Genomic DNA, 72,089 nt, shown 5'->3' with positions numbered 1-72,089 from the left:
ATATCTGTGCTGGTCTTAGTTTAGTTTAGTGAAACAGACACAATACATTGGTGGCCTCATTTAATGATAACTTGAAATAGAAGCACACTTACAAATTAAATAGAGTAACATTCAACAGTCAAATACATTTCATCAATATAAACATGAATAACACATTTAATGATGTAAAAACTTTTGTAGCAATAAAATACCACTCAATAATTACACCAGCAAAGGCTGAATAAAGCTGTTGATCTCATGAGTAAAATGGAGCAAGTTATCAGAGATATGAAACATTTGGATTCATGTACTTGTTGCATTCAAGTTCAAAGTTAACTATTTGTACCCAACAATAGCAATCGTAATAAAATGTTTACAGATGTTAGTAGTAGTCAAGAACTGGCTAATCAATTCTTTGACTGAGAGATCCATAAGAGCATCAACCTCACCCACGTTTACAGCAGAACGCAACAAACATGACCACGACACAGGAGAGGACTCCAGTCCTTATGATGGAGAACCAGACAAGCATGGTTATCTTTTTAGGGCATTCTGGTCCTGAAAGATCAAAACCTGTTGAGATTGTAGCAATTAAGCAGTCATAATTACACAAAAGTAGTTGCCAGCAAAATTTACAACCTACTGATTTTCAGAGTTTCTTTCCTTGTGTGACCAGAACTTTAGTACAGTATTCAAATTAAATTTTATTTGAATTGATCTTACCTTCTATCTCCAGCCTGGTCCCGTTTCCAAACAGGATCTCCCCACAGGTGGCCACAGCACAGTAGTAAGTCCCAGCATCAGAGAGGCTGAGGTTCCTCTTGGGGAGCTTGTAGACACAGCTCTGTGTAGGAGACCCAGCCCCAGAACTCCTCTCACACTGATCATTCCTGTTTCCATGGGTGTAAATGACTCCTGGAGAGGACTCTCCTGAGCCCTGTCTGAACCAGTACACACTGTGTTCTCCTGCACAGGTCTCAGTGTCTATTGTACACTGCAGAGTCACAGAGTCTCCTGGCTGCACTGGCTCAGACACGGGCTGCTGCACTACTGTCCTGCTGTTTGACTTTGAACCTAAAATTAATTTAATATTTTTAAATGAGAAAACTGTGTTCAGTTCTGGTTATGTGCAGGTTTTATCACATGTATCAGATAGTAGGTTTATGTTCATCATCATCTGAAAGCACCTTTCCTCCTTGTGGTACTTAGCAGTATCCTAGCACTGAGTTAAGATGGCCAAGCTCTTTTTCATATACTTCATTTGCTACGATCTACAGTCAGTAACAATGAATACGAGATTTGGTTCAAATTTAAGAATTTGAACTTGATTCAAATTCTATACAGCTTTACCTTATTATGTTCCATTACATTTGGCTGAGTAACATATTCTTCCAAAACAATTCTTATAGGAGGATCTTATAAGCAGAATAACATAGTGTAAGTGTAGATAGTGCTTTTGATTATTATTATTATCTTAAATGAGCATTTTTTATAAATATGTAGTCTATCATGGATGAAACAAGATGAGTCAAATTTGTAAAATGTGACTTTAAACATTTTCTGTGAAAACTGACCCTTAACTTAAAAATGTTGTAAAGAAGTTAATTTGTATATTTACTTTACCTCTAAGCATCAAAAAGGTTCCTTCTCCAAACTCTAATGTATATAAATATGCTCCACCACAGTAGTACATTGCTGAGTCCGAAGGCACCGTTTTCGAGATGGTCAGGTGGTTTGCTCTTTCTCCCCTCTGAACTGTGAAGCGTGGATCATCTTTAAACTCATTGTGAAAGGTGGCATTCTGAATGTGTTTGTATAATGTTGATATGAGCTGAGGCTTCTTTCCCGCAGTTTGCTTGTACCATGATAAGTAGGACGTTCCCTCCTTGGGATAGAAGCACCGCAGAGTGACATCGTCTCCAAGCTCAGCCGTCACCAGGAGATCTGGCTGAACGATTCCTTCAGTTTGTGTCAGAGCTGAAAAACACAATATTCTGAATACTGAGACAGATACAACAACTCCTCAACAGGAGCAACACAAACATACAAACCGATAGAGCCTGTTAAAATATATAATATATACATAATGCCGAATAATTACACACAAAAGACACATAGCTATTTCATACTAATATGCACAGAGAGTAACTATGAATTATAATTGTGACATTGTCACTACGTCAAAGTGCTTAAATATTGCCAAATGATGATTTATGCAAATGTAACATGAACTTTAATATTTAATGTATTTGTTAAGCAGCACTTTTGTCGTAGCACAAGTTGCTGTAACATTTACATTTTTTGTACATTTTCTCCTGATGCTTTAAAACGTTGGACATATTAGTAATCTTGTTAATTATGGAAAACAGAATTTAATCAATTGTAGTGAGAGAAGTAAGCTTCAGACTTACACACTTCACTGAAAAGCACCACGGTCATGCAGATCAGCCTGAGTGCTTTTAGGGGTTCAGTCTTCATAGTGACTTGTGTAACCAGCGGAAAAGCTGTGAATAGTAATGAGAATGACCTCCTAAGCAGGCGGAGATAAAGGGGGACAACTATACACGTATGCTCTTTAGTGTGTGTGTATGTGTGTGTATGAAGGGCATTTGTATATCTGGGGCAAGTGTGTGTGTGTGCGTGTGTGTGTGTGTATGCCTATATGTGGCATTACTTGTGTGTGCGTGTGCGTGTGTGTGCGTGTGCGCGCGCGGGCATTGGTTTCATGATGAGGCGTTTCTGTTTCCTTTTCACTGCATGTATGTGAGCACTGTGGTCACAGAGGTGGTTGAGTTGGAAGGAATGGAGTCTAGGTGGCCAACAACAAAAGAGACTCATTTGATAGAGGCCAGTGGCAGCCATTGTTTTTAGCAAGTAGCACAATACCTGTGAAACAAAGACAATTCTAATTGTTATTACGTTAAATACATAAATATATACTCATTTTATATAGATATACAAACATACAGGTACCTTCCTGTATTCAACATTTTCTGGAATCTAGCCTTTTGTTAAATAATGCTTTAATAAAAAGAAATAAGAGTTACAAATATTTTCGTGTATATAGTTATACATAGCACACAGTATACTGTGTATACTGTGTATCGTGTGCTTGGTAGTAGTGATGTGACTGACAGGATTGATCATAGCTGTACACTGTATGTAACTCTCACAGGTAAATGCGGCCCTGAATGAGAAAGGGAGGAAGTGTGAGCTACAGCAGACAGCTCCTGCTGCACACCACTGGCTGCTGGCTGCCTCTGGCCTTTGCTACACCGCTGAAGATTAACAGGAAAACGGACAGAGAAAACCCTGGTGGTCTGAATCTACGCTGTCTCTGCTTTCATCTTTGCTCTCCAACACCCAACCAACAGCACCTGTCATCTCTGTCTCCCTGCTTTAATCCAGGACAACAAAGCAAATTTGGTGGCAGCCAAGTTTCTAACCAACATCTTCTTTGGGCACATGCAGGACAGCCATGAGGGAATGAATGAAAAGGGCCTGTTTTACTTAAAAAAAAGAAATCATACTTAGAAATCATATTTAAAGATAAGATATGAAATCACATTTAAATCATACTTAAGAATAAAAATAGGAGTTAATAATCAAAGATGAGGTACCAACTGTCCTTTTGTTGCAGAGCCAGGTTCAAGATGTAAAAAAAAATCAAGTTTTTAGTCCGTTTCAAACATGAATACCAGCCGGAAATGCGTGGGTGTATCTGTGTGGTGAAATAAAACACTTTGCATTGAGTGATGGTTTCTACAGCTCCAGTGTCCTGCCCTCCTCTCAGTGAAAAGGTTTTTTATTCACTGTTGTCTTATTCTGACCACTTCAGAGACTGTCAGTGTACAGCCAGGCACAGGATGGAAGGAACCCACGTACCTGCTCTGCTTTTCTGGATAAGTAAGTGTCCGAGCTATATTCATCGCCTGCTGTATTTGCGTTAAACATGCGAGTGAAGTTTGGTGTGAGTAACATGCTGGACGTAACTGCCAGTTTAATCAAGCTCTCTTTTTGCACACCACCTGAACTAACTGGAAGCTGATCTCCAAGATCTCGATAAAAGTGCACCACCGGTGTATAGGTGTTCACGACGAGCAGCAGACAGACAAGTAAGGTGATCCGTTTTGTCTCTGAATTTCAGGTTTGGTCCCTGCGGCCCTGGTCTCACAGCCTCTCTTGGTGAACGTGAAGCCTGGGGACACTGTCACGCTTCTGTGCCTGAACGCGATGCGAGCCCCGGGCCACCTGGCCTGGTTCAGACAGGGACCAAAGGAGTCGGTACCTCTGTGTATCTTGTCATCGTACAGCACGGTCGGTGCGAAGGTCTTCTATCACAATGGTTTCCAGAGCAACCATGCAAAACTGCACCTAGCCAACAACAGCTGCATACTAAGAATGATAAATGTGGACGCATCAGACTCTGGGCTCTACTTCTGTGGAATAATTCCAGATAACCACATGATTTTTCACAATGCAACATTTCTAAGGATCGAAGGTAAAGTCTGGCTTTAATTTTCCACTTTTCTGAAATTTAAATATTACATATTAAATTAAACAACATGGGGATTATCATTTACCTAGTTTGATACCTACATGTTTAAATATACATTCAGGACATGTAATGAAAAAATAGACCGAAACAAATCCACTTTAATGTTCAGTACTGTCCAGGATGTGATGCAAAATGAGAACTCTATTTGGGGTTTTTCTTGTGTTTTAACTGAAAAAGTGATTCACAGATTAATGTGGAGCAGGAAGGTATTTAAAGAAAAGGTCTGAAAATTACACACATTAGATATTTAATCTTACAAATTTTAGAAATGACCTGATTGTAAATTATATATGTTAATGAAACAACATGGCAGCAGAGCAGAATGATTTGAAATACATGTGTATTTCCATTTCCATATCCATATCCATGTGAATTCTGATGAACATCACTGTAAAATCTGATGAAAAGGAGTGACTAAATCTACAGTTATCAGTGGAGGAACAGTGCACCAAAAGGGGAAAATATGACAAGTAATTGGAGACATAGAAGTTAAGAATCTCAGGAGTAACTGGATCTTAAAATTTCTGAATATTTGTATTTCTGGAGACCATGCAATATAACCATACATATCATCTTAAGTGATTAATATCATTATATTTTCAGAAGACAGATTGCCCATGATGAGCAAGCCATTACTGAAAATATTGAACTAAAAATTATTATTCAAAATTAATAATTAATTGATCATTTTAATTTAAAAACCCTTAAGAAGTTCTTTAACTGAGTTTTTACTACTAACAGCAAATTGGAAAAGGCAAAATGTAGCTTTTCACTTTGCAGAAAGAATGAACTCACCCTGTAGTCCTGGTATGACATTGTTCATGCATTCAGTCTTCATCCAGAGAGGCATATCAACAATATACAAATAGACAAACAAGAGGTTAAGTCTTTCCAGGGACAGGGTTAGTTATCACTCATCTCTGACTGTTGCAATGCCCCACACACACCATGGTGAATTATAACATTCCTCTTCAACCCGTCACCTTTCACGCTGAAAGCTGCTAAGACTTATTTCTTTTCAACCCTCAGGCATCATTCTGAAACTGCTACCTGGCAAAAGTGATGGTGTCGCTTAGTTACCAGAACATCTTGGCCATGTCATGCATAATTGTAAACATTAATAATTACATACAGCAGATTTATATCATGGACATACACCAATAACAATTATGTTGTAGTAAAAACTATGCCATTATCTTACTCATTGTACACCCTGCCATAATTTGCAGATCTACTGCACGTTAAAGAGCATGTCTATAGGTACTATGCTTAATTTCTAATACTTTTCTAGGAAATGAAGAGCCTGTTGAGGATCTTCCTGCAGAGAATCCTGAGAAAGGTATGTGTTACTGTCATTTCTCTGTAAAAACAACAATGATAACAGTCAACTATGTGTTTGAACTAAAAAGTGATGAAAGCTAAAATGGAAAAGGTAGGTGTTTGAAATGACATCTGTTTTTTTTAAATTTCCACTTGTATTGAACGTTGTTTTAGAAAAGTCTCTCAAGAGCAAAGTCTGAAATACTGTATTTTTTGGACCCATAGCTCACAAAGTGAATCAGGCCTTTACTTGGTATGACCACAATGATCATACCTTTAAGTAACAAATTAAACAAATAAAAAGAGCTTGAGTTTAAGAAAGAAATGAAAGTATTAGCTATGATTTTATCTTAAGTAATGAAGTAGAAGCCATATCCTTAACATGAAGCAGTGAATTAAAGTAGCCATTCATTCTGTCACAGCATTGTACATTGGGTTGTCAGTGATAAGGGCTGTGATCATCTGTGATTTTGCATAAGAAAAACAGTTCCCTGACTTTGCTAGCTTATGCGTATGTCTCTGTGTCAAATGAATGTAAACTCACGGTATACTGTAAACTTCAGTTAATACTACTGATATGCATATAGTCATAAGTGACCTAAGTAATAAGGACTGTATTTATTTACTTAATCATTTAATACCAGTTAATGGCAATGCCCCCTATGGTCGTATGTAATAGAGCCCCCAGGCCTCATCGAGTTACATGGATGTATGCCTGTTTGTATGCAGACAGGCATCATGGGAATGGCAGCTTCCTGCCTGCCATCTTGGCTCTGGGTGCATTGGTTACCATCCAGATGATAGTGATTGTCGTCCTCATCTGCAGAGCCATGCAGACAGGCAGAAATAAACAACATGCAGGTACCGTAGCAACCAAGTCTGTACTACCTTTAAATATATGTGTCATAATAAAGGCTTTGTATTGGGTCAAAATACAAAAGTTAATTTTTGCCCTCTCTTTTTACTGTTTTTCAGTAAAAACCTCTCAGCAACATTCCAACGATGAACAGGTAATTTTACCGAGCTTCTTTCTCAGGGGAGGGTTATAACGGTAATAACAGGCCCACCTAGATGGCATCGATATGCCAGAGAAATGCTCACGTTATTTAGATGATCAAGAATAAAAACATTGTCTAAGGTAGTTTCATATACTAGTAAACATTGAAATGTGTGGTGTGATTTTACACACATGTGATACTGTACAAATACATACACACATACAGACAGGTGTGTGTGTGTGTGTGTGTGTGTGTGTGTGTGTGTGTGTGCGCACACGCGTGTATATCGGTGTCAGCATGTCAGCAACCTTCAGTGAAACACACGAATAAGGGTAAAATGCTGGGCAGAAAGATGACTTTTTTCCTTGCACAATCCTGTTTTTCTCCCTCTATGGTTCTGTCTTTAGAATGGAGACCCCGACATGCTGAATTACGCTGCACTGAATTTCACTGGAAACAAAAGGAAAGGCAGGAGGAGAGAGACAGAGCTGGACACTCATGTTGTGTATGCCGCTACACGATGAACTAAACCCCACCTCATCAATTCCACCCTTATTCATGCCCATAAAGGGTCATGATGGCACAGCACTGTGGATGGGAGACTAAGCTGAAAACCAGCAGGTTGCAGGTTCCAGGTTCCATTCCCTGTTGATCACTACTGCTGTTTCCTTGTTTCAGGCACTTAAATGTAATGGATAAATATTCTACTTTAGAAGCTGAAGTATGGGAAATGAAAGCCATGTAAGTTGTAGTGTCTGCATCAGTCGATCTTGAGAGGCAAAGATTAATATGAGCTCTTATGTTTTTGTGCATTTACTAGGATTCAGTGGGTGCACCGGTGTTTGTGTGTGTGAGGTGACCTCCGACCGCAGTCTCTGCTGTGGTTTCAGAGACCCAAGAGTGAGAGGTTGCTGTATCACACCCTGGAGTCTTTAACTTGCTCTTTGGGGTACGTGGGACAAAGTCCACGTGTATTAAAGTTCATGTTTAAATCTTATATCGGGTTTAATAATGAGCTGTGTTCACATGTGCAGCTGTGTCACATTGTAACTGATTCTAGTTGTTTTGATCAGGTAATTTAATTCAAAATCTTTGTCCTCACTTCATTTATATGATCGCAAAGCATTCTCGCAAAAAGACCAGCAATAAATGTGTAATTTATATCAAAGCAAATCAAAGTGTGAAATGACCTTTCTCTTGCATAGGCAATACTTAGTACGTGTGTGTTGTGTTTGTATGTGTATTGGGGGAATATTTATGTGCGTTTGTGGGCGTGTGTATAGGGTGCTGGGTATTATGTGAGGTGTGAGAATTTGTGTGACTATGTGGATGTGGAAAGGGGATGTTTGTGTTTGAGTATTATGTGTGAATGTGTGTAGGTGTGTGTGGGTGAGTGTGTGAGGTATGTACAGGTTGACTCTGTAGTGTAGCAGAGAGAGGAGTCTCCAGGGGAGCTCAGTAGGACTGAGCGATTTGTGTAGGCAGTTAATAAAACACCAGAACACAGCAGCAGCAGCAGAGATGACATCACATCCTGTGTGACTTCACTCCCTGGGCCCAACCAATAGGAACGCTTTTTCAGGAGTGTGATATGATCTTTTTCTGTTGGCCTCACAAATCTGCATAGAAAGATAGAAGCTCCCACAATGGTTAAGGGCAGAATGTCATTCTGGGTTGTGTGTCTGTCATTGTGTGGTGGTTGTCCAAAGTGGTAGATGTATGCGATTACTTAGTCTTTGATCAGTTGGACAGCTATTCTAATCTGCAGTTAAATAATGGTCAGTCCCTTAAGGCTTTGGTTTACTATGATACCGATCATGTATTTATGACAAGTACAAGTGGCAGTCTGATGACAAAAAAGGGTCAAGTTTTGTGTCTGGGTTAGTTGGGGGTAGGTTTTGTATGAGGTTTAGTGGTAAAACAAGCCCGATTCAGATAACGTACAGTTACATTCACGGTTTCACTACACCAATACCTGCATGTCAATGGTCTAACAGTACTGTGATACAGTGTAACCGAACTACTACAAACCGCACTAGATGAGGTATTTAATGGAAATATGCACCACTGGAGCCCATTTATATCGTAATGCATGTGTAATCATCCCTGGGTCTCTGCTACCGGTGATGGTTGTTCAACCCAGAAGACATCAAGATGTAGGAGTTGCTTCTCTCCTCACAGAGGTGGGTCTGTGATGGCTGTTGATAAACCAGTTTCCCCATCTCTGCTGCGGTCAGTGTACGTGTTCAATTTAACCCCACCCCTCACACCCCTCACTCGTCCGAGACAAGCAAATGACCTTATTAGGTAAAGCTGAGACAGGCCCTGATTTTGGTGCAGGTGACGCATCACTTCCTGTGGCGTGAGGCAGAGTAGGTGGCAGCTCAGAGCTGAGTCTGACCCACGGAGATCAAACAGCCTCTCCTTACGCTCTGAGCAGACACTCACTTCATTCACTCGTTTCTGTAATGGATCTGTTTCTATGAACAAACATACACCTTTGTTTCACCACCTGCAATGCTGACTTTTAAATGACAGAAAAAATAAGATATGTAAAAAAACTGAATATTAAAAATATCCCCTACAGTGGGGGGATATATGTGTCTCATATGTTTTTTGCTACTATGTGTTTGTTGCTACTTTTGTTCACGCATTGACATCAATAAAGCAAAACTCATTCATAATTCACATAATAATGTTAGAGCAAAATGAAAATCAAACCATAGAATTGTGGAGTAAAGCTATTCGTGCATGACTGCATATTCATATCAGTCATTCCTTCACCAGCAGTGTGCAGACATGATTTCACTGGCGGCCACTCCTGTCACTGATGATGGGGTGTGGCTAAATAAAGGCGAGAGAGCGAGAGAGCGAGAGAGCGAGAGAGCGCGAGAGAGAGAGAGAGGAGAAAGCAGAGGTGGGAAGGTGAGGATGAGCTGCACTGTTTTTCACAGCACAGTGAATCGTACATTCTCGGCATACAGTTTACGTATGTCAGTCCCAAGTCTAAACTGGTGTTAGTAGAGTCCTAATTTCACAGCGCATTCTCGTCCTGTTGTCTCACGGCTGAAATGCAAACATGCACAGAACAGCAGTGTGGCACAGCGGGTAGCGACCTCGACCTATGAACAAATGTGCTGCTGGTTCTGGCTTCATGCCCTGACAGACTGCAATGCACATGTACTCTTAATTTTGGACTTTAACATAAAATACTTCAAATAATTGTACGAAACCATATTAATTGCGTTCTCTTCAGCTTCATCTGAGAGTCTTGGTTTGGATTCACTGCAGAACATACAGCATGTTTTGCACACAAACATATTCAGTACTGCTTTCTACAGTAATTTATACTTGTATAGCATAACAACAACATTTAAAATTTCCTTACGATAGTTTTAAATGCTATGCATGCAGTTTTTTTTTTGCCTTGACACCTTATCACTGATGATTGTAATAATCTTAATAAAAGTATGGGATAAAACCTCAAAAGAAAATTTGTTTTTTAAACTTTTGCTGATGCGCAAATTTTTAAACTGACTAAACGCATTCTTTGCTGTATTTCTGAGCGAGGTTAGACTCGCTGCTGGTCCCCTCCTCTCTCAGTGCAGTGTGTTTGTCAGTGTGTTCGGCTCTGTTGTGGTAACGGGACGGTCCAGTTATTTTCCACTCTGAATGTGACATATGCAGCGTCAGAGACCAGCTCAGGAAGACTGACCTGCAGACGGCTCTGCAGTCTCTTCACACCTCTCACAGCAGCAAAACCACAGCGCCGCTCCGACCAGAGGCAGCCGCTTCAGACCAGCACCACATTTCCATCACAACAGACCCCTCAAACTGCCTGCTTGTTTGCCTTTTTTCACTGTGTGGAGTGGTACAGCATGTATATCATTTAGCAGAAACATTCATACAAATGAACTTGTCATTGGCCTTTATGTGAGGCTTGTGCATAGAGTCCATCTATGCATGACTGTACTTTAAAGCACCCAAAAAATAAATTATAGGTATTGTGTTAATACATTAAAGCAGCCAGCAATTTACATCTCACATGATGGGTCAAATAAACAAGCCATTCCATTGCAAAGAAGACAGTGGTAGAGAAGGGTGGTTAATAAGATAAAGCAGATCTACGACAGACAAAACATTTATAAAAGATTAAAAAAAAAAAAAAAAAAAAAAACATTAAAAATAAGCATGTCAAGGCTGATGGAAAAAAGGTCGACATTAGTGACGGGTGGAGATTACAATAAACAGCCAACACTAACACTTAAAAATCAGTAAACAAACATTCATGCAAATCTTTACATTTCAATTTTGAGTACATTTTGTGTCTGTGGTGCAGTATGTGACTCAGATAAAGACCATTACAGGGCTGTGCTTAGCAAAGTCACCCTGGCTATGTGATGGGGGACAGAGCCAGAGAAGCAGTGTGACCCGCTGTGGTACATTTCCTGCAAACTACAGCACACAAAGGAGGAGAGGCTTCTGTGAGACGCAGTAATGTGAGAAAAAGCGTTTCCACTTTCTCTGAGAGCAGCAGAGTGTGTGGTGCGAATCAATGGCTTCATTATGAGAACAGGCCGTGTGCGTGTGTGCGTGCGTGCGTGCGTGCTCACGCAGATGTATGGTTCTCATAACCATGAATTTTTCCACCCTTACAACCACCACACAAACTCGCTGACTCATTATGATAATAAGGTATATGAAGATGCCACAGTTCCCTGTGAAGACAAACTGACTGTATACCTCTATTCATCTTTACAGGAGTATGCTGGCTTTGATATTTGTGCTGCGTATGCTTTCTGATTGGAAAGTGTTACATTCCGAGAATAATATTTTGATCTTCTCGTCTCCAAATGCATGCATACTGTTGGTACATTATCTTGTGTTCACGTGCACTTGCACGGCAAAGGGTTCTGTTAACTTATCAATGACACGGAGCAGGTTTCGTTCAGCAAAGTGCCGTGACTACCCCCAAGTGGACAAACGAGGGAACAGAATGAGAAGCTTCCGTTTCAGTGTTACTCACCCTTTTTCTGTGTTCCTGCTCCACACACGTGCATGGGTCATAACCCGCAGATCATTCACTGTTGCAGAATCCCCAGCAGATCACAGGTAACACGCTCCATAACCACATCATCAATGCAGCAATAATTTAATTGCCTTGTGAACGGACTCCAGGGTGATATTCCCTAAATCTTTTTTTTTTTTTTTTTTTTTTTTTTTTTTACCGGCCATTTTAACTGCTTCAGTGTTAACATACATTCCATAGCATTGTCTCACCGGAAGCACAGGTTTGGGTGTGAACATCAAGCTGAGCGGTGATTGGATGAGAACAAACACAAAACATCCGTAAACAGAACTGTGACAAAACTGATAGAACACTTTTCCCATAAAATGTTCTTTTAAAAAGGAAGGGAGATGTCAGAAATGGTTGAAGTAGTCAACAGACAGGATATGCAAAAATAGGCCCATATAAAAGGAATAAAATGGTTAAAACAAGGACTTAAAACTGTGTAAAGCAAGAACAAAAACACAAGCAGCTCTCCCCAGCTGTGCTTGCTCTCTGTTTCCTCCCACAATCCTCCTCTCATTCATATCACATGATAGAGGGTGTGGCCAGTCAATTAAAGCAATTAACCCATTATCCAATGCCTGATCACACACTCATGCAGACTGACATTCTCATGCTCACAAACTGCCAATGCTGAAATTTATGTAAAAGTTATTGCAAGGTTTGTCATCATTGCTAAAGCCCTTGCCATCAACACAAATACATATTCATATAGAAGAAAAAAAAACATGGAGAAAAATATTTGTCCATATTTGTGGAGATTACATTGCCTTCACTGGCCAATGGGCATTTATTCACCCAGATGGGGTCAGGCAATTTAAACTAAAAACAAATCATAGTATTGGCCAGCTTGGGTTTGTATACAATGTGCTTGGCTAGAGTGGCTGTGTCTGTATAGATCTCTCTCAAACAGAACTGCAGGCTGTGTCTTTATCATGCCTAATGAAAGCAACAGGCAGCACCTGGGTTCAGTACCAATGCTCTGCAGGTCTGTGTGTCTGCCTGAAAGTGTGTCGCTGTCCAAGGTGCTGAAGGCCTCCCAGGCTCTGGGGGATGAGAGGAACATCCTGCAATCGCAGAACAGTGGCCCTTTCTGCTGCTATTCCACCTTACCCTGCTTGACACTCTTCAGGATGCCCCCCCCCCCCCCTCCTCAGCTGAATGGATAGCCACATACTGTAGGCTGTAGGCTATAGGCTATAGGCTGAAGACCAAAGACCCACCTCTTCAAACTGTACTCCATTTCCCCTACTCTAGGGTGCTCTTCTTCCCCTTTTATGTAAACCAGTAAGGCAGTGAGGTAATGAGTGAGACTGTGAGTCAGTTTCTGAGTGACTTAGCCTTTCAGTAAATGAAGGATACTGGTTCTAGAGTATCTTCCTCTAGCTGCAGTGAAAACAAACAAAAAAACAGGTATACATTCACACACAAACACACACACAAACATACACACACACACAATCAGTCAGTAGCAGCCATCTGGTACAACAGAGTATCTATTTATTAGAATGATCATCTACAGTCACATTCAATCCCATTACTATATTGATCACACAATGACACATTTTGCTGGATTTTCACAAGTTGCTGTGTGTCTTCCGTGATATAAATATGTGTGCTTATTTTAAAGTGTACCAAGGTTATATTGGGGAAAAGTACAGCACTGTACTTCTCTGCTGTTCCCAGTACAGGTGAGAGTGTGAGCGGTAGGAATAGAAGGAAAGAATGCAGGAGCATTATTGGTGTTTACATTATTGGCATTTAGCAGGCAGTCTTATCCAGAGTGACTTACATCGGTTACAGGTTTTTACAATTTTATCCATTTGTACAGCAGCAGTGCCCCAGTGGGGAATCGAACAGGCAACCTTTTGGTTACAAGTCCTGCTCCTTAATCACTATGCTACGCTGCTGCCTTGATGAATTTAAATTTGATCAAATTTCTGTTCAAATGTACAAAAGTCTCCTGAGCATTCAGTTGTGTTGAGACTTAACTCCAGCATAGAGCACAACAGTCTCCAGATCTGTTCTCACTCTTCCGCTTCTGCTGTGACTAAAACCCAAATCTTTGGATTTCATCACGTGTGCATGCTGGAAACAAGTTCAGAGACAGAAGTTCTCAATGAATAACTTTCATTTGCCGTAAAGCATTGCTAAATTTATACTAAATGTTACGCTAACATTATGCTTACTCTTGTGGTTCTGTTTTATACTTGTATTTCCATCATTAATGATGATCTTACCTGATGGTCCAAATAACCAGCCATGGTGGATAATGGGTCAGCTCCTTGAATCAAGCAGAAATAGTAAAATTATTCCAGTATATTTTGACATTGTATTTAATTTAAGTGAACAATTTGTAAATGACATTGCTCCTTCAGATGATGCAGAGACCTACATTGTTGAGTGTCTACATCATAACCTGTGTTTACTAACTTTGCAGAAAGTCTGGTTTGGTGAGAAGGGAAAGCACTGATTATGAAATGTTGAATATATATTGTGGTAGTATATTGTTATAGGTAGTTGCACAGGTGCAAGAAATATTTGAGCTACAGTAAATTTTGCTCTGTAAAGTGTAGGTCTACTTTCTGTTATATGTGGTGCAGAACTAAGCACAATCTAATTTCCAAAACTCTGATTTCATATCAGTGTCCGGTTCTGCTTACAAAGTGAGCGAGGGACTTTTTTTTGGAAAGCCTCCTCACTTAGAATGCACTTGGTTCTGACCTTTGACCGCTTGGGAGTTATTTCATATCTACATATGTTGCACACAGAACTAACCAAAATCACTGATGTCGTATCAATTCCTGGTTCTACACAAGCAGGGGAAAATGGATGGCGACAGCTTTTTGGCTATCTCACAGCAAGTATGTTTTTTCTCTGAAATTTGACCTTTCATGACAGCAGTCAGGTATCCAGCCCCTTTTTTTGTAAGGATACAGTTTAAACTGCAACATATTGACTTGAAATATAACTAAAATGGATAAATGATTCCTTCTGAACACAGGTAACACATTCAATAATACATATCCGATTCATGACATTATTACAAACACGTTATGGGTGGTATTTGAAGTAAACAGAAACCCGTTATGCTTGTGAGTGTTGGCTGCATAAGAGCTGTAAAGCCCGTTGTTTTTGCTTCATGAGCAGGCACTCACCAGAGCAGAGCTTCCTTTTCTGTGTCCAGTGATATATAAGGACCCCGATCACAATGACAGAGGCTGCGTTTGTTACCACTGAAACAAGGACTGTGTAATGAAACATGGAGCCTGTCCCTACAAGCAATGAAAAGCATTTAAAATACTTTCTGGCCACTTGTCTGGTTTGGAGTGAGGCATGTGGATTGAAAATCCAGTTTGTACAGTTCCTTATATATGTAAATAAAGAAAACAAAGAACAATCGAATCACACACAGTAGATGATTTAAAATGAACACATTTATAATTTTAGTTCTGGAGCAGCATGTACCTGATTTGATGTCGCTGATAATAGTCTCATTGAATTCAGATTCTGTTTTGGGAAGAAAAAAATACTCTGTAACTTTGCCAGGTCATGTTGCCACATACAAGTATATTTTTTTGTAAATGTTTGCTTCAGAAGGATGAATTTGTGTCCTCATATTCTTCAGAATTTAAATGAGGAAATAGAATGAACTGGGATATAAAGTGCACTTCAATGCCCTCCAATTAATGTCTAATGTTTAACATTTAATGTAAGTTCTGTCTTTCATTTCATTAGTGGCATTTAGCACATATTCTTATCCAGAGTGACATACATGGGTTAGTGTTTTTTTTTTTTTTTTTTTACACATAATCCATTTATACAGCTAGATATTTACTGGGGCAACTCCGAGGGCTAAGTATCTTGCCCAAAGGCAGTGCCCCAGCGGGGAATAGAACCAGCAACTTTTCGATAATGAGACCTACTCCTTACCACTATTCTACACCATTGTCTTCTGTGAATGATCTGGGAGATGTAATGTAAAAGTTCCAATGTCAAAATATGAATGATTCCTTTTAAATTAGGCTGTGAGAAACAATTTAAATAGCTCAATTTAATTTGCTTGCAAATGCTGAATTTACAGTTCCAAGTTAAAGAAGCAAATGACGTACACATGAAGACAGTAGGGACATAATCAAAATGACCGAATCTTTACCATTTGTTTTATCTTCCAGAATCAGCCTGGTTCCGTTCCCGAAGAACAGCCTATTAAAAAGGTAAGCTCCACAGAAATAAGTCGCTACGTCCGACTGCCCGATGTCAGACAGGAAAAGATAAAAAGTATGATCATTCTTGGTTACACTGAGTCTGGGGTGGTTGCTAAATCCTTCACAATAATCGATGCCGTCTGAATTGGACAGGCCAGCGGCCACACATTCAGGCACATTCTCTGGGGTCTGTTTGATCCAAAACACCCTAAAGATATTTTCTTGGGACATGTAGCACTCCATGGCCACTGAGCCCCCCAGGGGAGCTCTCACTGACAGAGACGGTTGTGAGATGTCTTCTGCACAAGATGGATCTGTTAACACAAACACATACATAATAATATGTAGTAATATATCATATTGTATCGTATACTGTTACATTACAATTAAAAATCCAATCAAGCTCCCAGCCAATCTTTAATTAAATGAAAATAAATTTGACTTGTGTGGGTTGTTTCTTTACTGGTCTTTAGTGAAAGCAGTTCAAATGCACCCAGTCATCATAACATGTGTAACAATATTTCTTTGTGTGATTCTTCAGCGTATAACTTTAATCCTTAAAATCTTCTGTAACAGTACTCTACAGTAAAACATTTGTAACAGCATTGACAGTATTCCATCTTGCTTTGTGTAATTATAACCGAGATAAGTGCAAACTTACAGAGGTTGCAGAACAGCCCAGTAGAAAACCAAAACCAAATCATGTTTGCCCCAAAGAAGGGAAGCAGCCTCATTGTGTCTCTTGCTTGTCTTGAGTTGTAATGAAGGCTGTTGGCTGTCTTTGCCATAGGAGGAGCATCTGTCATACTGTGCTGTGTCTCTGTTACGTGATTGGCCATATTGAGGTCAGGTCTTTGTGGTCAGTAAAAAAAAATAAAAGACCTTTCTGAAGTTAGGGTGACATTTTCCGTTGCAACAACAGTTACTGAAGAAATAGGGTTATAAGTAATTATCAATTTAACATTGGAAAGTGTGTCAGTTATTTGTAGATATAGACGGTCTTGGATGATTTTTGAAAAAAACATGAAAAAATACTTTCTTCATAACAACAGCAGATGAACACTGACGTTATTTTAAAACAGATTGAATCTACAAATTGATTTTGATTGATTGACAAATTGATGATCACTGTCGCTGTGGTTAATGGCTATGATGAGAATTCACCAACTTATTTTACAGTAGATGTGCCGGTTATTGGGACATAGGTCTACTGCATGCATTTACAGCACAGGGGGGTTCACTCTTTGGTGAGCTGCATGCGTCCGCTGGTGCTGAGGTGAGGGAGATTCCCATGCGCTTTGTAGAGGGGCGGAGTCTGAGGCTGATGACAGAACTGAGGGTGGGAACAACAGAGACGAAATCTGATACCCTTCCATGGAATGGAAACATTGTTGCAGCACTGCAGTGTTTCTGAGGTGCCCCAAATCAATGCATGGTTGATGTGTTGGTCACAGTGGAACACTGAATTTTGGGGGGGGGGGGGTTAGGGGGTGAGTGGACCACACACACTGGGTGGTACAGAGAAACACTACCCTTACCTTCAGATGTTCTCTTGGGCTACACTTTACCAATGTGCAATGGACATTGTGCACTTACCAGTTCAGTATAAACCTGTTACCGTATTCAAAATGAGACAAAAACTATTTATTCTGGATGATGGCCTATGCATTTTTTTTTTTTTACCTATACAACACGAACAACATTAGAAGAAAATTTTCCGTTGGCATCCCTTACGGCTCAGTTGGTTAAGTTGCTTATTTTGAGCACATTAGTTTACGTATAGTCATACCAACATATTTCATACCTAATGAAATGAACTACCCTATGAAAATTAATGTATGTACACTACGTACTTTTCACTACTCATTTCACGCTGAAACTAAGCTGTGACATTCATCTGAGTCTTTTTCTGATCAGGGCCACAGAGCAGCATCAACAGCACAGCTCCTAAGAAGGGGAAAAACACATAGGCATCAAACACATTCATTCTTAAAATCACATCTTCAATGCCTCCAAGTTTGTCACTTGTATTGGGGTGGCAGGTATGCCATCCACAAAGTTACAGGTCAAGACGACATACACCATTCTTATACAGAACCAAGAGTTAGGCCTTTTTTGAGACCCACGATCACAATCAAGGTCTGACTCATTACAATCATTTACTTCTGTGCCATATAACTTCATGTTAACATGCAATATTTGGATCTCATTAGGCCACACAATAAATACATTTCTACCTGAAGGACATTTCACAGTGGATGGTGGACCACCATCTAAAGCTTAACCTGGCTAAGACTGAGATAATTTACTTTCCATCCAGGTCCTCCATGTTTCAAGACCCCTCATACCTACAATCAGTCAATGTATGTTCCCCAAAGAAGCTCTGTAACTGTGGGGCAACTATCTCATCCCAGTGGGGGTCACTCTCTTCTGTATTCCTGCGTTTACTGGTCCCTCAGTGGGGGTCACGGGGGTCAGGACAGCCAAATCACTGGCCGTCTTTCAAGGCAGACTGAAGATCCACCCCTTCAGACTGCATCTCATTTCTACTTCAATCTCTACCCCCTAACACCTGCTACTTGTCTTACCTATTCGTTGTTTTACGTGTAGTATGTTTTAGATTCTCTGTGACTATGGTGTATGGTAGTGGTGTACTTGGCTTCCCTTAGTTTCTAGGCTGTCTAGTCAGGTTGCACAAGTTAAATTGTGGTAGGGCTTGAATAGTGTTATGCTCACATTCTCTGGTTTGGGAGTGTTGCCTGGTCTGACACTGCTGCTCAGTCAACTTGAATGGATACACTTCTGTTATTTTGTGCTGGAAGTCACTCTTGATAAGAGCAATATGCCATTAATAATCCTCCAGACCCCCAATCTGTCCACTCTCTATTAATACCTCCACATATTTAACCAACAGCCACAACTATTCATGGTAGCCAATCACAAGTTAAAGATAACATTCCTCCATGGTCATGAGGCATGAGCTTAATGTGTGATACAAATATGGCTAACCACAGTTCTCCCTCACCATAGTGCAGTTGAGAGCAAACCTACCTCGCCAACTTACGTGTCTTTCCTGAATCATATAAAGTCGTGTGTCCGTCCTTCATGAGTTATTACAAACAACTCCAACCTATAACGTGCATGTCAAAAATAAAACCACACCCAATTTTTACATCACGTTTATTTGCACTGTATTTATCTGCAAATGTCAAAACCGTTATTAAAATGCATTGCTTAAACAGCTTGTAAACATGTAAACAGCTTACATAAATACAGATAGCTGCTCTCTTTGTCGATCAGGTGATGCAAAGCAAATACTTTACAGAAACTAGCTAGCTAGGTAGATCTAGCTCGTCAGCTAGGTGTTTCCCCTATCCGTTACTGGGTATACTTGTTTGCCATAGCTAAATTTGCTAGCAGTCTCGAAATGCAAGGACCTGGTAATAAACGAACATTCCCCGAAGGGTAACCGATGTAGGCAATGCTACACGTAAAAATATCAAAACCTTTGATTGCTAGCTGGCTAGCCATCAGATTATGCTTCTCAACGATTGTAATGTATTGGGAGCAAACACACCGTGGATGGATCTGTACTCGCTAATCAGTTGCCAAATAATTGCTTCGTTCAAGAGTACAACTGTCTCCCTTTGTAGGCGAACCGCAATGACAGAACCACAGCACAGCATTTGACCAATTAACATTTTATTCAATCAGGGAAAGGCACAGGCTAGATACATTAGCATGACCGACACATTTAACAGATGAAATTGATAATCGAATCAATCGAACGCGGGTGTTTAAAGTTGTGTTTAATTAGACAGGTGTTTGATTGGGAGAACACTGGGTGCATAGTCTGAGCATAGCATGGATGATGTACACATGACAATGGTTTTAAAATCTGTGAGAATTATTAACTAAGACCAACCATTAGCTGTATAAATTACGTATATTTTGTGTTAACAACTGACTAACTAAGGTAATGGAGCAGACACAAGCAAGCTCAGAGTTCATTTAAAAGAAAAAAATCCTGCTGTATTTATGGAGCATTTCTGTCCAGAAGGGTGCCATGCATTCAAGCATACAGTAAAGATATTACCTCTGTGCACATTAATAACTGCAATTTCAGTTAACATACATATACCTATATAGGCAAGTATACATAATATGTAAGTATATATAAATGTGGTTTTGCTTCACATGTGTAACAGAGGTAAAACAACTTCATTTAACAATTTAACATCCTTAATTTTAACAACATAAAAGGAATTGCTTTATTCCTTCTAAAAGCACAATCTGTTCAGTAAATAACTCATTTTTCTATTAGGTATTCTGCTTCCTCTAATCTTTTTCATTGTACACTGTCACCAAAATTCCACTGCCCCAAAGCTCTGAAATCTTTGATGCTATGAATATCCATCACATGGATAATTAGCTTTTTTTTTTTTTACATCACACATGTTTCTTGCTGCCTTTGTTGTCTCACATCAGCGTACAAAGGTTGGATCTCCACCTCTCTTCTTCTCCTTCCATCCTTTGGCCTTTTTGATTCAAAGCTCAAGGCAGCGTAGTTCACAGAGTCTGCATCATGATTCTAAAATTTTAAAAAAAAGGAGAAAAAAGTGGACATTCATCACATTGTTGTCTTTCAGTACTGTTGTTCAGCTCGATACGACACTATGAATGTGCTTTGTATTTGTTCATATATTTGGGCCATTGCAGCATCATTTCTTGTTTCCTCATGGAGCATGACCAAGTATGTCATCTCAGCTACAAGATCTCTGAAAACATTCCTATATCACTATGTTACATTAATTATTGGACTACTTTGATATTATATCATATTAATTTTTTATATTGCTGTGATTTCAAAATTTGACAAGGTTGTAAAAATGACGCTACACTGGCACAGTATAGTTTCAGAATAAAACTTGGAACAGATGTATCATTTTACCTGGGCCGCAGGTGAGGCACTCGTGCCCAGATGGGACCCTAGAACAGAACAGGTCAGAACAGCATCATTACAGATTCTGTTGCTTGTCAAAATCCGGATAGTGATCCACATTCTTTCATATCCAGCTAAAATATAAGACCGTGCAATTATTATCATCAGGGTTTATTACTTTTTCTGAATAGAAGTTTTATTAATCAGTATTGCTGGCAGTCTCTACACATGTGTCCCCCCATTTCATTCACATTTCCTGCACAGTTTTCCTACAAGCTGTCAAATGATGATTGAACTTGTAAAAGATACAGTGTTAAACATAACTGGAAATTCTCATGTGTAATCTTTACAATGTAATTTTTAGATGTGTAACCTTTATAAAATGTAAATCTGACACATTATTACAGCGGTAACTGCAGCTGCAGTGAACTTTATCTTCTACTCAGAGAATATACATTCAAGTGTATACATTTATACATACATTTCTTTTTTTTCTCAGACTTTTTTTGTTAATTTCAGCAATTACACCAAACTCTAAGTTTACCAGTTACACAAAAAGACAACCCTTGATTAAATTAGTGATGTAAACATATGGATGACAATTGGACCAGTATTTCTTAAAATAATGAGATGTTTTGAGGAGGAAAACAGATGGTATTCACAAACAAATCATCAAATAGCAATTGCGGGCAATGATGTTGTATGGCTGGATGTGACTGACAAACACACAGCGCAATGGTCATTAATTCTTTAAGTCATTAACTCTCAATTATTAACTCTATCCCACATATACTTTGAAAGCACACAACAGTTTATAAGCAAGAAATATACAGCATTTTACGGCCTGTCATTTTCAAGTCAACAGTGCACCTATCACTGAGAATATTCCAAAATGTTAATATTAAGAAATTTTTCCATCTCAGAATTATTCAAACTTCTCTGACCTGATGGGACTATTTTAGCTCTCCTCCACATGAGAACGAGGATGAGATTTGCAGTCAGGGAGACCATAACAGTGAACACCAACACAAGGACAATATACTGCCAAATGTTGCTGTGATTGTCTGGAGAAAGAAAAAGTATAGACACATAGCCACATTTTTTGTATGTTGAATTGTTTGATTCCTCTGTCTTGTGTAATGAACACTAAACTGGAACTAGTACCAGTGCTATTGGTGTGTCAATTTACTTAGTATATATTACTATTGTGATGTCATTAAAAAAAAATCATAGAATTAGAAAAATACATTGTGATACATGAATATAATCTATTGTGGAAAGTTATACAAAAGTAAATTACTGGCAAGTAAAACTACTATTTGCCATACGTGGGTCACTGATCTGACTTTCTTAATCTTTAGACTTTTTTAAATCTTTAAAACTATTTATTTGTTTGTTTTATCTTATTTATATATTTTTAGAAGCTCTGAAAATCACATTACACATTCAGATTGCTAATGTACTGTAGAACTTAATATAATGGCAGAGGATGGGCTTTGACTTTGTGACTTTGTATCTCCTGTTTGAAAAAAGGCAGATTAGTTTAAAATGATGTCAATAAGCATCCCCCACCACAAGTTTCATAATGTATGCCACACTATTCCAGGGTAGTCAAACTCTATTTACAATAACTGAATACCTTCTAAATTTGAATTTAATTCAGCTTACCTTCAAACTCCAGCTTGGTCTCGTTCCCAAACAGGATTTCCCGACAGGTGGCCACACATCGCTTATAATCAGAATGTTTACCTGTTGCTATAGATATGATTCTGTCTCATTGTTTTTGAACATTATTTCCAGTTGACTCTTAAATAAGTGATTTTCATAGATGGACTGCACTGTAGTAGATTATAAAGAAAACGTAAATGAAGTCCATTTCACAAACTGTGACTATGAAGTAAATCAAGTGTTGTAAGGAATTTACTTTGAATATTTACTTTACCTTTGAGAATCAAAAAAGTGCCTTCAGCAAATTCTGTGGTTGGAAACTCTCCATTTGCACAGTAATATGATGCGGAGTCTGATGGCTGGGTTTTTGAGATTGTCAGGTTAATCCTTCCTTCACCCTTCTGAACTGAGAAGCGTGGGTTATATTTAAACTCATTGTAGAAATTGGCATTTTTGTGATATGTGTAAAATGATGATATGAGTTGAGGCTTCTTTCCCACAGCTTGCTTGTACCATGATAAGCGAGATTCTCCCTCCTTGGGATAGAAGCACTGCAGAGTGACATCGTCTCCAAGCTTAGCCGTCACCAGGCGATCTGGCTGAACGATGGCTTGATTTTGTGTCAAGGCTGAAAAACACAATAATCTGATGACTGAAGTAGATATAGTGTAATACTACAATAGAACATCAGCATAGGTACAGATAGAGGATTTTAATAAATAAAATATACACATACACAAATATACAAACACACATAATGCCTAATAATTATGCACAAGAGTAACATACCTATTTCATACTAATGTGCACAGAGTAATCATGATATATAAGTGTGACATTATATTACAGTGCCAACGATGATCTATGCTAATGCAACATTAAGCGACATCACAGTTAAATTACTCTTGATGTTTGATAAATATGTCAGAAATACATTTATAATATATTAAACATTTTCAGCACAACACACACACACACACACACACACACACACACCGTTTGTACATTGTCCATTTTTCATAGTACATTTTCTACATGATGCATTATATCAGATTCAGAGTTGTTAGTTTGATTGAGCTAAACATCTTACATCTACATGTTTTAGAGTAATCTGGTATCCTGATGGAGAACAGAACAGAAGTGAGAGGTAAGATAGATTGGTACTTACACAGTTCACTGAGAAGCATGAAGCCAATGAAAATCAGTCTCCAAAGCACCTTTGGAGGTCCAGTCTTCATCACAATTTATGTAATGAGACTAAAAGCTACAAACAATAATGAGAATGACAATCTAAATAGGTAGAGAAGGAGAGGAGCAACTATGTATGTGTATTTGTGCAAGATGTAAGTAGATGCTTTGAATGAAGTGTGTTTGTGCATGTGTGTCTGCGTACCTTTGTATATATATGTGTGTGTGTGTGTGTGTGTGTGTGTGTGTGTGTGTGTACGCTGGCATCATGATGGGTTATTTCAGGCCTTTTTCACTGCATGCATGTGAGAGCTGTGGTCACAGAGGTGTCTGAGTTGGAAGGAATCGAGCCGAGGGAAGTCTTTAAAACATTCTTTTGATATTAAGAGATCAGGGGTGTGCATTGTTTTTAGCTGGTTGCACAATACCTGACACTGAATTCTCCCCATCATGAACAAAATGTATGAAACATTTCAGCACAAAAGACAAACATATGCCAACTTACATTTTTACATATGTATACGGTAAAGTATTTAATGTTTTATTTAGTTCAGCATTTTGTTACAGAATGCTTTGATATATATAGCAAAAAATAGGAGTTTGACCATATGACATGTACTGTACATGATCAGTATTTGGTACTAACGAAGTGACCATCTAATATGATTGGTCACAACATGTGCATGCACCATATATCACTCTCACAGGTAAATATGGCCCTGAATGAGAGAGGGAGGAAGTGTGAGCTACAGCAGACAGCTCCTGCTGCACACCACTGGCTGCTGGCTGCCTCTGGCCTTTGCTACACCGCTGAAGATTAACAGGAAAACGGACAGAGAAAACCACCCACATTCAGAATGCTTGGTGGTCTGAATATACTCTATCTCTCTACTTTCATCTTTGCTCTGACAACCAACAGTTGTCATCTCTGTCTCCGCCCAGTGTGAGTTAGCTCTGCACACATGCTGGCATGTTGAACATGGCTCTGCACTCCAGACAGCAGCTGATGGAGGATAGAAGGTTTAATCCAGAACAACCCAACGTGCCGTGTAGGCCAACAAAGCAAAGACGTGGCATGTAGTGTTGCAGCTGCATGTGAAATAGTGAGTGAAACACGGAGCACACACATCCTCGACTTGCTATAGCAAGCTAGACTACATAAGCAAGGTGCATAAATTGATGTGTACCTTGACGGTTCCCCACTGGTAGAGGAATCTACCATTACCAAGTTTCAGTCTGTGTTATCTTATAAGCAGCTGCATTCTCTGCAACAGCTATTTGTCATTAACTATCAGCACTGAAAAGCAATGCAGTTATTGTTATCAGAGGTGGCAGCAGTGTGTTTAACCGTATTTTTGAGATTCTTTTAAGATGCTTTTTTTTGTATTTTTGTTTTCTAATACAGCTAACTTGTTGTGTTAAGCCCCAGAGAAAATAGTTTACAGATGTGTGTGTAAGCAACCAATGAACAATACTGATTTGATGTTGCCTTTTCAACAAAAATAGACAACTAATAATTCAAGCAATGATCATTGTTAATTCATACTGCCTTTTGAACAAAAACGGACATTTAGCATTTCAGGAAAATATCAATGTGGATGCAATGTCATTTTTGTGTCACTTAACAAAAATGATAAAGTTGACCATAATTTAATATAATAATTTGATATTGATCATATGACCATGATGTAATCTTAACATTATTCCATATTATGAATCTCTGGTCCACTTGAGACTTGAGCTCTAGGTGGAGGTAAAACCTGTTAGATTGCTAAAACCTGTTAGATTAGTACTGTTTCAGCTGAGATACTCTTTAAGGGATGCTGATTTTTAAATTCACCCTGTTCAAATTAGATAATATGCTATTATTTCTTACCTCTTTTTGTTAGAGTACATCTCCAAAACCACAATTATTCAGACATAAACAGTAAGATGGTAAAAAAAAAAAAACGTTTCTTGCTCTCTGGCATGGAAAAGGTTTAAACACAATTTAGCATACAGTAGACCACCATTCGGTTTAGACACTCAGTTCTAACACTTCCTGTATTGTGAGAACTGGTAGCTGAAACAGCCAAAGTAGTCATTGAAAAATCAAAATATTCATGAAGCAAATGTTTCCATTGTCTTGATTGTCTGATGAACAGAACACATATTAATTCCAGATAGAACCATATGGATTGTAGCTGTGTGGTGTGATGATCTGTGCATGAAAATGAGGAAATAATGACAACAAAAGTAAAGGAACGTACAAATTTTATTAATGAAAAACATATTAAAAAATAAATTCCATGACAGAGGGACAGATTACAAAATTTATGAAGTACATGTTTGCCAGCATAGTTGTCACTCTTCAAAAAGCACACAGAATCATATTCAGAATTCAAATTCATTTTAACTGTGTGTTTCCTGAATTTTCATGTCTATATTTTTGTACTCATCTTACTTTGTGAAACAGATATATTACATTGGAGCCCTCATTGCTTAATGATACCATAAAATAGAAGCACACTTACACACTGTGAGTAATCTGAAATGGCCTGAGAAAAACTTGAGCAAGCAAGCGAAACGAAACACCCTTCATCAGTATAAATACAGAAAACATACCAATGTACTGCTATAATTGTATTGATATAAGAACTCTTTTATCTGGAGTATACCATTACGAGATCAAAGTTGTTAATCTCATAAGTAAATACAATGTGATTTGGGTGGAGTGAGTTAGAAGAGATGCAACACATTTTGATTCATACATTTGTTGCGGTCAGGTACAAGTTTAGCCATTTGCACTCAGTAGTAATATGGCAAAATGAGGTCTGACTAGAACTCATGAGCCAATTGACCAGTTCTTTGACTGATATCACAGTGTCATAACAGTATTACCCTCACTAACGTTTACAATAGAGCAGGACACATATGACCACAAAGCAGGAGAGGACTCCAGTCCTGACGATGGAGAGCCCGACAAGCATGGATAATTTTGCAGCACATTCATGCCCTGAAAGAACAAAACCTCATAATTACACTAAGGAACACTCACCAGAAAAATTTACTCTGTCAACCTATTGAGGTTTGCTTATTTTTTCATTTCATAGTTAAAGCAATATGTAAGTATAATATTCAAATTAGAATAAATTTAATTGAGCTTACGTTCAAAGTCCATCTCCGTCCCATTCCCAAACAGGATCTCCCCACAGGTGGCCACAGCACAGTAGTAAGTCCCAGCATCAAAGAGGCTGAGGTTCCTCTTGGGGAGCTTGTAGACACAGCTCTGTGTAGGAGACCCAGCCCCAGAGCTCCTCTCACACTGATCACTCCTGTTTCCATGGGTGTAAATGATTCCTGGAGAGGACTCTCCTGAGCCCTGTCTGAACCAGTACACACTGTGTTCTCCTGCACAGGTCTCAGTGTCTATTGTACACTGCAGAGTCACAGAGTCTCCTGGCTGCACTGGCTCAGACACGGGCTGCTGCACTACTGTCCTGCTGTTAGACTCTGAACCTATGATTAATTAAAACATTTTTTTAAAATGAGACGACTGTATTCAGTTCTGATTGTGTTTAAGTTTTATCACTCACAAATCACATGGTAGGAGACATAGCACAGTACAGAGAGCTTATTGGTTCATGAATACGGCAGATATTTTTGTTCATCATCTAAAAGCATCTTTCATCTTGCTACCATGTGTACTTGTGAGTGGTATCCCAGCACTTAGCTTTCTGAGACAAGTTTTTTTTCTAATAACATTTAACTTGTTAATTAGCTAGTTGTCCAGTCAAGCTTGCAAGGAGGAAATATTGCACAAATGTCAATAAGCAGGAAAAGTAGCAAGTCTGACAGCCACTTTGATTCTGAAAGTCAGATCTACAAATAAATGGATAGAATGTATGATTATGTTTTATAACATTTACATTTTAAGAAAAATGTACTGAGCCAAAGTCTTCAAATATGGTACAAATTACACAGTGCAGTAATGATATGCAATCCTTTAATACATAAAATAAAAGTGAGACTCAGATTAATTACTTTAGAGTGTCGCAGTGCAGTTGCTATCATTGCCTGGGTCACAGCTGCATTGTGGGTTCAGATTCCTTTCCTGTCTGCTCCCTGACCTTTATAATCTAAGAGTATAGACTGTGCAATGGTCAGTTTAGCAGCTGCTTCTCTTTGGTTGGTGTTAAAAAGATAACCAGGTGTGTTTTCCTTAAAATACCTACCTTCATTGGTTCTACGGTCATCTCTACAGTCAAACAGGTTCTCTTTCACTTATTACATAATGTTACACTTAACTGAATATCATATTGGTGAGTGGGCCAAAAATGATTCTCATCATAGGATCGCTTATAATCAGAATGTTTACCTGTTGCTATAGATATGATTCTGTCTCATTGTTTTTGAACATTATTTCCAGTTGACTCTTAAATAAGTGATTTTCCTAGATGGACTGCACTGTAATAGATCACAAAGAAAAATTAAATGAAGTCCATTTCACAAACTGTGACTATGAAGTAAATGTTGTACGGAATTTAATCTGAATATGTACTTTACCTTTGAGCATCAAAAAAGTGCCTTCTGCAAATTCTATGTTGTTAAAAACTGCTTTTCCACAGTAATACGACGCAGAGTCTGACGTTTGGGTTTTTGAGATTGTCAGGCTAATCCAGGTTAAGCCACTCTGAACTCTGAAGCGTGGGTTATCCTTAAACTCGTTGTAAAAAATGGCATTTTTATCAGATGTGTAACATGAAGATATGAGTTGAGGTTTCTTTCCCGCAGTTTGCTTGTACCATGCTATGAAAGATGATTCCTCCTCGGGATAGAAGCACTGCAGAGTGACATCGTCTCCAAGCTCAGCCGTCACCAGGCGATCTGGCTGAACGATGCCTTCAGTTTGTGTCAGAGCTGAAAAAACACAATATTCTGATTACCGGCACTGATACAGTGTCATTCTATAGTAACACACGAAGATAGATATAGATAGAACATAAAGCTGAAAATTTTTGATAAAATATACACATAATGCCTAATAATTATACATGAGTATCTATTTCATACTAATGTGCACAGAGAGAGATCACAAAATCTAAGTATGCAATTATATTAGTGTTTAAATTATTTTCCATGAAAATACAACATTAACTAATAACTAATTAATTCCTTAATAATGTTGAAGTATTGATTAATCTAAGGAGGTTATATTGAAATTATACAATGCTTTAGTCAGACCTCACTTGGAATACTGTGTGCAGTTCTGGGCACCACACTATAAGAAAGATATTGAAAAAGTTCTTGAAAAATTTCAAAGCAGGACAACTAAGTTAATTCCTGGCATGAAATATAAAAGCTACGAGGAAAGACTCAAGTTACTTAACCTATTTAGACTCAGCGAGAGATGACTTAGGGGTGATTTCATATAGGTTTTTAAATTTATAAAAGGACTCAATAAGGTTAATTACAATACATTTTTTTAGGGTGAGTTCAGTCTGTAGAACAAGGGGACATAAATGGAAACTAGTTAAGAGTAAGTTCCGCACTGATATATGGAAGTACTGTTTTACACAAAGAGTTTTCAATACATGGAATAGGTTGCCAGGTCATGTAGTTGAGGCAGAGACCCTTGCTGTGTTCAAGTTCAAGCTTTGGATTCTCGTTAATTGTAACGGCGAGCTTAGCTGGGCCGAATGGCCTGTTCTCGTCATAATATGATCTTATGTTCTAATATATTAAACATTCTCAGCACACAACACTCACTCACTGCCTTTTTTCATATTGTACATTGTCCATTTTAGAGTAGTCTGGTATACTGTTAATAATGGAGAACAGAACTGATTACAGCGATAGAGGTAAGATAGATTCTCACTTACACAGTTCACTGAAAAGCATCAAGCCAATGAAGATCAGTCCAAGTGTCTTTGGAGGTCCAGTCTGCATCACAATTTATGTAATGAGAATAAAAGCTACAAGCAGTAATAATGACCTTCTAAATAGCTGAAGCAACTATGTATGTGTATTCATGCAAGATGTAAGTGGATGCTTTGAATGAGGTGTGTATGTGCGTGTGTCTGCGTACTTTAGTATATATGTGTGTGTGTGGTGGGGTGTGTGTGTGTCTGTCTGTGTGTGTGTACGCTGGCATCATGATGGGTTATTTCAGGCCTTTTTCACTGCATGCATGTGAGACCTGTGGTCACAGAGGTGTCTGAGCTGGAAGGATTCAAGCTGAGGGAGGTCTTTAAAACATTCTTTTGATATTATGAGAGCACTGGTGTGCATTGTTTTTAGCTGGTTGCACAATACCTGACACTGAATTTTCCCTATCATGAACAAAATGTATGAAACATTTCAGACACACATATGCAAACTTGTATACAGTATACATGTATACAGTGAAGTATTTAATGTTTATTGAGTGCAGCATTTTGCAACAGAATAATTTGACATATAACAAAAAATAGGAGTGTTACTGTATGACGTACTGTATGTGATCAATATTTGGTACCAATGTGGTACTAATGGTACTAAGTGACCATCTGATAGGATTGTTCTCAACATGTGTGTACACTGTATGTAGCTCTAACAGCTGAATGCAGCCCTGAATGAGAGAGGGAGGAAGTGTGACTACAGCAGACAACCCCTACTGCACACCACTGGCTACTGGCTGCCTCTGGCCTTTGCTACACCACTGAAGATTAACAGGAAAACGGACAGAGAAAACCACCCACATTCAGAAGACTTGGCGGTTTGAATATACTCTATCTCTTTACTTTCATCTTTGCTCTGACAACCAACAGTTGTCATCTCTGTCTCCGCCCACTGTGAGTTAGCTCTACACACATGCTGACATGTTGAACGTGACTCTGCACTCCAGACAGCAGCTGATGGAGGATAGAAGGTTTAATCCAGAACAACAAGGCAAACATGTGGAATGTAGTGTTACAGCTGCATGTGGAGTCAATCACTAAGTACAGCCAGGATACCCAATACCCAAATGATGCCCCAGGAGTGCACTAGATGTGCCATTGCAAATTTTAATGCCACACTTCTGCCTGATATGGTAGGCCTAGGCTATAAAAAGAAAAAAAATATTTGTCAAACTTTTTGTCTTTCTTTCCTTCCTTAATTAAAAAAGTTACCATGACAGGGATAAAATAAATATTTATGTGACTTTGAGCAAATCCGTTTCCCCAGACTAGGAGTCCACATCCAACAAGCTGCTGTAGCTACATGCTGCTGTAGGGGGCGTGGCCTTGCTTACAACATGTCTACAGCTGTCACAGATGGGCGTGGCCAGTGAAAGCAAAGATCCTCTCTGAACAGAGTTTTTTGTGCAATTGGGGTCACAGTTTTTGTTTGCAAGACTGTCCTGATTGGCCAGTGCATGGCCTCCATCACACCCACAACTCATGAAACAGTGTTCCCCGGCCCACCTGAGATTTGAGCTCTACGTTGAGGCGCCACATTGGCCTGACCACGCCTCTTTGCGTGTGACCGGAACCATTCCATTTATTTCTGAGTTTTTTCCCCATTAAAATTCATGTGGTACCATCTCACAATTAAGAATGTCACGATCCATGAAATCAATATCTGGAAATCTTCAACCATTGCATTTAATGTTCAAACACAATGTTGTGCATAGAAAAATGACATCATCATATACATTTTCATCACATAAAATAAACAAATTGTTCTTGTTTAAATTTATGGTGCAATCACATAGTTCTTCTTTACAGTTATCGTGAGAAAAGATGGAATCAAAATAATCTTCAATGTTGTGATTATTTGTCATTAAGATGTTTACTTTTTAATGTCACCTCTTCAGTTTCCTATTGTCTTTGTTGTCTCACATCAGCGTACAAAGGCTGGATCTCCACCTCTCTTCTTCTCCTTCCATTCTTAGGCTTTTTTGACTCAAAGCTCAAGGCAGCATAGTTCACAGAGTCTGTGTCATGATGCTAAAGTTTAAAAAAAGGAGAAAAAAGTGGACATTTTTCCACATTGTTGTCTTCCAGGACCGTTGTTCAGCTCGATACGACACTATGAATGTGCTTTGGATCATTCATGTACTGGGAGCTGTGCTGCATCATTTTCTGCTTCCTGTTAATTTATGCCCGGGTTCACACGGGGCAGTGCCAAGTATGTTATCACAGCTACAAGCGCTCTGAAAATATTCCTATATCATTGTTTTATATTAAATAATTGTAAAATACATTATATTAAATATATGGTAAAAATGATGCTGCACTGGCACAAGTGAAAAAGAGATATATCATTTTACCTGGGTGACAGCTGAAGCACTAGTGCCCAGAGGGAACCCTAGAACAGAACAGGTCAGAACAGCATCATTAAGGTTTCTGTTGCTTGTAGAAATCTACATAGTGATCCACATTCTTTCATATCCAGCTAAAATATAACACAGCGCAATTATCAGTCCACACATTTTATAACTCCTTCTGAATGGTAGTTTTATTAATCAGTACTTTGTTGTCAGCAGATGTCTCTACACTTGTGTCCCTCCATTTCTTTCGTATTTTCTGAACAGTTTGCCTACAAGCCTTCAAATTATGATTGAACTTGTAAAAGATAGTTAAACATAATTAAATACAATAAAAATAATAATTCATCTGCAATGAACCTTCCAAACAGCAGCAGCAGTGCGCTTTATCTTTAACTCAGAGTAATACATTCAAGGCAGTGAATCTTTATTTCTTTTATTTCTCAGACTTTCGTTAATTTCAGCATTTACCAAACTTATTTAACCACATAATACCAAACTGAGCATTTAACCAAAGTTTACCAGTTAATGAAAAAACCTTGATTAAATTTGTAAGGTAAACACATAGATGATATATGGACCAGTATTTCTTAAAATAACTGTTATAATCAAGATGTTTTGAGGAGGGGAATAGACGATATTCACACACAAATCATAAAATACCAATTGTGGGCAATGATGTTGCATAGCTGGATTTGACTTACAAACAGATAGGACAATAGTCATTAACTCTTCTCCCATGTATTCTTGGAATGCACACTACAGTCAATGGGCAAGTAGCATACGGCATTTTACAGCTTGTCATTGTTAGTCAACAGTGCACATATCACTGAGAATATTCCAAAATGTAAAATTAGGAAAATTATCAACTGAGAATTAATCAAACTTCTCTTACCTGATGGGACTCTTTTGGTTCTCCTCCACATAAGAACAAGGATGAGATTTGTAGTCAGGGAGATCATAACAGTAACCGCCAACACAAGGACAATATACTGCCAACCACTGCTCTGATTGTCTGGAGCAAGAAAAATATAGAGACGGATGAAGAGATTTTTTTACCCCATACATTTAACTGTTTCCACTGGCCTTTGAAATAAGCAGTAACCAACTGGTACAAAAGCAGTTACGCATCTTGCCTACTGTTGGTGCATCAATTCATTTAATACAGTCTGAAACCTACATTGTGACAACACAATATGATCTAAATTGCTTAAAACAACAAGAGCATCTATGCTCGAAAGATATTGAGCACGAAAGTTAGTTACATGTATGACAGCTTTTACCTGTGAATCTATAAAACTATGTTATGTTTGCTTCATCTCATTCATATTTTTAAGAAGCTCTGACAAATCATATTAGATTGCTAATCACATTCAGATTGCTAATCTATTGTAGAACTTAATATAATGACACAGGATGGGTTCTGACTTTGTCTCTACTGTCTGAAAAAAAAGTTTCAAATGATGTCAATAAGCATCCCGTATCCATAATTTTGTTAATTTATGCAATAGTATTCTAAAGAAATTATAGAGTATTCACAACAACTGAATACCTCCTAAATCCAGCTTGGTCCCATTCCCAAACAGGATCTCCCCACAGGTGGCAACAGCACAGTAGTAAGTCCCAGAATCAGAGAGGCTGAAGTTCCTCTTGGGGAGCTTGTAGACACAGCTCTGTGTAGGAGACCCAGCCCCAGAGCTCCTCTCACACTGATCACTGCTGTTTCCATGGGTGTAAATGACTCCTGGAGAGGACTCTCCTGAGCCCTGTCTGAACCAGTACACACTGTGTTCTCCTGCACAGGTCTCAGCATCTATTGTACACTGCAGAGTCACAGAGTCTCCTGGCTGCACTGGCTCAGACACGGGCTGCTGCACTACTGTCCTGCTCTTCAACTCTGACGCTATAATTAATTTAGAAATGTTTTTAATTGGACCATTGTGTTCAATCCTCATTGTGTGTACATTTTATTACACAAATATTGCATGGTAAGAGACATAAGACCCAAGAGGGCAATGTTTATTATAATCTGAAAACATCTTTCTTCTTTCTGCTATGTCAACTGGTATCCTGTCACATAGTTAATAACCCACTCCAGTTGACTGAGTATCATATTTGTGAGTGGGCCCAAAATGATTATCATAATAGGATTGCTTATAATTAGAATATTTAAGTGTAACTATAGATATGAGTCTGTCCCAGTGTTTTCAACATTATGTCCAGTTGACTTTTAAATAAGCTGTTTGATGGAATTCACTGTAGTAGATTATAAAGAAAAATTAAATGAAGTCCATTTCACAAACTGTAACTATGAAGTAAATGTTGTACGGAATTTAATCTGAATATGTACTTTACCTTTGAGCATCAAAAAAGTGCCTTCTGCAAATTCTATGTTGTTAAAAACTGCTTTTCCACAGTAATACGACGCAGAGTCTGACGTTTGGGTTTTTGAGATTGTCAGGTTAATCCAGGTTAAGCCACTCTGAACTCTGAAGCGTGGGTTATCCTTAAACTCGTTGTAAAAAATGGCATTTTTATCAGATGTGTAACATGAAGATATGAGTTGAGGTTTCTTTCCCGCAGTTTGCTTGTACCATGCTATGAAAGATGATTCCTCCTTGGGATAGAAGCACTGCAGAGTGACATCGTCTCCAAGCTCAGCCGTCACCAGGAGATCTGGCTGAACGATGCCTTCAGTTTGTGTCAGAGCTGAAAAAACACAATATTCTGATCACCGGCACTGATACAGTGTCATTCTATAGTAATGCACGAACATAGATATAGATAGAACATAAAGCTGAAATTTTTGATAAAATATACACATAATGCCTAATAATTATACATTAAGAGTACCTATTTCATACTAATGTGCATGGACAGAATAATCATGAAATCTAAGTATGCAATTATATTAGTGCTTAAATAGTGTGAAACGATTATCTATGAAAACACAACATTAAGTGACATCACACTACCTTACACATGATGTTTGACAAATATGTTAGAAACACATTTATAATATATTAAACATTTTCAGCACACAACACAAACACACACCTTTTTTACATACTGTACACTGTCCACTTTAGTACATTTTCTACATGATGCATTATATCAGATTTAGACATATTAGTTTGATTGATTGATTAGCTAAACATCTTACATCTACATCTTTTAGGGTAATCTGGTATGCTTTCAATAATAGAGAACAGAACTGAATCAATTACAGTGATAGAGATATGACAGATTGGTACTTACACAGTTCACTGAGAAGTATCAGGCCAATGCAGATCAGTCCGAGTGTCTTTGGAGGTCCAGTCTTCATCACAATTTATGCAAGGAGTAAAATAGCTACAAACAGTGATGACAGTCTAAATAGCTGGAGACAGAGAGGAGCAACTATGTATGTGTATTCATGCAAGATGTAAGTAGATGCTTTGAGTGTGGTGTGTGTGTGTGTGTCTGCGTGTCTGCGTATCTTTGTATATATATGTGTGCGCGCGTGTATGTGTGTGTGTGTGTGTGAGAGACAGAGAAAGAGAAAGAGAGAGAGTGTGAGGGTGTGTGTGTGTGTGTGTGTGTGTGCCTGTGTTGGCTTCGGCCTTTTATCACTGCATGCATGTGAGACCTGTGACCACAGAGGTGGTTGAGTTGGAACGACTCAAGCCCAGGAGTTCTTTAAAAAAAAACTTCATTTGATATGAAGAGAAGTGGTACACATTGTTTCTAGATAGTTGTACCTGACACTGAACACTCCCTGCTCATTTTGAGCACAATGTATGAAACATTTCAGTGCAAAACGAGCACATAAACAAACTTACATTTCTACATATGTATACAGTAGGTATTTAACATTTTATTGAGTGAAGCATTTTGTAGGAATAGGAGTGTCTCTGTATGAGATGTACTGTACGTGATCGGTTTTCAACAGTAATGAAGTGATCATCTGAGAGTATTGGTCACAACAGATTTGTGCAGTATGTGTAACTCTCACAGGTAAATATAGCCCTGAATCAGAGAGGAAGTGTGAGCTACAGCAGACAGCTCCTACTGCACACCACTGGCTGCCGGCTGCCTGTGACCTTTGCCACACTGCTGAAGATTAACAGGAAAACAGACAGAGCAAACCATCCACATTCAGAATACTTGGTGGTTTTAACACACTCTGTCTCTCTGTACTTTCATCTTTGCTGTGACAACAAATACAGCTGTCATCTCCGTCTCTGCCCGGTGTGAGTTAGCTCTGCACACATGCTGGCATGCTGAACGTGACTCTGCACTGCAGACAGCAGACGGATGGAGGAAAGAAGGTTTAATCCAGGATAACAAGGCAAACATGTGGAATGTAGTGTCACAGCTGCATATGGAACGGTGCACCCAGTGAAGTGTGGCACTTGCACGCATGTTAAATCAGAAATACAGTACAGAAATCCACCATTGCCAAGCTTCAGCCTGTATTATTTTATAACCAGCTGCAGACCCTACATTAGTGTATGTAAGACACACTGGAAATGAATCAGAGAATCGGCCATTTGTCATAATCTATCTGCACTGATAAGCAACACTGTTAATAGTATCAGAGGTGACAGCAGTTTATTTAACCATATTTTTTTGTAGTTTTGTGTTGTAAAACAGCTAAATGGTTCTTCAGCTAATCACTAAGTACAGCCATGATAGCCAATGCCAGAATGATGCCCCTAGACTGCACTAGAGCTGCCATTTCAACTTAAATGCCACACTTCTGCCTGATATGGCAGGCCGAGGCTGTTAAAGGAAATAAAAACATTTGCCGTTATCTTTGTCATTCCTTCCTTCCTTAATAAAAATGAGTCATCATGACATGAAGAAAAATATATTTATGTGACTTTGAGCGAATCCATTTCCCCAGACTAGGAGTCCACATCCAACAAGCTGCTGTAGCTACATGCTGCTGTAGGGGGCGTGGCCTTGCTTCCCACACGTCTACATCTGTCACAGATGGGCGTGGCCAATGAAAGCAAAGATAGCTTACATCTGTTTTACTGCTCTCCTTCCTCACTGGAGAGAGTTTGCTGTGTAACTGGGGTTACAGATTTTGTTTGCAAGCACGTTAAGCCTCACAGATGATAGTTTAAGGATGTGCAAAGGAAACCAATGAACAAAAAGAAGCTCTGTTACTTGTTCTGTTTATGGAGCATTTAACTCCAAAAGGCTGCCATTCATTCAAGCATACAGTAAAAATATTACCTCTGTGTACATGAATACATACACATACCTATAGGCAAGTATATAAATGTGGTTTTGATTCATGTGTGTAACAAAAGACTTGAAAACAACCATTGCTTAATTTCTTTTATTAACACAAACCATTCAACAATAGACTCATTGTATTTGGTATTCTGCTATCTTCCTCTTATCTTGTTCCATTTTCATTGTTAATTGTTGTGAAAATTCCACTGCCCCAAGGCTCTAGGGCAAACATACGATTGCAATTCATCCCCTGATTGGTCAGTACATGGCCGCATTGTTGTCACACCCATTCAGGGGATATGGACACATGTTTGCAACCAAAAGCAAGTATGTTCAAATGCTTAGTCTCAGGCTCTTTAAAGTGTATGGAATACAGCTGTGACCAGCTCATAAGGAGAGGATTTTGCTCTGCATGATTCCTAACCCTTATTAGGCCAAAAAACAACACTTTGCAATTTGTAACGGAACGTCTTTGCATTGCTCTTAATTTATGATAAGCAGAAACATCCTGCTGCAGCCATGCATGTGTGGTATGCAACATGTGGCACATGCCTGCCACTTCAGACAGGAGCTTCAACGGTGGGCATCCCCTTTTCATGGTGTTCTGTTCTACCACAACCTTATTCCCCATTTATTCAAATTCATTTCTTCTCTGTCATTGTCCATTTGTTTAGTTAAGTCCTGGTCCACTTACGATCTGCTCTCTAGGCTGTGGTACCAGTTCAGAATAGCAGGATCCAAGAAGTCAATGTCTGGAAATCAGCAACAATGCATTTATTTTCAAAGACAATGTTGTGCATAGAAAAAATGTCTTATAACTATATACATTTCCATACAAAACAAATTGTATGTTTTTTTCATTTATGGTGCTATCACATAGTTATTCATTACAGTTATTGTGAGAAAGATTAAATTAAAATAATCTTTAATGTTGTCATTGTCATTAAGATGTTCTTCTTTTTAACATCATCTGTTAAGTTTCTCGTTGCCTTTGTCGTCTCACATCAGCGTACAAAACCTGGGTCTCCGTCTCTTTTCTCCTTCCACTCTTAGACTTTTTTGATGCAAAGCCCAAGGCAGCATAGTTCACAGAGTCTGCGTCATGATTCTACAGTTTAAAAAAGAGAAAAAAGTAAACATTTTCCACATTGTTGTCTTCCAGTACTGTGATTCAGCTATGTATTGAATGTGCTTTGTATCTGTTCATGTATTTGGACCTGTGCAGCATCATTTCTTGTTTCCTGTTAACTTATGCTACCAGACAAAGTGCCTGGGTTCACATGGAGCCATGCGGAGTATGTTATCACAGCTACAAGCTCTCTCAAACAACTTGAGAACCGATGTATCATTTTACCTGGGTTGCAGACGAAGCATTAGTGCCCAGAGGGAACCCTAGAACAGAACGGGTCAGAACAGCATCATTAATGTTTCTGTTGCATGTCTAAAACCAGACATTGATCCACATTCTTGCACATGCAGCACTTTATTATCCAGCTAAAATATGACCCCATTATCGTCACAGTTTACAACTTTTTCTGAACGGAATTTTTCTTCATCAGTACTTCCTTGTCAGCAAAAGTCAGTTCTACCTGCCCATCCATTTCTTTCACATTTCCTGAACAATTTTCCTATAAGCCTTCAAATGATGAACTTTACAGTGGTTGACAAATTTACAGTGGTGGACAAATTTACAGTTATAGACATGTGGCACTGGAAGTTCTGCAAAGGATTATGTGTAAACTTTACAAAATGTAAATCTCTTTACTCAGAGTAATACTTACAAGGCTGTGTTTCTCTAAGCTTTCCAGTAAGCCAAAAACACTAACCATGAATAAATGTGTGATATAAATAAAGACCATATATAGACCAGTATTTCTTCAAATAACATTTAATTGAGATGTTTTTAAGGAAGAAAATAGAAGATATTTACACACAAGCAATCAAACTGAGGGCAAGAAATTGTGGGCAATGAAGTTGTTGTAATGGATAGACGATTTTAATTAACTATTTTGCATTGCATGCTTTGAATGTACACTGTAATTTATGAGCAAAAAGCATACAGCATTTTACTCAGCAGTGCACATATCACTGAAAATATTCCAAAAGGTAAAAATTAGGAAAATTATCAATCAAGAATTAATCAAACTTCTCTTACCTGATGGGACTCCTTTGGTTCTCGTCCACATGAGAAAAAGGATGAGGTTTGTAGTCAGGGAGACCATAAGAGTAACCACCAACACAAGGACAATATACTGCCAAATATTGCTGTGATGGTCTGGAAAAAGAAATGTATAGACACATGTACACAGTTTTTCCCCATATGTTTAATTGTTTCCACTGGCTTTTGAAATGGGCAGTTAATCAACTGATAACACAAGCAGTTACTTAATTTGTCTACTACTGATGGATACACTTATGTTCTTTTGTGCTGGAAGTCACTCTGCATAAGATCGTCTGCTAAGTGAATATAATGTAATGTGTCAGTTTATGTCAGTTATACAATTTGTGTACATTGTGATGACAATATGATGTAAATTGTTGTGAACATGAGTAGCATCTATGCTCAAAAGTTAGAAAGCACAAAAGTGAGTTACAAGCAGGTAAAAGTATAAGCTGTCATACAAGAGTCACTAATCTGACTTTTAAGTGAGTACTAGAATTGATTTATACATATTATAGTTACCTGTAAATTTTTAAAACTATTTTATGTTTGCTTCACCTGATTCATATTTTTAAGAAGCTCTGAAAATTACATTACCTAATGAACTGTAGAACTTAATATAATGACAGAGGATGGGATCTGACTTTGTCTCTACTGTTTGAAAAAAAGGCAGATGAGTTTAAAATGATGTCAATAAGCATTCCCTATCCACAGTTTTGTTAACATAAGCCACACCATGCAAAGGTAATCACATTGTATTTTTAATAACTGAATACCTTCCAACTTCAGCTTGGTCCCGTTCCCAAACAGAATTTCCCCACAGGTGGCCACAGCACAGTAGTAAGTCCCAGCATCAGAGAGGCTGAGGTTCCTCTTGGGGAGCTTGTAGACACAGCTCTGTGTAGGAGACCCAGCCCCAGAGCTCCTCTCACACTGATCATTCCTGTTTCCATGGGTGTAAATGACTCCTGGAGAGGACTCTCCTGAGCCCTGTCTGAACCAGTACACACTGTGTTCTCCTGCACAGGTCTCAGTGTCTATTGTACACTGCAGAGTCACAGAGTCTCCTGGCTGCACTGGCTCAGACACGGGCTGCTGCACTACTGTCCTGCTGTTGACTTTTGAACCTAAAATTAATATAAATATAAATTTTAATGATATCACAGAGTTCAGTACTGATTGCACGTAGAATTTATTACACAAATATCACATGGTAGTGAAGGTAGCAGCAGAGAGCTCATATGTGAACGAATGGATACAATGAATGTTTAGTCTGAAAAGCATCTTTCTTCTTCCATCCATGTGGTCTGTCATTTCTGCACGTAACTACACTTAACTGCATTTTTCAGCTAAAAATATTTAACTTGTTAGGTTCTAAAATCATTAATAAGAAACAACAGATTTGTATATTCAAATGTTAAAGATTTTACTTTTCAATTTTTAGAAACAGCTAATTTAAGAATAAACTGGATATAATGATAAAAAACAATGGGACAGAATCACATCCATGCTAATCCTTAAATTTTCTGCTTATAAACAATCCTCTTATTAGAATCATTTTGGGCTCATTCTCAAACATGATACTCCGTCAAGCACATAAGTAAAGTAAAACATTTAAAATTTGAAAATACAAATCTGGTGTTTCTTAATGATTTTGGAACCTGTGCTGTAGCATATTATTGAGGAAATGTAAATTCAATCCACTCTGCAAACTGTGAGCAATAAATGAAATTATTAAATAAAACTAATTTGCATATATACTTTACCTGTAAGCGACAAAAAGGTTCCTTCTCCAAAGTTTACAGTATATAGATTTGCTCCACCACAGTAGTACATTGCTGAGTCCGAAGGCACCGTTTTCGAGATGGTCAGGTGGTTTGCTCTTTCTCCCCTCTGAACTGTGAAGCGTGGATCATCTTTAAACTCATTGTGAAAGGTGGCATTCTGAATGTGTTTGTATAATGTTGATATGAGCTGAGGCTTCTTTCCCACAGTTTGCTTGTACCATGACAAATAGGACGTTCCCACCTTGGGATATAAGCACTGCAGAGTGACATCGTCCCCAAGCTCAGCCGTCACCAGGGGATCTGGCTGAACGATTCCTTCAGTTTGTGTCAGAGCTGAAAAATATCATTCTGATTACTAAGACAGATACAATATAGTAACAACACCAATACCCGAGAGTAATTATGATGTGTAAGTGGGACATCACTTTATATTACTGTGTTTAAATAGTACCAAATGATGATACTTGTAAAAACGACATTATCTGTTACCACAGTACCCTGCTCATAGTCCTAAACAAATTTTCAGCATTTTCAGCAGTCAAGAAACACACAAAAAATACATTTCATTCACACATTTCATTCCTGCACATTTTGTGATTGCACGTTTTTTGTAATGAATTATATCATGAAAGCTCAAACATTATGATTGAGCTCAACATCTTTTTTGATTGATGTCAAATTCTGTAAAGCCTTAATGATGGAGAACTGTACTTAAGCAAATAAATTACAGTGATAGAGGTAAAATGGAATTAGACTTACCCACTTCACTGAGAAGCACTGAGCCAATGCAGATGAGTCTGTAGAGAGCTTGTGGAGGTCCACTCTTCATAATGACTTGTGTAAGTATAAAAGTGCATACTGCACTGAAGTACTAAACCAGCAGAGAAGAGGAGGAGCTACAACTGTACATATGAATATGTATGCAACAGATATAAATAGCTTTGATGCTTTGTGTGTGGTGTGTGCGTGATTGTGCACATTTGTGTAATTGTGTGAAGGTGTGCGTGCATTTGGGTGTGTACACATTGACGTATACGTGTTTTTGGCTTCACAATGGGGTGTTTCTGGCCTTTTTCACTGCATGCATGTGAGAGTTGTGGTCACAGAGGTGGTTGGGTGGAAAGGCACTGAGTGATGATAAACCTTTTTCATTTCATATGGAGAGATCAGAATTCTTCCTATTATGAGGAAAGTCATAGCAGCCACAAAACACACACACATACACACACATACGCTTATATTTGGCAGTGTGTATACCTTAAATATTTACAACTGCATTGAGTGCAGCCTTTTGTTAAATAATGATTTGATATAAAGACACAAGAGTTGTATCTTCTGAGGTGCAAGTAAATACTGTGCTCTGTACTAGTACATGTGACTGACAGGTTTGATCATGTCTGTGCATATACGTAACTCTCACAGGTAAATATGGCCCTGAATGAGAGAGGGAGGAAGTGTGAGCTACAGCAGACAGCTCCTGCTGCACACCACTGGCTGCTGGCTGCCTCTGGCCTTTGCTACACCGCTGAAGATTAACAGGAAAACGGACAGAGAAAACCATCCACATTTAGAATACTTTGTGGTCTGAACCTGCACTTTAATCTTTGCTCTCAAACAACTAACCAGCAGCGGTTGTCACTTCTTGTCTCAGCCCAGATTGAGTTAGCTCTACATGCAGGCTGGCATGTTGAACAGGTTGCCACACTCCTGTCAGCTGTTTACAGAGAGTAGGTTTAATCTGGGCAAGCAAAGTACTCTGTAGGAACTCTGTAGGTGTGTCTTTGTGGTTAAGTAAAAGGCTTTTTATTCAGTGATGGTTTCTCACAGCTCCAGTGACCTGCCCTCCTCACAATGAAAAGGTTTTTCATCCACTCTTCTGACCGCTTCAGAGACTGTCAGTGTACAGCCAGGCACAGGATGGAAGGAACCCACGTACCTGTTCTGCTTTTCTGGATAAGTAAGTTTGGCGAGCTTATTAAACACGCAGCACTTGTGGTAATCATGCCTGATGTGTTTAACGTGAAACGTCAGAGTGAAGTTTGGTGTGGGTAATATAGGCTGGATGTACTATAAGTGGCAGTTAGATGAAGTTCTATTTTTACGCATGAGTTCAGTTACCTGGAAGCCGACCTCAAAGCTCTGGGGGAATCTAAAACACAACAACTTGGGTGTGAGCACTCACGATGAACAGCGTTCAGACCGGTAAAACCATCAGCTTTGTCTCTGTGCTCCAGGTTTGTTTCCCGCGATCCTGGTCTCACAGCCTCTGTCGGTGACCTTGCAGCCCGGAGAGAACATCTCACTGCTCTGTTCAGCGGTCATGCGAGGTCCGGGCCACCTGGCCTGGTTCAGACAGGGACCAAACGGATCGGTACCTCTGTGCATCCTCTCATCTTACAATGCTCCCGGTTCAGAGGCCTCGTATCACAACGGGTTCCGGCAGAACCACGCAACACTGCAGCAGACCAGCGGTACCTACGTCCTCAAAATGATGAACGTGGATGTATCAGACTCTGGGCTCTACTTCTGTGGAATAATGCCAGATGACCACATGATCTTTGGCAATGCAACATTTCTAAGGGTTGAAGGTAAAATTGTGCTTCAGTATTCTGTTCACAGGAGAAGTCATTTAAATATTAAAATATGCTATAGAACGTTTCCATTTACTTGGTTGGATACTAATACATTTAAATATACATTCTGGAATGGTAATGAAAACTATATTGAAAAAAATCACTTCAATTGTTAGCATTGTCCATAATGCAATGCAGAACAAGAACTACTAATTTCTTATATTTTGAGGAGAATAAAGAACATTTAAGTAAAATATCAGACGTTACAGCTTTTATATATATTAAATATAAGTACCACGTCAATCACAATTTTCATGAGTTGATTACATGTAAATTCCTACCTACTGAGTTACCACTTGAACTTCATAAATGTAATATTTAAACCTTAAACTTAATAAACCTTTGTTAATGTTATTAAAGTACAATGTTATTGTTAGTAAACTAGGTAGATGCCCTTATTATGGGCAAATATAGCAATTATTATGGCAAATGTCATGATAAATGTGAATGTTAAAAAATTGCAAAGCTCAAAGATACCAACAGTAACTTTTCATATCTTTTAAAATTTTTCCCTGATTTATATTCCTGGGGACCATGCAAAATAGCCATACATGTCCTCTTGCAGTGATAAATATCATTATATATAAGTAGACAAGCAGCCCCCTGATGACCAAAATATTACTGAAAATATCAGAATGAAATTTGAAAAGATTCTTTCATGAAAGTAAAGTGATTGAATACAGAAGGTATTTTTTTCTGCTTTCGAGGTGTCAGATCATTGAATAACATTAATTTTTTACTTCCTGCTGTAATTAAAAAATGATGACATATAATAAGACTAGAACAAAAGCTTGAGAAGTTGAGACTATGTAGGTAATTACAAAATGTAAAACTGCCTGAAATGATTTACTATGGCTTGTAGCCCTATAGAAAGAATGAATTGGCCCCCAGGTCCCTATATGACTGCAGAGAGGAAAATCAAAAACATACAAAGGCCAGGATTTTCCAAGGCCAGGATTAGATATCACTGGTCTCTGAGTCTATCAATGTGCAACATACACCGTGGCACAGTAGAAGATCTTCTCCTTCACCTTCTATTTCAACCCTTTACGTCTCAGTCTTAAAACTGCAAAAGCTTATTCTCCTTTAACCCTTCAGCTATGCATTTGAAAATTGCTAAATGATAGTGCTTAGCTGTCACACCGTCTTTGCCATGTTTTGCAATTTAAGTTAATTAATGATCTTAAAAGTACATTTACAATATATAATAGACAAAGTCATAAGAACACTATAGCAATAACAACTGTAGTAATAGCTATAGATTTACTTTCCTAAAGGCTTACCCTGCCATACGCTGTAGATCTACTGTAGTTAAAACAGCATGTGTAGACTTTGTGACTTATTTCTAACAATATTCTTCTAGGTAATAAAGAGGCTGATGAGGCTGAAGAGAATCCATCTGAACCATCTGAGAAAGGTTTGCTAATGTTACTGTCAGTTATCTGTAACTGCCACAATCATAATGGAGAACTCTGTGTTTGAACTGAAAACCTGTGGTCCACGGTAAATGAAAATGAGCAGGATAATTTCAATGGGGAAAAAAGTAGGTATTTGAAATGAATTCACAAATGCTGACATAACCCTCAAAAACAACCCTCAAAAGAACCTTTCCAAGAGAATAAGCCCTGTACTATATTATGATCTAACGACCATGAACTATGTCCTTATCTTCAAGCAATGGATGTCAGTAGACATTCATTTTCACACTTAGTGTTGGCTGGGGAATAAAATGGCATTTTAGTGAATACATGTTGGTCTCTGATAATAGCTAGGTATTCTATTTTAATGGAAACTTTTACCTACAGTTTCAACAGTTTTTTTTAATTTAACTGTCCGCTGATAATTTGTTGAACCATAATCTTGTATATACTGAATCGTTATATACAGTATAGTGGATTGTGGTCAGAATAGTCTGTTCTATTCCATAGAATAGAGCCATCCCCATATTGTCACATGGATGTATCTTTGTATGCAGACAGGCATCATGGGAATAACACCTTCATGTCCGCCATCTTGGCTCTTGGTGCAGTGGTTACCATCCAGATGATAGTGATTGTCGTCCTCATCTGCAGAGCCATACAGACAGGCAGAAATAAACAACATGCAGGTACCCCAGCTCTAAACATCCCCCAACTCCATTAACTCTTACTGATTTCATTGATTCAGAAGGACAATAAAAATTCACCCCCTCTTTCATCCTGCCTCTTTCAGGAAAAATCTCTCAGCAGCATTCCAGTGAAGAACAGGTAATTTTACAGAGCTTATTTCTCAAGACTGGTTCATTTAACTGTAATTCAAATGCTTAGACACTGATACCTTACTAAAGATACCCAACAAAAATATGACTTAAATCATTGGCACAATCACATATGCAAAAGTTAGATGTTATATGTTATATAAACTGTATGTTATATTTTGACAGACTAATGGGAATGTTCAAACTAATTAATAACTTGTAACAGGCAGAAACCCACAAAGACCTAGATCCAGATAACATGGATGTGCTACATAATACTTACACTCATGAGATATTTGGGGCATAGAAAGCATGCTAGGTGTTTTACACACACACACACACACACACACATAAAATGGCCAACCATCTCCTACTGAAATGTGTGCTTCCTTTGTGATCATTCACCTCTGTCCTTCAGAAAGATGATGGTTTTCCCTGCATGGTCCTGTTTCTCCCTCTACGGTTCTGTCTATAGAATGGAGACCCCGACATGCTGAATTACGCTGCACTGAATTTCACTGGAAACAAAAGGAAAGGCAGGAGGAGAGAGACGGAGTTGGACACTCATGTTGTGTATGCCGCTACACGATGAACTAAACCCCACCTCATCAATTCCACCCTTATTCATGCCACATAAAGGGTCATGATGGCACAGCACTGTGGATGGAAGACTAAGCTGGAAACCAGCAGGTTGCAGGTTCCAGGTTCCATTCCCTGTTGATCACTTCTGCTGCTGTTTCCTTGTGTCAGGTACTTAAATGCAATGAGTAAATATTCCACTTTACAAAATGGAATATAGAAAATGAAAACTATGTAAATTATATATGATATGAGTAAAGCCTGTAGCTTTAATCCTTACATTCTTACATTTCTACTGTAAATTTACTGGGATGCTAGAGACGCATGATTTTGTTTTTTTGTGTGTGTGTGTGTGTGTGTGTGTGTGTGTGTGTGTATATATGTGTGGTGTGCACCGACCACAGTCTCTGCTGTGGTTTCACCAGAGTGGGTGAGAGGTTGCTGTATCATAACCTGAAGGAGTCCTTAGTTTGCTTAGGGTTATGTGAGATTGTGAGTCCACACATATTAAACTCAGTTCATGTTTAAACTTTATATTGGGAATAATTAGTTGTGTTGTAAATGTACGCACACATGTCAAAAACATTACATATTCTAGTTGTGCGGATCAGGTATTTAATTCAAACACTTGCAAACCAAACTCACAAAAGACTTGCAATAATATATATGTGTTCATTTACTAACCAAAGTGTGAACTGACTTTTTTCTTCCAATAGTGGTACACAGTAAGCATGAGTATGTGTATGCACGTGTGTGTGTGTGTGTGTGTGTGTGAGCGTGTAGGGGGATCATATCTGGGTGTGAGTAGGTATGTATGAAAGAGATTGGGGGCTTGTATTTGGGTGTAAGTATGTCTCTGTGAGGTGTGCATGTGTACTCAGTATGACTGAGTGGTCTGTGTAGACAGAGCACAGCAGCAGCAGCAGCTGTAGCAGAGATGACATCACATCCTGTGTGCCCTCACTCCCCAGGTCCAACCAATAGAAACGCTTCATCAGTAATGTGACCTTAACTTCTTCAGTTGGCCACACAGATCTGCATAGAAGGCTAGAAGCTCTCACCATGGTAGAGTTCTTAACCTCATCCGGGAAGTGAGCAGTGGTCCAAAGCTCAAGATCTCAAGTGCGATTACTCAGTCTTTGTTTGGTTGGTTGGCCGTTCTAATGTGCGAATGTGTGATGGTTAATCCCTCCAGTCTTTGGTTGACCGTGATACTGACCATGTGTGGAGAATCAAAGACACTTGGTGTTGAGCCTGTCCAAGCAAAAACTTTCCCTGCGTTGAATTTCAAATAACTGACAAATATAGGATTCCAGCTTTGCATTAAAATATAGTGTAACTTAACATTTATTTGGGCTTTACAACCATGCCCGTCTGATATTAAAAAGGTTGAATTTTGTGTTGGGGGTAGTTGGGGGTAGGTTTTGTATGAGGTTTAGTGGTAAAACAAGTGTGATGTAAATTACATGCAGTTAAATTCAGTGCTAACTACTGTTGTACTACTTCAGCACCTGTATCTACTACAAAATGCACCGGATGAGGTATTTAACAGAGATGTACTTCATTGGAGTCAATTTAAATGGTCATAATACATGCATAATCATAATACAGGGGTTTCTGCTACCTGTGATGGCTGTTCAAAACAGAAGACATCAAGATGAAGGAGTTGCTTCTCTCCTCACAGAGGAGGGTCTGTAATGACAGTTGATGACACCGTTTCCTATCTCTGCTGCGGTCAGTGTACGTGTTCAATTTAACCCCACCCCTCACTCGTCCAAGATGAAAAAATGACCTTTTTAGGTAAAGCTGAGACAGGCCCTGATTTTGGTGCAGGTGACGCATCACTTCCTGTGGCGTGAGGCAGAGTAGGTGGCAGCTCAGAGCTGAGTGTGACCCGCGGAGATCAAACAGCCTCTCCTTACGCTCACAGACCTCTGCAGACTGAGCGCGCATTCACCGTTCACTACCTCCCGTTCACTTTTTAAGGAATCCGTGTTTACGTCCAAACAGACAACCGCATTTCATTCATCATGATTCATGTTCCTGTCTTAATTTAAATTAATTTAAATAACTTAAAAGGCTAATAAATAAAAATAAAATAAGTTCCATGAAAGTATATCAATTTGATAAAACTTAATAAAACTTCACAAAATCTTTTATGTTTCTCGCTGTTTAGTGGACCCACCGGAATGTGGCATTGTCTGAACAGATCAGTAAGACAACACCACATCATAATTCAAACCATAAGGTCCTGAGAAAAATGATACAGAAGCTGTGTTCTCACATGCGTGCATTTTTCTGTTTCTGTCACAACTGTCACAACGTTTGGAAAACGGCATATAACAGCACATCTGATATCATTCCATTGTCAAAAGATAAGCAGCATTTTAACAACACAGCCTCCTGACACTTCAGCCAAACTGATTTAAACTTGCAGAGCCAACAATCTGTATCAGAGTTACCCCTTCACCAGGAGTGTGTGGACATGGTTTCACTGAGTCTGAGGAAGGGGCGTGACTGACCGTGAGGAAATGGGTGTGGCCAGTGAGTGACACTCAGGAAGGGGTGTGGCCAGTGACCATCACTCAGGAAGAGGTGTGGCCAGTGAGTGACACTCAGGAAGGTGTGTGGCCAGAGAAGGGGAGAAAGAGAAGAAAGGAGGAGGCAGATCGTGAAGATGAACTTTTTCACACCGCATGAAACAGCACATTGAATCATCTCTGTATAAGCTTAAGCATTTCAGTACCAAGTCTAAACTGGTGTTAGTAGAGTCCTAATTTCACAGCGCATTCTCGTCCTGTTGTCTCACGGCTGAAACGCAAATATGCACAGAACAGCAGTGTGGCACAGCGGGTAGTGACCTTGACCTGAAGTGAGGTGTTTAACATGAAATACCTCAGCAAATATCCATCTATTACAAATATGTAAATATGCAAATGTTTAAAGCAAAAACTCATAATAGTGCAATAATGCTTAAATAACAGTCTGAAACCACATCAATAAAGTTCTCTTCAGCTTCATCAGAGAGTTTTGATTTGAGTTTGCTACCAAACATGTTTACAGCACAAATATATTCAGCAGGGCTTTCTACAGTAATTTATGTTTGTATACTTTTGCAACAACATATTTACTTTTCTTTATATTTGCATAATATGTATAGAGTTGAATTGGATTGCTAGAACAGCACAGTTATTCTGCCACTGTTTTTAACTTAACACTATCCTTGATGCGTTAGTCTGCATCTACACCATTGTGTGTGCAGTGACAGCCTTGTATGCCGCTCTGGATATGAGCGTGTGCCAAATAAATATCATACAGATATCATACATAAATCATACAGATATAATAATAATGATAACAGTAAACTAAAACAAAACCTCAAGAAAAAAAGTTTTCTTCTTTTTTTCTGATGCAATTTCTAAAATGACTAAACGCATTCTTTGCTGTATTTCTGAGCGAGGTTAGACTCGCTGCTGGTCCCCTCCTCTCTCAGTGCAGTGTGTTTGTCAGTTTGTTCGGCTCTGTTGTGGTAACGGGGCGGTCCAGTTATTTTCCACTCTGAATGTCACATATGCAGCGTCTCAGAGACCAGCGCAGGAAGACTGACCTGCAGACGGCTCTGCAGTCTCTTCACACCTCTCACAGCAGCAAAACCACAGCGCCGCTCCGACCAGAGGCAGCCGCTTCAGACCAGCACCACATTTCCATCACAACAGACCCCTCAACAAACTGCCTGATTGTTTGCCTTTTTTCACTGTGTGGAGCGGTACAGCATGTATATCATTTAGTATGCAGAAACATTCATACAAACAAACTTAGGAATATCTGTTATTCGAGGCTTGGGCACTGAGTCCATCTATGTACAATTGTACTTTAAAGCACCCATAACATAATACCTTCATTTTAAGACATTAAAAACAACCAGCAATGTATTTGTCAGATGACAAATAAACAAGTCATTCAATCGTGAGTATCAAAATGAGGTGGAGGACTGTCTCAACAGACAAAACATAGAGATGAGACAGACATGAAAGAAATTTTTATAATTTATATATAAGATGTGATTCACATATATTGCTTACATTAAATCAGCACGACAAGGCTGATGGTGACAAAAAGTATCACTACACTAGAGACAATTGAAGAGAAACCATGTTTACAACTTTTGTAGGACAATTAACAGCCAATAGTCAAATAAAAATAACTACCAAATATTTCTTCCGTAGCAACTTTACAATTCAGTCGTATAGCAGTATATGAGTCAGATAAAGACCATCACAGCACTGTGCTTCGCGTAGCAGATAGCAAAGTCACCCTGGCTGTGTGATGGGGACAGAGCCAGAGAAGCAGTGTGACCCGCTGTGGTACATTTCCTGCAAACTGCAGCACACAAAGGAGGAGAGGCTTCTGTGAGACGCAGTAATGTGAGAAAAAGCGTTTCCACTTTCTCTGAGAGCAGCAGAGTGTGTGGTGCGAATCAATGGCTTCATTATGAGAACAGGCCGTGTGTGTGTGTGTGTGTGTGTGTACGTGCGTATGTGTGTGTGTGCATGTGTGTGTGTTTGTGTGTGTGTCTACATTTGCATATCTGTATTTGTGTGTGGGCATGCACATGTGTGTGTCCACCTATATTTCGCCTAACTGTGTTCATCCTTGTGTTTGTGCTGGATATGCATTATGAGGTAATGTATTCTTGCAATATTACTTTTATCTTCCCAATCTCAGAACTGATGCATGCTTTCAGTATACTCTCTCCAGTGTTCTCGTACACCTGCACAGTGCAGTGTTCTGTTTGTCGAACATCATTAATAGGCTTTTTTTTTCAGTGGCATGAGTACCCCCGAGTGGAGATTCGAGAGAATGACAGAGTGAGAAATGTGATCTTTCTGTATCACTCATCCTTTCTCTGTGATCTTTCTGCACAAATGAACAGGGGTCATAACTTTAAACTGCAGTCAAATTCTATGAGGTCAAAGGTTACATGACTCAGCATTGTAACCAATGCAACAGTAATTTAACTGCCTTGTGAACTGACCCAGCCTTCATCCACAATGTTCCTTAAACCATCAGAAGTTTGAATGAGTTTTTTCTTCCAGATATTCTCTTTTCAAGCTGTGCTACTCTGATGCTGCACAAACTCAAACTTTTCAGAAGCATTCTGGCCACATGGAGAGTCTGTTCACATCATAAAAACAATTCAAATATGTTTTACAAATTGAAATACTGAAGCAATGATAAAAAATAAATAAGTGTAAATGCATTTTAATAGTGCATTTCTCTATAAACAAAGTCACTGCAGAGAGCACACCAAAACACTGGAAAAAAAGGAACACATGTAACATTCAAACAAATAGGAAATAGAGAACAAATAGATAAATTAAGTAAATTACTAAAAAACAAAAGAAAACCATTTACTGGCCAGAGTAAAAGGATGCCCTCCAGATGTACAGACATGAGGGGGAAGTACGTCTGAGAGCCTCTGGTCCTGCTGTGTGCACAGAGCCCTGATCCAGGACTGCTGCAGCAGAGAAACGCTTCACCTTTAACACGCTGTGTCACCTCTCACACGCCGGCACCACGCTGGTGCGAACAGCGCTGGAAAAAACTGCCTCTGAAGTCTTGCATCTCAGCGGCCAAATATTTCCAGAGACCACCCACAAAGCACAAACATGTTTTTGCAAAAAGGGCCGGGACGGCAGTTTTTTTTCTTTTTGGTAAACCGAGACCTGACTGTACACGTATCTGTGTTTGTGAGAGCGCCGAGTGTGTGCGTGGGGGGGGGGGTGGGGGTTGGTTGATTGTTGTTTTGTTTCTGCCGGAGCGGCCGTGGGGCCTTTGCTGAGGTCTCAAGCTGAGGCCGTTTGCAGAACGCATCGAAACTGAGCCGTCTGTACGTGTGGTTTTCGGGGGGGACCTTTGTGATCTCACAGTTCTGTGAAACCGCCCCGCTTTGTCTCAACCTGAGCTTGTTAAAAATACACACAGACCCCACCCGCTCCGCAGCACAGGCGACCAGCACACGTCTGAGCGGTCCCCGATTCACACAGCCTCGTTATCACGGTCAGCATCTACACGCGTGTCACTCCGATATCTATCTGAGGAAAGCTCACGTTCAGGCAGTGTGAATGAATGACAATTTCAGTGGTTTTAATCAGTGTGTCTCAGTGTGACTCTCCAGGCTGCCTCTGTCCGTTTCACTGTGACCTTTGCAGCTGGAGGGACCCTCCTGCACTCCACTCTACTCCAATGCCCTTCATTCTACTCCACTGCATTCCACTGCAATCCATTCCATTCCACTGCAATCCACTCCATTCCACTGCAATCCACTCCATTCCACTTTACTCTGCTCTTCCTTACTATACTCCACCACACTCTGGTCTACTCTATTCTTGCTTAGCAGATACCCTATTAAGGGTGCCCCATACATAGTACTAGACTTCTTCCAGACGAACAGTAGTTGAATGGTACACCACAAGTGTCTCACCTTGGACCATCACAGTCCACTGCTCTAACCTCACATTTTCATTTGCTTAATGCATAGCAAGCTTTCTGGGGCAGGACAGCCGCTCTGTATTAATCAGATCACGAGTAACTACGCCCACCACTTTCACCTCCTCCCTTGGCAGTTTGAGGGGTGAAGAGAGCTCTGTAAATACAACTCATTATCATTATCATTTAGATACTGATGTTGAACATGAGATTAACTTTCGCAGTATATGTGTAAGCTTGTTGTTGTTCTGTATGTCTGTTCTGGGCCATTTTTTACATACTGATCTTATGATAAAACTGATTGACATAGTTCTAATCAGGGAATGGGATACTGAATACACTGCTGTTATGAGGACAGTTTCAACAGTGAATAATTGCAGTAATAAGTTAGTATAATTAGTACCATTACAATAGAATTCGAAAGAATAGAATTAGTACCAATACATTTTTCATGATGGTTATGGCACATTATGGCTTTGTTTCAATTTGCTGAATGATACTCCATTCATTCATTCTGTTCTATTCTAGTCATTTTCCATTGGGTTGTTGTGTAATATGAGTACAGTTTGTCCAAAGTGTGGGCTACGTGTAAACAAGGGGGCGGGAACTTAAAAAGTGAGAATGGATGGGGGCTGTTAGCATGGTTGTGTCTGGTGTGGCAATGGAACCCACAAACTTGTGGAAAAAGAAGAGAAAGTCCCCTCACTGGAGCCTTTGTGATGTCATCAAAGCGTGACAGGACAAAGTCCAAAGATGAGGGCTGTCCCAGATGTGGGCAGAACATGCTTGGGCAGCCTGCGGTTTGTGTTTGCAAAACCATGAGAAATAGATGGGAAGATTTCGGAGCACTAATCCTCACTGCTGCAGAATACTCAAGGTAAAAAAAAAAATCTCAGCACCTTTCTAAATTCATAGCAAAGTTAGTAATGATTCACCTGCTTGTTTGCGTTGTGCCAAAACAATTGTTTCGCTACATCACTCACTCACTTAGACACTCCTTGCCCATGAATCTTAAAACCTTAATTTTCCATTCAAATGACTGCACCACCAGCACCAGAGCTTCAGTAACACTTCTGTCCTGTGGTCTATATGGTAATGCAGATATGTGCTTACACAGCCATGTTTCCAACACTAAATCCAAAAGCATATACACTTCTTATAAATCTAAAACTGGGCCTTGCTGGTCAGCTGCCTGTTTCAATTAAACCATTAATTACATTCATGCGAAATCCCTGCAGTGCAGTCATTTACAGACTTTTTTTTTTAAACTCTTTTCATTGCAAAAAAGCTTGCCATGAAGTATGAAGTCAGGATGAATAAATTTACAGTATTGCTACCTGTCCATCAAATGCTTCTGTGTTAATGAAGTGACTGTGTTGTACTGTATATGTGTCCTGTACAGAGTAAGCAGTTAACGTACTCTTGGCTTGAAGACTCTTTGAACGGAACAAAACAGTGGCTGTCAGGCCAGTCACATCTCTGTCACTGAGTTCAGACTACCCAATCAGATTCAGACCTGGGCGTGGGTAATACCACGCTCCAATAGTGAGTCTAAGGCCCCCTTGTCCCCCTCTCACAATGCTGTCAGACAGGCAGACGGACAGACGGACAGGCAGACAGGAAGATGCAGGGAGAGAAGCTGAGAACTGCTTCCATGTTTAAACCCATTCTCTCTCTGCTGCTACTCCTCAGAACAGGTAAAGAACACTTTGAAAAAAGCTAACAGCTTCTCAGTGATTTTTTTTTTGAAATCAGACCAGTTTGCATATTATCTGAACAAAAATGTGCATTTCATGTCTCGCTAGGTTAAGCAGTCGTGTACTATATGGAGCATGGGCAGAAATGCTAGCTGTGAGTTTTGGCATGTATATGTTTAGTGTCAGTGGTGATATATATAAACAGCATAAAACATTTGTTTGTTAAACTCAATTCATAATCTGAAATGGCAAATTTAACAACTGAGACAACTGAAGGTGTGGCACTCCTAAAGTTTAACCAATGTAAACTGTACAGCCTTTTTATGCAACACTTGTCATGTTTGGTTTGTTTATAAAAATGTTCACAGAATGGTCATCTTTTTATTGTTTTTAGACCAACCAACCTCGCTTATCCCCTGAGAGTGAGATTTCCTCATCACTCTATTGTGAAAGGCTTTTTTTTTTCAGAAAGAAAACTTAGAATGAGCTGTCCTTGAGTATTGGGAAGCCTACCTACACTCAAATTTTGTAACTGTAATCGGAAACATCTGAGAGCCTCTGACGTTGCTTTTACAGATCATTGTTAGGAAATTTGCGTGTGCAAATTTATGTGCACAAGTTATGATATAGGCATACTGCTCTTGAATACAACTGGTGGGCACTATTTACACATCCAAAAGAACTGATATCACATGCTTACAGTTAGGCACTGTTTTTTCTCCTGCTGCTCCACCACTGTGTTCCTGGCTGTTCTAAACCAATGTTCCTCTTATTGCTGTTCCACCTCATGTGCGTTTAATGAACTTGGCCAGAGTGACCTTATATGTTACTCTGGATAAAAAATATCTGATTAAATAAATAAATCTTAATAGTATATATTAATTACTATAACTGTGTCCCACAGGGATGGAACTCACCATGAGCGCGCAGCCACATGACTTTGTCGCCTTTGCCCGCGGTGAGACGGTTACCCTGAGCTGTTCCTTACCTCAGGGCCACGATAACTACTTCTCCTGGTTCAGGCAGGCAGTGGGGCGGCCGCCTGTGTGCATGCTGACCATGTACGCCCACTCACAGGAGGCCACCTTCTACGGAGAGTTCAAGAACGACTCGCGGTTCAACGCCAGGAGAATCGGCACCATGCTGTCCCTCACGATTTCGAACCCCCGGCCTGAGGATGCGGGGATGTACTACTGTGCTGCCAGGGATTACGACCTTATGGTGTTTGGGGGCGGCACCTTCCTGGCGTATGAAGGTAAGATGCAGGATCACCTCCGAGGCAGCCGAGCTGTCAAATGTCGTGCAAGCTCAGGTTTTGATTTTCAGTGTGGGATGCAACCAAATGTCAAGACACAGCATGTACAATTAGTAGAACAAACCGGCTCCTTTTACTTGAATTAATGTGTATTTTTTGTGATGTAAAATGTACTTGGACTGCAGAATATATACACCTTATAGTTTATTATTATTGTGCTCTTAGTAAGAAAAAAATTCTCATCACTTAATAGAGCACTCACACAAGTGTTGAGTCTTTTTCAGACAGCCACTGGTGTTTAAAAAGGCTTCGGGGCCAATTTCATAGATCCACAACCTGCTTGCATAGTGGGTCCACTGGTTAGTCTGTGAGGAGTGACTGGATTTTCAAATGTCCAAGCCAAGTTGCATGACAATAATAATACCAAGGTTGCATGGCAACAGGAGGAGTGGTTAGGAAGATTCCACTGACTACAATGGAATATCTTTTTCAAACCCAGTTGAATCTTCCACTGGTGTGGAAGCCTTGTCAGTTGTCAGTCTCAATACTAAGTTTGTTAGCCAGATGAGTGATTTACTTAGATGATGTCTGTTCATGAAAGCATTTTGCGGGTTATGTGGGTTTAACATACTGTCGGTAGTACTAAAGTGTAACAATAATGTAAGATAATATAATTAAGTAAATCCTAAGTAAGTACTGTTTTTTATAGGTGAGGAGACAAGAAACAGACATTTCATTCAGAAGCCCGTGTCTGAGCCGGTGCAGCCAGGAGACTCTGTGACTCTGCAGTGTACAATAGACACTGAGACCTGTGCAGGAGAACACAGTGTGTACTGGTTCAGACAGGGCTCAGGAGAGTCCTCTCCAGGAATCATTTACGCCCATGGAAACAGGACTGATCAGTGTGAGAGGAGCTCTGGGACTGGATTTCCTACACAGAGCTGTGTCTACAAGCTCCCCAAGAGGAACCTCAGCCCCCCTGATGCTGGGACCTACTACTGTGCTGTGGCCACCTGTGGGGAGATCCTGTTTGGAAACGGGACATCAATAGAAATTCTAGGTAACCAGGTAGCAATACAAGTAAATTACAATCACTTCATAGTAAATATATTTAAAGCCACTTTTAATGTTTGTTTAAACTGCTGTCAACTACTATGAGTACTTTATTTAGTATTCCACGATAAGGTTATTAAACCTACATTGTGGCCTCTTCTTCATATTTCTAAAGATAATGAGTTTGATATGAGTTTTGAGTTTGATCTGGAAATGAGTTTGAAATTAATGTAATGTAAATTGTGCCTCGCTCTTTGAGGAATTAATCTAGAGGATTTCAAAGACAAACATATGTCACTAACTGAAACTTCGTCTAGCCTTCCAGCAGGTGCACAATACTGAGAAACTTTACGTTCCTACTGTAATGAAATTCTTATGGGTGACAGTCCATTATACACTAATATGCAAAGCTACAGATGCCATGTTCCGAAGCTGCACACCTTCTTAATGATCATAATTATCATATGACAGGCTCTGATGAAAAAGTCATGATTGGTCCTCTAGTCGCCACTTTGGCGGCGTCCAACATGTTGTGTGTGATTGTCATCGCTGCCCTTCTCTGCGTGAGACATAAGACGAAACCTGCATCCTCAGGGGGTGAGTTTTAAAAGGTTTTGACACAGTAACTTTATTTTTTTTCTCCCAATCTCTTTTACTATACATTGACACGTTCCTTCTTTATGTTTTTGCACAAAGTCTTCTTGTCTGCACTTTTGTAAGTCCCTCTGGGTAAGAGCGTCTACGAAGAGACGAAATGCAAATATAAATGTAATCACTGTATATGTACAGTACAAACTGTGGAAATGAACCTCTTCTCTGTCTGAAAATTCTATGTCCAGATGTAAAACCCATGTCGGCCCTTTACACTACAATACATTACTTTATTTTAGCAGATGCTCTTATCCAGAGCAACTTACATCGGTTACAGTTTTTACAATGTTGTCCATTTATACAACTGGATAGTTCACTGAGGCAATACTGGGTTCAGTACCTTGCCTAAGGGTACAGCAGCAGTGCCCCTGTGGGGAATTGAACCAGCAACCTGCTGCTCCTTACCACTATGCTACACTGCCGCCCCATTATAAATGTTTGAAATGAACACACGTTGATTGCATAAATGACCAATTATATCCAAACTTCTCTTTGCCCGGCAGATACATACCAGCAATCCCTGCAGGGTCATACTGAGTCTCCCTCTTCAACAGTACAGGTACCGCACTGTTTTGACATGATTCATGGTTAAATGGCATATATATATGAATATATATATGTTTTATATATATATGTTTTTTATATATATATATATATATATATATATATATATATATATATATATATATATATATATAAACATTCATATGAGTGTTTTTCCCAATTAATGTCTCCAAATTGTAGTAACATGGTCTAGAGTTATATACAACACTAAACACTTTATACTGAAAAGTCTGAAGACAGCCTACAACTCAGGCAGATGACTGTGGTCTCCTTAACTAATGGCATCTAGTGGAAGATTTTTCTTGAGTTCACGTAAAACAACCACAATGCATTACATATAAACACGTTCATCTTAAACATATTCTGCTGCCAGTTTAATCAGATGGGACTTCTGATTGGCTCTCTTTGGCAGAGTCGGCACCCAGAGCAGCTGAATTATGTGGCCCTGACTTTTTCCAGGAAGAAGACAAAGACCAGAGAACAGACTGGAGATACAGACACCCATGTTGTGTATTCTGGTTTGAGATGTTAAGAGTGGCACTGAAAAACCAGAGGGGGCGGGGCACTATTCTCCGATGCAACTGTTTCACATGAACAGTTCACCACCCTCTGTCAATCTTCAGGATCGTTAATGAATAAAGGAATCAAACAATTACATTGTGTTAATTTATTAAAATATTGTTATATTACATGTTAAAATACGAGGATAGTCAAATGTAAAATATTTACAAAATATATGTGCTGTGTACTAATGTTTAAAGCTAAGCCCATACGTTATTTCATTATTATTTTAATGATTTTATCATTTTAACCATTAAAAGAACTCCAGATTTAGTGAGCACATGCTAATGTTTTGTCCATGAAGACACAAAAGAAGTGAGAAATGTAGACATATTGTGCAGAAATACTGATTTGCAAAAATGGCTTTTACTACTTTTAAGACTATTACTTTTATGGGACAATTTTAGCTAAAAGTGACAAATAGCCTAATAATTACTGTTAAGCGGATTAGGTTCATCTGATGCGTCCACATAATCACCACTGCTTCACGTTTGTTGTGTTACTGTGTCTGCATTCCACCATGAAACAACAGAAGCACAATAAATTTTTCAAATCAAACAGCTTTGGTGTTTGTGTCATTTTCACTTGAGAGATAGATTGCATCTGGCAGCAAAGAAAAGGAAAATATTTTATCAAAAACCAAAATATGAAATCCAGGACAATTTGATAGGATAATTTCTTTTTTAATTTAGGACAATTTCTATTGTCCCTTACTGTTCCAGTGCATACAGCAAGTTGAGAGGCTGGCGGCCTTTTGGTATGCTACAGCAGTGAAGTCATGGCAGTTAGCATGGAGTATGGTAGAATATAAGGCAATGGATCTCAATGGAAGGCAGGCAAAACTGTTCCTGAAAAGCTGAGAAGCACACCTTGTGATGTCATCTGTGCTACAGCTGTCATGATGGTGAGCTGACCTTGTCTCAGGGGGAAGCTGTGGGGCAGTGGCCCTCACAGATGCCGCATGTGTCTGGGGAAACTCCTCCCTTCTCCCCCCGAATGCACCCGACCAACCAGGTAGTCACAGCGTTCATCCATCATCTTGTGTTAGTTTTCCTTCAGGATAAAAAAAAAAAAACTTCAACTAAAGACAGTATTGTAGGATGGGCTAAAATTAACTGGAATAAGATGATTAGATTTCTGATTTTAGAACTGAATGAGCTGAAAGAGATGCCTGAATTTTCACATTAAATTTGACACAATGATCATCGATAAGGCAAGTTTTCTTGGCGATGTCACCAAACTCAGGTTAAAAACCACAGTCAATTGTGACATCACTTAAGACACACCCGACGGCACGTGGGGCAGGCATGTGTGGGTGGGAGGGCCCTTAAGCAAGGGGCCAAGGACTCTGTACGCTCTGAACACACCATCATCTTCCCATTTCTTCAGACTGACATACACTGGATCATAAACTGAACAGTGTACATATCACTATTCAGTGCAGCTTCCACATCTCAGTGTAAAAAATTACTATATATTCATTCCTTGCTGACGTTTTCAGTTGGATCCCCCCCACATGAGATGGTATTTAGTCAGAGAATCATGTTATTTTCAAAAAATGCTTGCAATTTTACACAAAGAGGACATCAATCACACGCATTTAGCATGTTCAGTTTATGTTTGAAGAGCCTTGGTGAAATTAATATGCCCGATTTCATCCATACACTCTCTGTTCACTGCAAGTCTATCTGCAGTCCTCACATACATCATGTGACTTATTAAAGGATGATGAGTTTGTTTTTCTTAATCTTGTATAACCATTTTTGCTGTTTATATTCAACCTCTACACCGATACGATCAATAACTCACTACCTGATGATACTCCTGCTGCACGGTATGAGCTGATGTTCAACCATTGGTTGGCCCTGTCCTCACTGTGGCCGTTTGTCCAATCAGATCACACAGGATGTCTGCCCTCTGTGAGCACCAGACATCCTTGTCTTGCCCTGAAATGTATCACCCACTGTTATTAACCACTCTCAGGGTACAAGTGAACTCTCCTTATTTCTACGATGTTTCCAAGATGATCTGGATCTGTACAGCTCTCACAATCCTCTGGAAAGTCTCAGGTAAGTGTTAAAAAAAAAACCACAGAAAGGAAGACAGTGTGACCTTTGTTCCTCCTATCTGTTAATCTGTTTTTTTTCCTTTCAGCTGATAAATCACTACCCACACTAGCCTTGTGCATATCACTCTTGAAACTAGTGGATGTGAGAAGTAAGCACAAAATTAATTTGTCTCTTTTTTCTCTCTCTCTCTTTCTCTCTCCAGGCTCTGGTTCTGATGACGAAATCTCTCAACCACAGCATGTACTGGAGGCAGAGCCTGGAGCCCGCGTGGTTCTGAAGTGCTACCTCAGTGAAGACAACGTATCCAGGTTCTGGATCAAGCAGCCCCTTGGCCAGCCTGCCAGAACTGTTTTCATGTCCTACTACGGGTCTGACACTTTTCAAGGGTTGCCAGATGAGAAAAACAGACTATCCCTACAGAAGGACCAGGAAAGCTTCAATCTGGTTCTATCCACAGCTGAGACTCAGGACGTCGCAGTGTACACCTGTGGGCTTATGACGATCGGATCAATTCATTTTGGAAACGGAACATTTCTCATGATCAGGGGTAAGTACTCCACCTCTGATATGGAGCATTTATTCACAGTCCTTCATTCAGTTCCTCCATACCAGCTTCTGAGAGGTAAAGCAGCAAGTATAACTGCATCACCAAAGAGCTCTTTCACAACTGTTTCATGGAAAAACTTGCATCTTGATGTGAAACAGGTTGGTAATGTTAATAACAAAAAATGTGTTTTAATTTCATCAAGAGACAGAAACACGCAGTAACAGCTTTTCCTTTCTAGTAAGAACTTTCTGTTGGGCACATGCAAAAATGAAGGAATGCAGGCTGAAAAAAAATATTTTTTATTAATACATGTGTGTAGATCAGTGGTTCACAAATGTTCTCAGGTAGCAGACTGCTTAACCAGTGGGAAATCTTCCACTAATTTACTAATTCAGGGTACATTTACTACATGGGACATTGAAACATGCATAACATGCTTGTGATTTTATGTTTTGTTGTAAATATTGCATATGTCTAACAACTGCATGGTAGCTATTGCTTACAGATGAGGCTATGGTAACAGTGCTCTGCACAAGTGCTGGGACAGTCAAGTCAAAAGTGTTTTTTCTTGCTCTAATGTAACATGTATGCTATGTTGATGCCATCTGGATTTGAATGAATCCAACAATGAATATGAGGAATAGACAAATAGGTAACTATCTGGTGTTGCACCAGTAACTTTGTGCAAGTTTCAGAATTCACCACAAACCAACATGCATGACTTGTGATTGACTGCTTGCTTTATCTCTGCTGTGATCTGCACTTCTTAAGTTAATTCCATCTGTTGTCTTGCTCACTCTGCTTACTCAGTATGACAAAATTGCTTTGAAGATGTGAGTTTAAGGCTGAATGACAGGTTTGATGCCAATGTATTTCTCCCCCTCAGAAGTAAGTGTGCTGTTGAGAAAAATCCACAACCAAGTGTCGCAGCCACGTTTGAGACTAAAAACAATAACGATCAAAAACAATTTATTTAAAAGAGAAAAATGTGTGTTCTTTTATTTACACAGGCAAACTAACTCCATTAAGTAGGACATCCACAGATAACTTTCCTAATTTATACATTATTAGTATTTTTTAAATAAATCCATATTAGCTGGTGGCCCACTTGGAAGACCCCTCTGGCCCTTCAGTGTCCTGCAAACCACAGTTTGAGAACAACTGACAGAAGCATATATAGAAGTAATATTTAACATGTTTCCTTACAAGGTAATTGTATACCATTATATATTTCCTCTCCTACTTTTTAATTTCTTTGTGTCAATTCAGTACTATTTAAAAAAAAAAAATCCATGCAATATTTATCACACTCCTTTTTACTTTCAGGTTCAGAGTCTAACAGCAGGACAGTAGTGCAGCAGCCCGTGTCTGAGCCAGTGCAGCCAGGAGACTCTGTGACTCTGCAGTGTACAATAGACACTGAGACCTGTGCAGGAGAATACAGTGTGTACTGGTTCAGACAGGGCTCAGGAGAGTCCTCTCCAGGAATCATTTACACCCATGGAAACAGGGGAGATCAGTGTGAGAGGAGCTCTGGGGCTGGGTCTCCCACACAGAGCTGTGTCTACAAGCTCCCCAAGAGGAACCTCAGCCTCTCTGATGCTGGGACTTACTACTGTGCTGTGGCCACCTGTGGGGAGATCCTGTTTGGGAATGGGACAGAGCTGGAGTTTGGTCCCCAAGCTAAAGGTAATGTCAAGTTTTGTATACTTTTGGTTGTGTGAAAATGCATGTAATGTGGGACACTATTCCTTGGGTGCAAGTGAAATTGTGGCACATTTTTCCAGCTATTCTACTATATTATTATAGGAGCATAATTCATATTACTCTATTGATCTCTGAGGAAAACCTGAAACTACAGAGTTAAAATATTAAACAATTAGACACTCATAGTTTTGAAAGTTTGAACAAAAATTCCTGAAAGAAACTAAAAACAAAATATTTGATTCAAGATTTTCCAGTTTTAATCAAGTACTGTATGCTTCATAACATGAATTGTTTTGCCAATAACTATCATTTCATTAAAGTTTAAAGTCAATTTCTATAAATCTATACTGGAATATCCAGTAACTAATACACTACAAAAATCAATGGAACTGAAGTGTAACATTATTAAAGTAACCAAGTGTTAGGGATTAGAATTAAATAAATATTAAAATATTAAAATATAAAATTCATAATATGTATTCAGTAACAATAACAGTCCAGAACCTGTTTCTCAGGATTGCCAGGATTACCAGTTGTAGTAAGGACCACTCATCAGAAAGCGATTCCTTTTGACTGAATGTGCATTTTGGACAAAAAGATTTTAATTAAAGCAAAGTGACCAGGTGTATACATTAAATAATTGTCATAATTTCTGAGAGGTTAGAAACCATGGAAACCGTGGCGGCTGAGGGCAGTTTATGTTATGTAATGTCGTCTTCAGGAAGCATGGATCACTATGCCCTCTACTGGGTCATAACGGCGCTGGGTGCTGTGATCGCAGTGTGTGCGGGTGTGATCACTGCACTCCTCCTGACAAGAACCAGAGCATCCACAGGTGAACAGTCTGTTCTCGTATTGATTATTTGCTAATAAGGACCATTCATTTCGTTTTACAATGATTTCTGTCAGATCTTACAGCATTTTTCACAGAGGAACAACCTCACTTCCACCATTGCTGACTTACAGGCAGCCATTTTGTGCAACAACACACGTCGCACACACCTAACGCAGAGAGGATGATTCATTCTGCCAGTTAAACTGGGTAATGATGGTCAGACAGGAAGTGTGACCCAGATGTAGGCTTTGTCTCAAACTACCCACTCTCTCCTACCACATGCCCCCACAGGCCCCCACAGCTGGAACATATTCTGACATCACCAAGTGGGGCAGGAGGCCAAAGAACAGGAAGAGGAGGAAGGACTTGTTGACTTATAGACACCCTCTGTTCTTATCTAGCAACAATGACACTCTATAGTAACAATTGCCTAGTTACAATGACACTCTATGACAGAACTGCCTGGGAGGCAAAGCACCAATCCCTGCACATCCCTCATATTAGGATAGAAAACCATCACAATATGTAATCAACAATGGGCAGTCATTGGCCTACTTCACTTTCTAGCTCGGAAGCCACAGTTCTCTCCGTCGGGCCCATCAGGAACTGGGACAGACTCAGTATTGCGGGTACATCTGAGTTCAGATGAGCAAGGGTATAGGTTTGGGAGGCAGCTAATAAGGTTACCAAGCCTGTCCTTTGCAAAAAAAAGATCTTCATTGACCCCAGGGAGTAAGAATCTCAGTTGCATGCATTGCCTGATAAGAGCGGGATTTCCCAGTTTCCCAGCTCCCAGTTTTGGTTCATAGTTACATACATTAAACTGTAATTTATGTAACTGTCATTAATTATGGCATTAAGCGGTGTAATTTTTCATTTTTCATGTCAGGAGGAGGTGGCAGTCATCCAGAAAATATGAATTATCGGGTGAGTATATGAATTTGCATATGGTTTGCCACAACACAACAATTTACCAAAGAACATTAAATTAGATCTAATGTCTTGTCTAACTTCGCCCGGCCCCCCCTTCAGGATCAGGACCATCTGAATTACGCTGCGATAAGGTTTCCCAGCAACCGGATTCAGTCTGGGAGAAGGACGGAGACGGACACAGGTGTGGTGTATGCGGCCGTGAAGGGTGAACAACAGGACTGACAAAAACATGCCTATTTATTAGAATATAAACACAAGAGAGAATGATGAGTATTCAGCTAAAAATAGCGTATATACTCTATGGAAATTAAATATAATCACTCTTAAGGCCACAGTATCTAAGATAACATGGTGAAGAAATTACTGCTGGCATAGTTGCTTAAACTGGGAAACTTCTCTAGACTGGATCTACTCACAATGCACCTGTATGTTCAATCCAAAAGTTTCACTCTGTCATCTTTGCTGTATCTGGGTCTTTATGTGTGAACACAAATTTTCTGTTGAATGTACAATGGGCATCCTTGATTTAGATTAGGTCAATTCCTGCATATACAAAACAGCTTGCTTTACATGTGCCTTTGAGTATGAATGTGTGTAGATTTTGTTTATTTTTTAAGCACTGTGATTAGTGGGTCTAAATAAAAATGTAATGTATACATTGACTGCAAATACTGGTCTTGGTGCATGTCTTAATACTATATACTGTAATTATGGGTAAGGGGCTGCTATCAGGTACAGAAATGTCACTCATTTTGTTAATTAGTATTAAATTTCCATTCCTATTCACTAGCTTTGTAGCCTTGCTTTTAAAAACTTTTTCCTCACTGCCACACAGTATAATAGAACATGAAACAGCAGAATATGATATAATACGTATGGGTTTGTATTAGAGCCAAACAAATATGTTCCAAAATGAACACAAAGAGCACATTGCTTCACAAAACAAAAACTCTCTGGTGATGCAAAGGTGCATCTCAAGGGTTGCTGAGCCAATCAGAGCACTGTGCTTCTTGAATACTACTGCCAGTTATTGTACTGGAATGCATAAAAAGCTGGAGCTAATGGCTCAGTTATATTCATAAGACCCTAAGTTTAATGATGGGTACAGACTGTTCAGTCCAACTAAGCTCATCTTTCTAGACAATAAGAAGCCTGGCAGGCCATTCGACAACACCAGTCTTTGTTAGTGTTATGTATGGCTATGGGTGAGTCCCTGGGTCCCAAGCGACCCAGGAGTAATCAGAAAAACATTTCAATGATAGAGACAGTAGAACATGGAATCTGATCATACAGAGTACACTTGCTCTGATTTACAAATAACAGAAGCAACAACATGATCATCAGAGTCAGAAGCAGTAGAAAAACAAAAAAATCCCCTCTTTACCCTAGCTTTGGCCGCGCCAAGTGTACATCTTAATCTCACCGTACCACAATATCTTATGAACACATACAGAAATTCAATACCGAAAAAAATGCACTCTTCCAACACAGTAAAATGCTAACAACTCTTTTATTGCACTTCAAGCATTATGGCGCACTGCAGGAGATCAAACACCAGATGGAGGACAGGCACATCTCCCTCTGACGTCAACTGAGCAACTCATAGAAACTTGAGAAATCACTAGGGGGTGCTATTTAGCAGTGGAGTCTGGGCCATTCTTGGCTGATGACATGGCCCAAGCTAGACCTTGCAATGCCTTTCACTGAGGCACTCATCTGGCACTCAGAACAAGCAACCGAACCAGCTGAGCCACAAGGGAACACAAAAAAATTCCCTTCATATGTTGTACAGGTTAAAAAAAAAGTACAGACCATATGTCCTTTGACACATCTTGAATACATGGATAGATGTATTCTAAACTAGTAGGTGCAAAATGCACATTGGTAAGGTGTAGCCCAATGGTGCATCAGAGGGCAAGGGAAGTGCTTCCCTGTGTTACCCAGTGTGTGAAGTCCATTCACCCCCCTGCACCCCTCTGCAACCTCAGGCCACTCACCCCACCCACTCCCTACCCTTGTCAGTGTCCACTTTGACCAAAACATCAACCATCCAATGATTTGGAGCACCTCAGAAACACTACAGTGCTGCTACAATGTTTCCATTCCATGGAAGGGTATCAGATTTCATCTGCGCTGTCTCCACCCTCAATTCTGTCACCAGCCTCAAACCCCGCCCCTTTACAAGTCCGCCCCTCCCTCACCTGAGCATACACATGCAGCTTACCAAAGCCTGAAGCCCATTGTGCTGTGAATGCATGCAGTAGACCTATCTCCCAATAACCTGCATATCTACTGTAAAAAAAAATGCTTTTTTTTTTTTAATGAAGTTTTTGAATTCTCACCATTGCCATTAATCACAGCAACAGTGATCAGTGCTTTGATCCACCCGTGCCACCTTCTTTCCAAATCAAAATGTAGATTCAATCAGTTTTAAAATAACCTCAGTGTTTGTCTTCTGTGGTTATGAGAAAAATATTTTATTTCATATTCTATTCAAAAATCATAGAAGACCATCTATATCTATGAATAAATGACACACTTTCCAATGTTGCAACAATAACTGCCTATAACCCTGTCCCTTCAATGACTGTTGCTGCTACAACGGAAAATGACACCCTAACTTCAGAAAGGTCTTTTATGTTTTTTTTTGTTTTTTTTTTTACTGACCACGTTAAAGATCTTCCCTCACTATGGCCAATCGCGTAACAGAGACACAGCACAGTATGACAGATGCTCCTCCTATGGCAAAGACCTCTGTCCAACAGCCTTCATTACAACTCAAGTCATGCAGGAGACACGATGAGGCTGCTTCCCTTCTTTGGGGCAAACATGATTTGGTTTTGGTTTTCTACTGCGCTGTTCTGCAACCTCTGTAAGTTTGCACTTATCTCGGTTATAATTACACAAAGCAAGATGGAATACTGTCAATGCTGTTACAAATGTTTTACTGTAGAGTACTGTTACAGAAGATTTTAAGGATTATAGTTATACGCTGAAGAATCACACAAAGAAATATTGTTACACATGTTATGATGACTGGGTGCATTTGAACTGCTTTCACTAAAGACCAGTAAAGAAACAACCCACACCAATCAATTTTATTTTCATTTAATTAAAGATTGGTTGGGAACTTGATTAGATTTTTGATTGTATGTAACAGTATACTATACAATATGACATATTACTACATATTATTATGTATGTGTTTGTGTTAACAGATCCATCTTGTGCAGAAGACATCTCACAACCGTCTCTGTCAGTGAGAGCTCCCCTGGGGGGCTCAGTGGCCATGGAGTGCTACATGTCCCAAGAAAATATCTTTAGGGTGTTTTGGATCAAACAGACCCCAGAGAATGTGCCTGTCTGTGTGGCCGCTGGCCTGTCCAATTCAGACGGCATTGATTATTGTGAAGGATTTAGCAACCACCCCAGGCTCAATGTAACCAAGAATGATCATACTTTTTATCTTTTTCTCTCTGACATCGAGCAGTCGGACATAGCGACTTATTTCTGTGGAGCTTACCTTTTTAATAGGCTGTTCTTCGGGAACGGAACCAGGCTGATTCTGGAAGATAAAAGAAATGGTAAAAATTCTGTTCTTTTAAATATTTTTATGTAAATATACATTAGTTGCTGCTTTAACTTGGAACTCTCATATGAGCATTTATGAATCTAATTTGGTACTTAAAGTGTAAGTCTAATCTAATGCTAGTCTAAGAAAAAAATTATATCTGGAGGCAATACATCCTGTAATACATCCCACGTCTTTCAAAGAAAAAAGAACTGACTGGTAAACTAAGCCTAATATCTGAGTCCAATACACTTTCTCATTTTATCACTGAAAATGTAAGGACACAAACTCCTCATGGAAATCAGTCTTTCATCAACAAAAACGTACATTCATAAAGAAACACACTTGCGTGGGTTTTCCATTGCACTTGATAATAGATTAATGGTGAAAGTACGATGATCTGGAAATCTGGAATATTTTTTTTCTTTCCAAAAGTAGAGGCTGAAATTAATGGGACAACTATCACAAACAAGGAACGACCAGGTACTTATTTTTCCAAAATTAAAACTGTAAATCTGTTCTTCATTTCAAATCACCTGCTGTGTGTCATTCAGTTGTTTAATGATTTGGTGCACTGCTTAAATTTAGTTTTGTTGCAGTTCATTCTTTTTAATATACATGGCATTAGTTTCATTTTCAGTAATTGTTTAGTTTTCAACTAAACTGTACATGTGTCCAACCTGTGCAGTTACCGCTAACATTACGCTAAGTTGATATTTATCACTTAATGACTCAAAGTTTAGAGTAAATGAAGTCAAGAGGAAAATCTGATATTAGCATTTAATAGGATTATATTAAATTACATGTTAAAAACAATAATGCACATATATGTGAAATACCATCAACAGTTTTCATATCTAAGGAACTGTGTGTACTGAAGTTAAATGAAGTGTTAATCTATAAACAATGCTAGTGGCCAGAAAGTATTTTAAATGCTTTCATTGCTTCTGCATTGTAGATTCATACTCCATGTTCCTTTACATGGTCCTCATTTTGGCAGTAACAAATGCAGCCTCTGTCATTGTGATCGGGGTCCTTATGTGTAAGAGAACTCAGAAAAGAAAGCTCTGCTCTGGTGAGTTCCTGCCTGTAAACCAAAAGCAAAGTGGTCTATGCACATCTAAGCGACCAACGCTTAAACACAAACAATGGAAAACCATCTAATACTGGGCATCTGATGACTCCAATATGTTCTGTAAGCTGTAACTTATTCATGCTTATGGAGCCCTTTTTGAGTTGACATGTCTGCGTGAGGTTTTTCTGAAGGCTCATTGAGCTTTATCTTTTGCTGTTATGGTCAGTAAATGAGCATTTGATGTTACCGTTACAACCTGCATTAGCTGTGTTCCAACCGAGTATTAATTTACATTACATTCATTTTTATTATCACTTCTTGTGATCATTATTTAAAAAGTGGATGCATGCTTAGATAGTTAATCACTCTCGTAAGAGGTCAAAGGTCAGAAGCAAATGCATATGCTGTAAGTGAACTTGCTCGCTTCTGTATTCACTTTGTGTGACAAACCTGGCATTGATCTGAGATCAGTGTTTCCTTCTGAAAAATTGTTGGTTTGTGGTTCTGCACCACATGTAGCAGAGAGCAGACCCAAACTTTACACACCAGAATTAACTGCAGCTCAAACATCACCTGCACAACTATCTACGACAATGTAATGACATGATGCACATTCAACCAAACGTCACGCAAAATTAATTATCTCAGGCCAACTCAGGTTAAGATCTAGACACATGGATGTAGGCCTGCGCATCACTTTGAAGGAGCACAGTCTTTAAACTGGAGGTGTTTCTCTTATGTAAAGTCTTGCATTGTTTGTGTCATTTTGTGTTCTCATCTCTGTTCAAGGAGCTGACCTATTATCCAATAATGCTGGTAATATGGACCATCAGGTAAAATCAACATTAATGATGGGAATACAGTAATAAAACAATATAAAATATATATGAGTCGGCGTAGTTTTAGCATAAGGTTTAGCATAACTTTGACAATGGTCTACTGCAAATGGAGGGTGTACACTCTTTGTTAGAGTTCAGACAATTCTTATGACCAAATGCTTTTCCTTGAAAAATAAGTTGGTAGAATATAGATTTTGCACAGCTGTTTTATATAAATGTAATATTTTAATTTGTTTCTTTGAACTTGTGTTTCCAGCATGCAGACACACTGAATTATGCAGCTTTGAGTTTTGGTCACAGCAGAAGTGGGAGAGTGAGGAGGGATCTGGACCCTGCTGTGGTCTATGCAGGAGTGAGGGCTCAACATGACTGAATGTTCAGGAGATCACTGTGAACAGAAATAAGCTTCAGTTTCAACTCATCAAGCCACACTCCTCACATTCTCTAATCCTACTAATCTACTACTACTCTACTCCTACTTACCGACTCTCTCCTCCAAATTACCGACTCTCTCCTCCCACTTGTCGACTCTCTCCTCCCAGTTGTCGACTCTCTCCTCCCACTTACCGGCACTCCCCTCCCAATTACTGATACTCTCCTCCCACTTACCGACTCTCCCCTTCCAATTACTGACTCTCTCCTCGTACTATTCCTGATAGTTACTCACTCTGTCTTCCTGCTACTCCTGCTACCCACAGTCTGCCCCTGTGGTGTGAACAGCAGAGAGGAAAGACAGAGCTTTACCCAGATTTTACCTTCATTCACTGTAAAATAAGAACACATGTTTACAACAAGGCCAACATACAGGGACTCATGAATATGTCACAATGTGTGATTAGTGTAATAATGGGATTGAATGTGACTGTATGTGATCATTCTAATAAAGACACACTCACTGTAAATACTAGTCTTGTTTTATGTATTAACACTAATATACTGTAATTACAGGTAAGGGACTGCTTTCAAGCACAGAAGTGTCACTTATTTTGTTAACTGGCACTGAATTTTCATTCCAATTCACTAGCTTTGTAGGCTTGCTTTTAAAAAACATTTTCCTTACTGCAGCATAGTATGCTAGAATATGATACAGCTGCATATAATACAATGCTTATTGATCTGTACTACACAAATACCTTTTAAAAATGAAAATTCACATATGGCAAATTGCTTCACAAAAAACTCCCCACTGATGCTAAGGTGCATCTCCAGGGTTGTCTGAGCCAATCAGAGAACTGTGCCTCTATGCTACCGCCACCTACCAGAATACACCTCAAACTGTGGACCAATCAAAATTCAGAAGAAGTCAAGGGGCCACATTATCTGAAATGCAAAAAAAAGGCAGGAATAAAACAGCTCAAAAATGACCTGATCGCTCAAAGTAGTTATATTCATTCCCTCTCAGCCAAACAAAACACAC

At 39.2% G+C, this 72,089-nt stretch overlaps 4 protein-coding genes across 4 annotated transcripts in view; 1 reads left to right on the top strand and 3 right to left on the bottom strand.

The window, feature by feature from the left end:
* LOC118790677 overlaps positions 1 to 457 on the bottom strand; it is a 4,508-nt gene extending 4,051 nt beyond the window's left edge. Inside the window, exon 1 of the mRNA XM_036547668.1 lies at positions 447 to 457. Coding sequence (XP_036403561.1) covers positions 447 to 457 — 11 coding nt within the window. The remainder of the gene's footprint in view (positions 1 to 446) is intronic.
* Positions 458 to 676: 219 nt separating this feature from the next.
* Positions 677 to 2,457, bottom strand: LOC118790675 (immunoglobulin lambda-1 light chain-like). The gene is made up of 3 exons (XM_036547667.1): positions 2,391 to 2,457; positions 1,603 to 1,956; positions 677 to 1,053 (listed from the first exon to the last, which is right to left on the bottom strand). The coding sequence occupies exons 1-3, from the start codon at positions 2,455 to 2,457 to the stop codon at positions 677 to 679; spliced, it is 798 nt and encodes a 265-aa protein (XP_036403560.1).
* A 14,914-nt stretch (positions 2,458 to 17,371) lies between these two features.
* LOC118790674 lies at positions 17,372 to 42,207 on the bottom strand. Its single transcript, XM_036547666.1, has 10 exons — positions 42,138 to 42,207; positions 41,358 to 41,693; positions 40,368 to 40,718; positions 39,586 to 39,711; positions 34,557 to 34,910; positions 33,754 to 34,104; positions 28,478 to 28,831; positions 27,080 to 27,430; positions 21,086 to 21,123; positions 17,372 to 17,467 (listed from the first exon to the last, which is right to left on the bottom strand). Exons 1-10 carry the CDS (start codon positions 42,205 to 42,207, stop codon positions 17,372 to 17,374), a joined length of 2,427 nt encoding a protein of 808 aa, XP_036403559.1.
* Positions 42,208 to 55,918: 13,711 nt separating this feature from the next.
* LOC118790673 (T cell receptor beta chain MC.7.G5-like) lies at positions 55,919 to 58,165 on the top strand. Its single transcript, XM_036547665.1, has 3 exons — positions 55,919 to 56,267; positions 56,977 to 57,335; positions 58,160 to 58,165. Exons 1-3 carry the CDS (start codon positions 55,919 to 55,921, stop codon positions 58,163 to 58,165), a joined length of 714 nt encoding a protein of 237 aa, XP_036403558.1.
* Positions 58,166 to 72,089: the final 13,924 nt, after the last annotated feature.

The sequence above is a fragment of the Megalops cyprinoides genome, chromosome 16, assembly GCF_013368585.1.
Source record: "Megalops cyprinoides isolate fMegCyp1 chromosome 16, fMegCyp1.pri, whole genome shotgun sequence".
NCBI classification, from domain to species: domain Eukaryota; kingdom Metazoa; phylum Chordata; class Actinopteri; order Elopiformes; family Megalopidae; genus Megalops; species Megalops cyprinoides.
This window is presented reverse-complemented; position numbering and strand designations above follow the sequence as displayed.

What these genes read in the sequence shown, in the direction of transcription:
- LOC118790675 (XM_036547667.1), bottom strand. Translation starts at nt 2,457, where the DNA reads ATGAAGACTGAACCCCTAAAAGCACTCAGGCTGATCTGCATGACCGTG. An exon ending in GGTGCTTTTCAGTGAAGTGT is followed by an intron (nt 1,957 to 2,390) that starts GTAAGTCTGAAG and finishes TGTGTTTTTCAG; the next exon opens with CTCTGACACAAACTGAAGGA. An exon ending in AACCTTTTTGATGCTTAGAG is followed by an intron (nt 1,054 to 1,602) that starts GTAAAGTAAATA and finishes AATTAATTTTAG; the next exon opens with GTTCAAAGTCAAACAGCAGG.
- LOC118790674 (XM_036547666.1), bottom strand. Translation starts at nt 42,207, where the DNA reads ATGAAGAGTGGACCTCCACAAGCTCTCTACAGACTCATCTGCATTGGC. An exon ending in GACCAAGCTGAAGTTGGAAG is followed by an intron (nt 39,712 to 40,367) that starts GTATTCAGTTAT and finishes ATACATTTCTTT; the next exon opens with TTCCAGACCATCACAGCAAT. An exon ending in AACCAAAGGAGTCCCATCAG is followed by an intron (nt 34,911 to 39,585) that starts GTAAGAGAAGTT and finishes GTGTTTTTTCAG; the next exon opens with CTCTGACACAAACTGAAGGC.
- LOC118790673 (XM_036547665.1), top strand. Translation starts at nt 55,919, where the DNA reads ATGGAACTCACCATGAGCGCGCAGCCACATGACTTTGTCGCCTTTGCC. An exon ending in CACCTTCCTGGCGTATGAAG is followed by an intron (nt 56,268 to 56,976) that starts GTAAGATGCAGG and finishes TGTTTTTTATAG; the next exon opens with GTGAGGAGACAAGAAACAGA.